This window comes from Hevea brasiliensis, chromosome 17, assembly GCF_030052815.1.
Source record: "Hevea brasiliensis isolate MT/VB/25A 57/8 chromosome 17, ASM3005281v1, whole genome shotgun sequence".
Lineage (NCBI taxonomy): Eukaryota > Viridiplantae > Streptophyta > Magnoliopsida > Malpighiales > Euphorbiaceae > Hevea > Hevea brasiliensis.
The window spans coordinates 58848886-58919286 of record NC_079509.1 but is presented as its reverse complement, the minus strand read 5'-3'; the positions used below and the strand labels follow the sequence as shown (position 1 = coordinate 58919286).

Genomic DNA, 70401 nt, shown 5'->3' with positions numbered 1-70401 from the left:
AGGATTATGAGATTTGGCGAGAAAGGGAAACTGAGTCCTCGTTTCATCGGATCATATGAGGTTTTGGAAAGAGTGGGTCCTTTGGCATATCGGTTGGCATTACCTCCAGAGTTAGCAAGGATACACAATGTCTTCCATGTGTCCATATTAAGGAGGTACAGATCAGACCCATCTCATGTACTATCAGTTGAAGAGATTGAAGTAAATCCAGACCTCTCATATGAGGAAGAACCCATAAAAATTCTGGCTTAGGAGGTGAAGCAGCTGAGCAACAAACAGATACCCCTGGTTAAAGTGCTGTGGAACCATCATTCAGGCCAGGAAGCTACTTGGGAACGTGAAGAGGATATGAGGAGACAGCACCCACAGCTGTTCAGAGACTAATGCCAGGTAAAATTTCGAGACGAAATTTATTTAAGGGGGGGAGAATTGTAACACCCCAAAGTTCGGTAGTGCGTTCATTCGGTGACAGATCTTTGTCAGGACAGCTAGGATGCCTAGAACTACACTTTGACACGAGGTAGCATACAAAAAATAATTAAATACAATAAAATAAAATAAAACAAAAACAAAGTAAAAATAATAGCAAAGACATGTTATCAAGTTAAGCGGTAGGAAACCTAGCGATGGGTGATCTTGCCAGGGAAGTCACGGCGTGGACCGTTGACTAGCCCTAGACTGCGGGAACCACGGAAAACATTTTAGGACTTAAATAGACCCTTATTGAAGAAGAAATATCATTAGAAAGATCAAAGAAAAATTAAATAATTAGTACAAAGAAAAGTGAGAAATCGAAAAACGGACAAAACCCGGTGTTACCGAAAAATCGGGAATGCAATCCGAACAGGGGCATTATAGTCATTTGACATCCCGAAGTGTCTTTTGACCTAAATGTCCATTAAAAATAAATAGTATTACACTTAGAAAATAAAATGAAAAATAAAATTGGTGGTACCCAAAGTAAATAGCTAAAATAATGGGTTAAATGTGGATTAAGTGAAAGTTAACTTATAATATGTTTTAATTTTAGTTAGTGGACCACTATAGGATTAATTAAACATAAAGTATGGCAGGTGTAAGTCCACTAAACCCATCAGATAGTTCATCTTCTCCAACTTACAAAGTTGCCGAATTTAAAGAAAGGAGAAAGCCACCATTAATGTTTTTCTTCAAAGCTCCATGCACTCCCCATTTTCAACTCCAATCACTTTGATAGCTTCATGAAAAATGGTCTACACACCACAAGGAAGATATTGATACCAATTTTGAGAAGTTTGGTGAAGGTTTAGCAAGTTACAATTGAAGGTAAGTTTGCATTTTTGAGAAATTCTTTGTTAAAGTTTATGTTCATGTTATGGGTGTTAGATTGGTGAAGGAAAATTTTGAGTTTGAAGGGTTATTGTTGTTTTCATTTTGGACAGCCATGAGTCACGTTTTTGATGAGGTATTTGTGCATATAATTGATGAGAAATAATGTTAATCATGGTGATTTAGTAACTTAGTGAATTATTTCATGTTTATATGGTGAATTATGCACTTTGATGGGAATTGGTATATGGGACGGCAATGTGATGTTGAAGAATGGTTTGTGGCAGCTTGTGGACACTTGAGTAATGGTATATATTGAAGGAAGTGTGGGCAGAATATTGACCTAGAAGGATTGATGATATGTATGTAAATTAACATTGTAAAGTGTATGTAAAGTTTGTAATGTTTAGGTGTGTTTGTAATGGTACTTAGAAATTATAATTGTGAATGATATTTGGTGTGTTGAGGGTGATTGGAATCTGCCCAAAATAATGCTAATGTAATGTAGAAAATGCTTTTGGTAATGTGCCAAAACAGTTTGGTAGGTAAGTAAACAAATGGCAAAGGTAAGTGTGTGTTTGAAGTTGGGGTGTGAAATGCATATTGAGGGCAGTGTATATTTTAGCCTATAACCTTGAATGTGTAACCTCAATTGGTATGAGACCAATTTGAGATGAAACTAGGCACAAAATGTGCCAACTTTCATTGAGAAACCATACCAAAATTCTGCTTGCAAAGTGATGTGAAAAATGACCAATTCGGATTAGGTACACTTGAGACCTAAAAACTGACCAATTGGGCAGCAGTGAGTGTTTAGGCCATAACTCACTCAAAACAGGTCCAATTGACCTGAAATTTTAACCATGAATAGTTAAGACCCATACCTACAAGTCTTATGAAGACACCAAAGCCCAGAAATGACCATAAGCAAGTCAAACAACTTGCACAAGTTCGGGTCCAAAACTGGCTGAACCAGAATTGACCAATTTGACCTAAAATTGACCTAAAATGGTACCACTTGACCAGCAATAGTGTAATGACCATAACTTGGTCTACTTAACTCGGATTGACCTCAAATTTTGCACCGCGTGCAATAAGACCTAGATCTACAAGTTTGTAGTTTCGACCGAGACCCGAAAACCGAGGGAACTAGATCGTCCGGTTAGGTCAAACCGGTGTTAGGAATCCAGCAATTTGCATTAAAATGCACTAAACAAGGAAATGACTTTGGTAAAACATACCAAACCTAAAACCCTATCAAATGTTACATATTATCGACACTAAAACATAATTTACATAAAACGAAATTATGTTCGTTATATTATGATATTAAGATAATAATTTAGTTAAGTTCATTATTTAACAAACACAATCTATAGAGACAGTTTAAATTAGTACTTAAACACTTCAAATTATGTTTCTCGATTACCAAAGACTCAGAAAAGGGAAGGAAACACGAGTCGGATCGAGACAGTCATCAGAGGTTTGTGCACAACTAGTTTTTAACTGATTTTGTTTTGAATATTTCATATAATTAAATGATATATTTTTCTTATGAATTATGTTTAACAAGCATTGGATTTAATTCCATGATTATTGAAAATTGTTATTGTATGTATGAATTTGGCTTTGTGAAATGGTATTTCCATAAGTATTAAGCATTATTATGGATTAAGTAAATTATGTTTTGGAAAATTGTGATAGAATATGTTTTGAATTGTGATGGTAATATTCATGGAAAAAAATGAAAACTTTATTATTTGAATTGTGATGAGCATAAAAATTATTGGATATTGGAATTGACTTTGAATCGAATTATATTGTGATTTATGCTCGCTAAAAGGATTGTGATATTGTTTTATATCTCACTATAGATGCTTGACTAGGTTATTACAGTCTCTCATTTGTTGAGAAGACAATGGAGTGAGTTGTGTTTTGATTACCATGGTACGTGCACAGGCTTAGATTCTCCTCTGATTTGAGGTTAGATCTAAGTTTATTTTATCGTTATGGCCCTTACGGAAGATTCATTATTGTGATGGTACTGTGCACGATGATTCGACCTCCCCGACCATAGGGAGTTAGAATCAGATTCGACCTCCCCGACCATAGGGAGTTAGAATCACATCGAATATGGCCCTTTCGGATTAGTCTTGCATAGTTAGTGAGATAAAGATTGATTTTTGAGATACAACATGGTTTTTGAGATGCATAATGACTTTTGAGATACAGTATGATTTTTGAGATACAAAATGATTTTGAGATCTGAGAATGGCTTTTGAATGGTAAGGAATGGTGATTTCAATTATGGTTTGTGTGTAATTGATTTTGTTGGAATTACTTAAATGGATAGTCAAGATTTGATAAATTGAATTTTGTGCTCCAAGTTATTTATACAAATGATTTACATTATTGGCAATGAATATTTTGAGTTGTGAAATTTGAACAGTATTAAGATTCTCAAATTATTTACTGTAAAATTTGTCAATGTATATTTTACTATGTTTTAAATTATAGTTGTGCACCCAGGTTCACCACTCATGATAGCTTTGTATCTTTATCGCAGTAAGCGAGCATAGAGCGATGATTAAGTTGCTTTGAGGATACATTCAGATCGGCTCGGGTATATCATAGATATACCCATGTACATAGGTTTTGATGTAAGCATGTAATAATATGTATGTAAATTATTTGAGCATTGTATAGAAACTCTTGTAAAATATTTTGGTATGTAATTAAATGTAAATTATCGTGAATGTAAATCGAGATTTCATTTACTTAAATAGTTTTGTATTATATTTCTTGTATCTCGATCTTTGAAAAATCACTATGGATTTGAATTGAGAAATATGTTGTGTTGAGAATTATATTGGAGTTGAGATTTTCAAATACATATTGTAGTGCTTTGTTCAGGTTTTCTGAAGAACTGTTTTATCCAAAATACAGATGGCACTCTGCCAAAATTTTTATAGAAACTCCAATTAAGTCAAATGTGTCAGTTTTATCACTTCAGTTCAAAAAGGTTTTTAACACCTGTAAATAGTGCTCACCACTTTAAAAGAAGTAAGAAAAGTTTTGAAAATCCCTTGTAGTGTATTTAATGGGTTATCAGTAGACGGAGTTGGTAATTCATTAGGTATACTACGGGATCATGTTATGCCTTACAGAGGGGTAGGGTGTGACACCAGCACGCTCCACTCATCGAGAACTTAGCGGCGACATAAATTTCAAATTTTTTCGACACCGTTTTTCGGTGGGTCCCACGGAACTTCGCAGTGTTTTTCCGAGCATTTAATGAGCTTAGAAAATTCTGAAAAATTTATGTACTAACCCCCGTGTTATGGGCTTCGTGTAGGTATCCTCGATTCGCGGAAATTCGACAGTTGACCGGGTCTGCGAAATTTCGGCCAGACAGACCCGTTACCGGAAAAGTCTCTAAATTGCACCGAGGTTTTGGCTACCCCCCCCCCCATTGTCAGATGACCCGAGCACGTCCCCGAAGTCGGAATCGGCAAAGGTAAACCCGAACCTTGTTTTTACGTAATTTTCTAGTGCTTAAATAGGATTAAAAATCCATAAAATATTCGTGGTAGCTTAGAAAATTATGATTCTTTTTGCAATCGCTTAGTAATATTGCTAAGGACCGCGGGGCAAAGTTTTAGAATTTTTAGAGCTGATTTGGGCAGTTTTTACAAAAATAGTCAATTATAAGGACTAAATTGAAATTTTACATATTGTGATGGATGATTGATTTGATGGGCCCAGGAGGGGCTGTGTGATGGGATTGAGTTGTGGACATATGGATTGTGAATATAAAAGTGTGTTTTGAGCCCTTTTGCAGGTTGGGTAAGTCCTAGGTATAGGGGAGACTCTGCCGGATATTCGGCACGACTTAGGACGTATTGGTCTTTTTCTTTGTTTGTATTGAGTCAAATTTATTAAATGATTGTAATAAAATAGTCGTGAGCTGAGACGACCTTTTCCTCCGCCACCACCTCAGTGACCATCGTCAAGTCTGTGAGTAAAATATTAATTTTAATTATAATTTCGATATTATTATATGTTCAAGTATGCCCATGCATCACTTATATGCATATATTTATGTAGTTAAACTTTAGGCATGATTTATGTTGCATTCATAACTGTTAGTGTGCCATGGATGTTGTTGTGGTAATTTGGAGCAGTGTGCGTGCGTTGGCGTGCGTGTGATGTGGTGTGGACTATGGATAGGACGGGTAGACACGGCTTGAGATCTTTCTTTGGGACCGGTCCTTGGGGTAGACACGGCTTGAGTTCTTATTTGGGACCCGATTTGGTTATTAAGTGGAAGTCCGAGTGAGTTCTTGGCACTGAGTTGGATTTAAGAGAGCTGTATAGGGGATCAGCTCCCATATATTATGATTGATGTTACAGGGTGCGTGAGTGCTCCAAATTACCTTTTTGATGTTATGATGTGAAAATATTGTTGATGTTGCATTTCACTCTACAGGGTGCATTAGTTTTAGATAGTTATAGAGATTATTGTTAAAATTGATATTTTACTCTCTGAGTCGAATGCTCACTCTGTTCAATATGTTCCGTGCCACAGGAGGATATTTTGAGGTTAACCTGCTTCCTTTCCTCGCAGGTTGTTTATCAACATTTGTGTAATTTTATTTACTCCTAGAATTTCCGCATGTGTTAGAAATGTTTATTTGAGTTGGGTCTGTAAACTAAATTATTATTTTGGACCTGTAATCTTAATATTCTATGCATGTCGATGGATTGGATGAGGGAGCTGAGCTCCCATTTATTTTTATGCTTATGAGTATGTGGAGGGTGAGCTAAGCTCCCCAATGGATTGTTTATTGTGTTTACAGGTCGGGTGAGTCAAAAACTCCCCGTTGGTAGGTCCATTTTATGGCCGGACTCTGTCCGGTTGGTTTCTTGAAATTGGGCCCAAATGGGCCTTAGAGTTGGGTAAATGAATAGTTAAGGCTTACTACGGGCCTCGGGGCTTTAGGGTGGCGGAGTCCTAGTCTTGGTCAGACCCATAGGTTGGGTCGTGACAAATGTGGTATCAGAGCTTAGGCTCCAGATTCTTAGGGAATGTTTGTCTAAAGTGTTGGGAAGAGTCTACTAGGAGTCACATGCGGAAAAATAGGGTCCACATTCGTCTTGCATTGTCGTCTTTGCTTCTAGTTTCTGCTTCATATATTGTGTGTAAATATGAGTCTATAGAGCTGTGTAATGTGCAGTTTTGAATTTTGTGGGCTAATGCTGCTGAATTTCAGGAAAATGCGTAGAAGCGGAGAGAGCGCCATGCACCAGAACCAGATGTGCCTGACGAGGTGTCGGCACAGGATGAGGCGCCTGCCCCGAGGAGGCGGGGTAGGAGGCCTAGAGCTGCTCAAGTAGAAGAAGCGGTGCCACCACGGTCGAGATCGATCTTTTGTAGCACAGGTCCCATGGACCCCATGGCGCCTACTCTAGATTACAGAGAACCATCGACATGATGGCACAAGATATAGTCCACCCTCCACGGCAGATCCACCGCACCAAGAGGGGAACCTTATAAGCAGATAATTAATTTCAAGAAGTTAGTGCACGGTACTTATGATGTGTCGACGATGCATATCGGTTTTGGATTCTCGCAGTGAGCAAGAACAGTACGATTGGTGATAGAAGATAGAGTGTATGCAAAGATGTCATGGGGCCTATGCCTAGATAATGGATGAATGACTACGTGTTACCCCGGATGGAGGGTTTGACATGGGCTCAGTTTGTGGAACTTTTTATCAATCGGTTTGTGCCAGAAAGCTTCAGGGATCAAAAGCAGTGAGCCTTTGAGGCCTTAAGGCGAATGGCAGTGCGTAGATGAATATGCTCTGAATTTCGAATTGAGCATATATGCCCCTACGGCGGTATCTACAGAGACTATGAAGGTGAAAAGATTCCTAAAGGGGCTTGACAGGAGGTATGCGAACCTGGCCATGATGTCTGATCAGTCTTTTGATATGGTGGTTGATCGAGCCAGACAGATTGAGATTAGCTATGCTGTGGATGACAATGGTAGAGCAAAGAAAAAGAGCAGAGGGTTCTTGGTGTTCCCACATGGGTACTACGGATAGTGGGGGCCAAACTACTTACATAGGAAGAAGCAAGAATAAGAGGAGTGGTTTTAGACACAAATCCCGAGGGTTCGGACCGAGTGCGGATCCAGCGGTGTGTGATTCGAGTGCAGCGATTCGCTCAGTTCAGATCCTCTTTGGCACCTTGTGCACAGTGTGGAAGAGGACATTAGGACCTTGTTTGATGGGTTCGAGTATGTTTCAGTGTGGGCAACGGTCACTTTGCTAGGAATGCCCTGTGTTGATGAGCCACAGATGGGGTCACAGGGGTTACATTGCAAATGTTCCTCGCGATTGTATCCGGTGCTTCCAACATGGCGGCGATCGATTCGATGGCCAGGCGAGGACAAGGGGCGTGGATTTGGAGGCGGTCGAGGTAGAAGTCGATGTCGAGTTACGCCACTCGGGGTAGGTCAAGCTCGGGTTTTCACCACGACCCACCGGGATGCTCGAGCTTCCAATGCGGTTGTGGCGGTATTCTTCAGTGCATTCTTATGAGGCTCATGTTTTGATAGATCCGGGTGCTACGCACTCATTTGTCTCCCCTGTGTTTGCCATGAGGTTGGGTAGAAACCCTACAACCTTAGGATGTCCTTTGTCGGTAGCTACCCCACTTAGCGACAACATAGATGTAGATATGATTTTTCCGGGTAGCCCAGTAGTAGTGGATGGAAAGATCCTCCCAGCAGACTTGGTTCCTTTACCAGTAATGGATTTCGATGTAATCTTGGGGATGGATTGGTTGGCAACTCATTATGCCACTTTAGACTGCAGGAACAAAAAGGTGCATTTCCACATACCTAGTGTGGAAGAGTTTAGCTTTGATGGTGACAGGAGCGTGGCTCCATATAACTTGGTGTCAGCAATTAGTGCTAGAAAAATGTTGAGGCGTGGATGCCAAGGGTATTTGGCATTGGTGAGAGATACATCTGTAGAGAGTGTCAGCATGGAAAATGTTCCTGTTGTCAGAGAATTTATAGATGTCTTCCCTGAGGAGCTTCCAGGGTTGCCACCAGAAAGGGAAATAGAGTTCTGCATTGATGTTGTTCCGGGTACAAATCCCATATCAATGCCACCTTACAGGATGGCCCTAACAGAATTGAAAGAGTTAAAGGAGCAACTACAGGAGCTGTTGGACAAAGGTTTCATACGTCCGAGCACTTCACCCTGGGGCGCTCCTGTGCTATTTGTAAGAAAGAAAGATGGGTCATTGAGGTTGTGTATTGACTATAGACAGCTGAACAAGGTGACTGTGAAGAACAAGTATCCACTTCCTTGGATCGATGATCTGTTTGATCAACTCCAAGGAGCTAGATTATTTTCCAAGATAGACCTGCGATCAGGCTACCATCAATTGAGGATCAGGAATGAGGACGTGTCCAAAACGGCTTTCAGGACAAGATATGGTCATTATGAGTTCTTGGTGATGTCTTTTGGACTCACTATTGCACCAGCAGCCTTCATGGATTTGATGAACAGGGTGTTCAAGCCATTTTTGGACCGTTTTGTCATCGTATTCATAAATGACATTCTGGTATACTCTCGGACCGAGGAAGAACACGTGTGGCACTTGAGGATGGTGTTGCAGACGTTGAGGGAGCACCACCTATATGCCAAATTTTCAAAATGTGAATTTTGGCTAGAAAGCATCTCATTCTTGGGACATGTGGTTTCTAGTGACGGTCTTCAAGTAGATCCCAAGAAAATTGAAGTCATGGCGATTGGCTTAGGCCTACAGATCCGAGGTGCGAAGTTTTCAGGTTTAGGCTACTATAGGCGTTTTGTACAAGATTTCTCCAGGATAGCGGCTCCCCTAACTAAGTTGACCAGGAAGAATGTTCCATTCATTTGGACAGATGACTGTGAGGTGAGTTTCCAGAAGCTTAAGGAGTGTCTAACCACTGCCCCTGTGTTGACACTACCTGTGAGTGGTGAAGGATACATCGTGTATTGTGACGCCTCCAGAGTTGGCCTAGGGTGTGTTTTGATGCAGAATGGAAAGGTAGTGGCTTATGCTTCAAGGCAGCTGAAGAGGCATGAGCAGAACTACCCCACCCATGACTTGGAAATGGCGGCTGTAATCTTTGCACTAAAAATCTGGAGACACTACCTGTATGGTGAAGTGTGCGAGATATACACCGACCATAAGAGTTTGAAGTACATCTTCCAACAGAGGGATTTAAACTTGAGACAGAGGAGATGGATGGAGCTTCTGAAAGACTATGATTGCACCATCCAGTACCACCCTGGAAAAGACAATGTTGTGGCAGATGCCTTGAGTAAAAAATCTTCTGGCAGTTTGGCGCACATTTCAATAGAGAAGAGACCATTGATTCAGGAGGTACATGAGTTGATGGATCAAGGTTTAATCCTAGATCTGTCAGGAGAGGGGGTATTGTTGGCTCATTTTTTAGTGAGGCCAGACTTGAGGGACAGAGTTAGAGTTTCCCAGCACAGAGACCAACAATTGATGAAGATCATAGAATGAGTACAGCAAGGTGAAGGTGGTGAGTTTGGATTTGCCAATGATGGCGCCCTAGTGCAAGGTTCTAGGATATGTGTGCCCGATGTGGGCAACCTCAGGAATGAAATCATGCGAGAGGCACACTACACACTGTACAGTGTCCACACAGGTTCCACCAAGATGTACCATGATGTGAAAGATAGCTATTGGTGGAATGGCATGAAGAGAGACATAGCAGACTTTGTGTCCAAGTGCTTGACTTGTCAGAAGGTGAAGTTTGAACACCAGAGACCGTCAGGGAAGCTGCAAGAGCTCCCTATCCCAAAATGGAAGTGGGAAATGATTACTATGGATTTTGTGACTGGGTTGCCTCGTACCATGCGAGGATATGATTCGATATGGGTAATTGTAGACCGCTTAACCAAATCAGCTCACTTTTTGCCTGTGAAGACTACACATTCTGCACGCGATGCGACTCTACATTCAAGAAATAGTCGATTGCATGGAGTTCGGCTTCCATAATATTTGATAGAGGCCCCATTCACTTCGGTTTTGGAGAAAGTTGCAGAGGCACTTGGCATACGATTGAACTTTAGTACGGCTTTCCACCCTCGCAGACGGGACGATGCGAAGGACAATCCAAACACTGGAAGACATGCTTTGCATGAGTGTCTTGAATTTTGGAGGTCAATGGGATGAGCAGCTAGCTTTGGTGGAGTTTGCCTACAACAACAGTTACCACTCCAGCATAGGGATGGCACCTTATGAGGCATTATATGGAAGAAAGTGTAGGTCTCCTCTGTGTTGGGCGAGAAATGGGGAAGCGAAGGTGCATGATGTAGTCCTAGTGCGATACACTTGAGGTAGTTCCTTTAATCGAGAGCAGTAGCTTGACTTTTGATGGCGAGAAGAGTTATGCAGACCCCAGACGGAGGGATGTGGAGTTTGCAGTGGGCGACTATGTATTCCTGAAGGTTTCTCCAATGAAGGGAGTCATGAGATTTGGAAAGAAGGGCAAGTTGGCACCTCGGTATATTGGACCATTTGAGGTTACTGATAGAGTTAGAGCAGTTGCCTACCGGTTAGAGCTACCACCCAACCTTTCTCATGTTCATCCCGTGTTTCACATCTCCATGCTCAGGAAATACATTCCAGATCCTTCTCATGTACTACAACCGGATGTGATAGAGCTAAAAGAGAACTTGACATTTGAGGAGCAGCCTGTAGCCATAGTGAACTACTAAGTGAGACAGCTGAGATCAAAACAGATCCCTATGGTTAAGGTTTTGTGGAGGAGTCAGTCAGTGGAAGAGTACACCTGGGAGTTAGAACGGGACATGCGTAGCAAGTACTCTTATTTGTTCAATGTATAATCATGTGCTTTATTCTGCCTTGTGAAAAATTCGAGGACGAATTTTCTGTAAGGGGGGAAGAATGTAACACCCCAAAAATTTTAAATTTATGAGCATTTTTGGTATTTTAATTTTATTTAAATTTTAGGATTTTTTTTTTTAGATTTTTCGGATTTTAAAAATCGGGTTCGATTTTCCAAAAATATAAACTTTGATGATTTTTAAAAATTAATTTAAAGACCACGTGGCAAAACTAAAAATATATTTGGAGTCTACGTATTTTTCTGAGTTTTCTATTGTAACACCCTAGGCAAATCCCACATCGACAAAACACGGGAGAGATGCTGGGTTCATAAGATGGAGGTTCCTAACCCCTATTAACGCGTTTTAAAACCGTGAGGGCTTCAGCCCAGAGCGGATAATATCACTAGTGGGCCAGGCCATCACATTTAGTGGTATCAGAGCTGCTCTGCGTGCAACCTTGAACGATGGTGGGGCAAACCTCAGCGAGGACGCTGAGTCCCATAAGGGGGGTGGATTGTAACACCCTAGGCAAATCCCACATCGACAAAACACGGGAGAGATGCTGGGTTCATAAGATGGAGGTTCCTAACCCCTATTGACGCGTTTTAAAACCGTGAGGGCTTCAGCCCAGAGCGGATAATATCACTAGTGGGCCAGGCTTTCTGGAATTTTTTTGAAATTTTTGGACCTCGTTTTCGGTCCCGAAGCAGAGTAAAAATTCAAAATTTTGTATTTCGAATCGAACCGGCCGAATCGAACCGGACCGAATCGGACCGGCTCCCTTCCCTTTTTCTTCCTCCCGCGCGTGTCCCTTCCCTCTTCTCTCTTCCTCCCATTTTCTCTCTCCCCCTACCCCTGCCGCCGGCCAGCCACCTCCCCTTGCCACCCCAGCCGACCGGCGCCGCCACCCAGCCTCCCCAGCCCCAAACGGCCGGAAACCACGCGCGAATTCCCTCACTCGCGCGCGCGGCGTTTCGGCTTCCCCGGCCACCAATTGGACCGGGTCTTATGTCTAAAATCATCTACTCGGCGAGAGCTTTCCATAGACACCAAGAACGCCGAAATCCATCGAGCGGTTTGTCCAATTTTTGCTCGGGAAGTTTTTAGTGAATCCCACGAGAAAACCGAGGGTACCAGCACGCTCCACTCGTCGAGAACTTCGCGGCTACATAAATTTCAAATTTTTCTGACACCGTTTTTCGGTGGGTCCCACGGAACTTCGCAGTGTTTTTCTGAGCATTTAATGAGCTTAGAAATTTCTGAAAAATTTATGTACTAACTCCCGTGTTATGGGCTTCGTGTAGGTATCCTCGATTCGCGAAAATTCGACAGTTGACCGAGTCTGCGAAATTAGGCGAATGGACTGTTCTGGAAAAGTCTTCGAATTGCACCGAGGTTTTGGCTACCCCCCCCATTGTCAGATGACCCGAGCGCGTCCCTGAAGTCGGAATCGGCAAAGGTAAACCCGAACCTTGTTTTTACGTAATTTTCTAGTGCTTAAATAGGATTAAAAATCCATAAAATATTCGTGGTAGCTTAGAAAATTATGATTCTTTTTGCAATCGCTTAGTAATATTGCTAAGGACCGCGGGGCAAAGTTTTAGAATTTTAGAGTGATTTGGGCGCGATTTTGCAAAAATGGTCAATTATAAGGACTAAATTGAAATTTTACATATTGTGATGGATGATTGATTTGATGGGCCCAGGAGGGGCTGTGTGATGAGATTGAGTTGTGGACATATGGATTGTGAATATAGAAGTGTGTTTTGAGCCCTTTTGCAGGTTGGGTAGGTCCTAGGTATAGGGGAGACTCTGCCGGATTTTCGGCACGACTTAGGACGTATTGGTCTTTTTCTTTGTTTGTATTGAGTCAAATTTATTAAATGATTATAATAAAATTGTCAGGTGAGCCGGGACAGCCTTCTTCTTCCGCCCAGCCGCCTCAGTGACCATCGTCAAGTCTGTGAGTAAAATATTAATTTTAATTATAATTTCGATATTATTATATGTTCAAGTATGCCCATGCATCACTTATATGCATATATTTATGTAGTTAAACTCTAGGCACGATTTATGTTGCATTCATAACTGTTAGCGTGCCATGGATGTTGTTGTGGTAATTTGGAGCAGTGTGCGTGCGTTGGCGTGCGTGTGATGTGGTGTGGACTATGGATAGGACGGGTAGACACGGCTTGAGATCTTTGGGACCGGTCCTTGGGGTAGACACGGCTTGAGTTCTTTCTTTGGGACCCCGATTTGGTTATTAAGTGGAAGTCCGAAATTGAGTTCTTGGCACTGAGTTGGATTTAAGAGAGTCAGATAGGATCGGCTCCATATATTATGATTGATGTTACAGGGTGCGTGAGTGCTCCAAATTACCTTTTTGATGTTATGATGTGAAAATATTGTTGATGTTGCATTTCACTCTACAGGGTGCATTAGTTTTAGATAGTTATAGAGATTATGGTTAAAATTGATATTTTACTCTCTGAGTCGAACGCTCACTCCTGTTCAATATTTTTCCAGGCCACAGGAGGATATTTTTGAGGTTAACCTGCTTCCTTTCCTCGCAGGTTGTTTATCAACATTTGTGTAATTTTATTTACTCCTAGAATTTCCGCATTTGTTAGAAATGTTTATTTGAGTTGGGTTTGTAAACTAAATTATTATTTTGGACCTGTAATCTTAATATTCTATGCATGTCGATGGATTGGATGAGGGAGCTGAGCTCCCATTTATTTTTATGCTTATGAGTATGTGGAGGGTGAGCTGAGCTCCCCAATGGATTGTTTATTGTGTTTACAGGTCGGGTGAGTCAAAAACTCCCCGTTGGTAGGTCCATTTTATGGCCGGACTCTGTCCGGTTGGTTTCTTGAAATTGGGCCCAAATGGGCCTTAGAGTTGGGTAAATGAATAGTTAAGGCTTACTACGGGCCTCGGGGGCTTTAGGCTGGCCCAGGTCCTAGTGCCGGTCCGGCCCATAGGTTGGGTCGTGACATGTGATCCTTTATCGAAGATTATGGTCACCAAAGCTCCATGCAACCTTATTATCTCCGCTATGTACACCTGAGCCAACTATTTTGCAAGCCAACTTATCCACAGAATAGTTAGCTCTAACAAAAATCAAGTGAGCGATCTGGGTTAACCTATCCACTATAACTCATATCGAGTCATGTCTATTGGAGGCTACTGGTAACCCCACAACAAGGTCTATGGCCACATTTTTCCATTTCCACTCTAGAATGGGTAATGGGTTAAGCATTCCTACTAGCTTCTGATGCTCCAGCTTTACTATTTGATAGACCTCACAAGCAGACACAAACTATACAATATCTTTCTTCATAAAAGGCCTCCAATACACCTTCTTCAAGTCTTGATACATTTTGGTAGCTCCAGGGTGCACGCTATACTTAGCATTATGAGCTTCCCTCATAATGTCTCCCTTGAGTTGGATGTCATTTGGTATACCCAACCTGTTGTCATACCTTAACACTCCTTTTCTATCAAAACAGAACTCATTAATCTTACCTTTCTATATCATTTTTGCTATCTTTATCTACTCAAGGTCTTCATGCTGTTTCTCTATTATTTGCCTTAGGTACACTAGTGTCACCTTCATCTGAGCTATCCAGGTACCTTTAGCTGATAACTTCTGCTGTAACCCTTTCTAATCAGCTGGTGCAACTCCTTTAAGATAGGCTGCCTCTCTACGAATATATGAGCTAAACTGCCAAATGATTTATGGCTGAAGGCATCTGCACTAACATTTATCTTTTCCATATGGTATTGGATTATACAATCATAATCACTGAGCAGTTTTACCCATTTCCTCTGTCTGATATTCATCTCTTTTTACTTGAAGATGTACTGAAGACTCTTGTGGTCTATGAAAATCTCATATTGTGTGCCATAAAGATAATGTCTTCATATTTTTAGGGCAAAAACTACGGCCACTATTTTTAAGTCATGAGTGGGATAATTAGCTTCATGCTTCTTCAATTATCTTGAAGTATAAGCTATTACTCTTCCATTCTGCATAAGAGCACACCCCAAATCCACTCTGGAGGCATCATAGTAAATCATGAAATCTTCATTGCTTGTAGGCAGAGCCAGTACTGGTGTTGAAATCAAACACTCCTTAAGCTTCTGAAAGCTCTCCTCACATTTATCACTCCATTCAAACTTCTTATTCTTTTAAGTTAACCTAGTCATTAGAGCAGCTATCTTAGAGAAATTAGGAACAAATCTCCTATAATAGCCCGCCAAAGCTAGGAAACTCTTAATCTTAGTCACTGCAGTTGCCTTAGCTAATTTGCCATTGCTTTAACCTTCTTAGGTTCCACTTTGATTCCATTCTTTGACACTATGTGCCCTAAGAATGATATACTCTTTAGCTAGAACTCACACTTAGAGAACTTAGCATACAATTGATGCTCCCTCAATGACTAAAGAACCGTTCTTAGATGTTGTGTATGCTCTTCTGAACTTCTAGAATACACCAAGATATCATCAATAGAGATAATTACAAAGTGATGAATACCCCGTTCATGAGATCCATGAATGTTGCTGGGGCATTGGTTAACCCAAATAGCATCATAAAAAACTCATAATGCCCGTATATATTCTAAAAGGCAGTCTTTGGAATATCTGTCTCCTTAATCCTCAACTGGTGATATTCGGACCTCAAATCTATCTTTGAAAAACAACTAGCTCTAGCCAACTGAAAAAAAAGTCATAAATATAGGGTAGAGGGTACTTGTTCTTCGTAGTGATCTTATTCAATTGCCTATAGTCAATGCACAACCTCAAGGATCCATCCTTCTTCTTTATAAATAGTACTGGAGACCTCAAGGGGAGGTACTATGTCAAATGAATCCCTTATCTACTAATTCCTGTAGCTATTCTTTTAACTCTGCAGGAGCCATCCTATAGGTAGGAATAGATATGGATATAGTACCTGGTACTAGATCAATTTCAAAATCTATCTCCCTCTTAGGTGACAAACCATGTAGTTCCTCTAGAAACACATCTGAAAACTCTCTTACAACAAGAACTGATCTCGGTCCACTTATGTTCTCCATAATCTCTTTAACCTAGGCTATGAACCCTTTACATCTTTTTTAGAGCATCTTTCTGGCTTGCATTGTCGAGATCATCCCCTTCACTAATGATGTCTGATCTCCCTTAAAAATTACCTCTAACCCATCCTGTCCTCTGAACCTTACTACCTTAAGGTGGCATAATTGGTTGAGAGCCAATCCATCTTTATAATGACATCAAAATCTGTCAATTTTAGGACCAACAGGCCAGTTGGAAAGCATTTATCCTCTATCATCATTGGACATGCATGACAGATCATCTTTATTACTAAAGGACCACACTTGGGCCCACTAATAAGCAACGGACATTACATACTTGAAACTACTAAACTCAATCTTAGAACTATTTTGGGGCCAACAAAAGAATGAGATGCACCAAGATCAATCAAAATATGTATATTGAAAGATTACCTAACACCACAGTGTTGGAGGTATTAGCTTCTTATTGTGTCATGGTGAAGATTCGAGTTGTTACCGCTGAACCCCTCCCTTGAAAGCCTACCATAGAGGAAGAAGAGCCTCGTCCTCTACCTTGTCCCTTTTCTGATGAAGGAGCCATAAAAGTCTATCTCATTACTGGTTGAGCCACATTGCCTAACCCGGTTTACTACTATAAAACTGCCCTTTCCATGTTAGGACACTCCCTAGACATGTGCCCCTCCTGACTACACCTGTAGCATTGGGAGGTTCCAAACCTGCAAACTCTTCGATGTGGTTTCCCACATCTTACACAACAAGAGGTATCTGATCTCGAACTAGATTCGCTTCTCATCCCGAAGCCTGACTTGATTCTGTTTCAGAACTTATTTTTCTTTTGCTTCTTGCTAAACTTCCCTCCTTTATCTTTCTTAGTTCCAGATAAGGATATAGTTTTGGTTAAGTGACTGAACCTCCCTACATCTGTAGCCTTAGGAATTATGAGTTGCTCGGATTTTGTACTTTTTAGCTCCAGACTTCCTTCAATGATAGCCATAGCCTCCATTTTTTTTGTAGCATCTACTATAAAATGGAAACTATGGGTTTTTATAGCCAAAATCAATGACGAGTATTTAGTGTGTAGCCTCTGAGTGTACCTCTTCACTTTCTTCTTATCCGTCTCATACTCCTATCCCACATACTGTAGAAGATCAACAAACTTATTTATATACTCGTCAACACTCATATCAGCAATCTGTCTCAATTGTTCAAACTCCACCACCTTTAGTTCCCTAAAGCTTTCTGGGAAAGCCTAGTTGGTAAACTCTATCACAAACTAAAACCAGTTCATATTGTTGACCTTGTCAACAGTATAAGACTTGTACCAATCCTTCGCCTTCTTACATTTTAAGGTAAAGTCGGCCATCTAAATGGCTTTACTATCACTGATGTCCAATTTGTAAGCTATCATTTTAATTGCCTTAACATAGTTAAAAGGATCATTTTCTTCCTTTTACTTAGGAGCATCCAGCTTTAAGTAGTCTGTCATCTTTGCTTTATCTCGACTACTTGTCCGGGTCTCCTGCATAAGAACTGTAGAAGCTGTAAGGGGTGATAGTGTAACTTGCTCTCTTGTAATTCTCTCCATGGGATTTTGAGTTCCCATGGAGGTTGAAGAACTTTGGGGGTGCTGTGTTGGAGGGTGCATGGGATATGGGTTGAATGGTGGGAAGTAAGGCGAGTAGGGCATAAAAGGAGGATATTGGGGATAGCCTGTAAACCTAAGGTTTCCAAAACTTCCCTGTTAAGGATATTGATACCCAAAGCCATACTTCAGTCCTGGCTGTGGAGAAGATACAAACTCTAACTCATCTCCTCCTTCCCGAAAATTGTCTTCTCCCATCCTTCCTATTCTGGAAGGCTCAGGATTCTCATACTGTTGGGAAAAGCCATGAGAACCCTTTTGTGCATCTACCGACATTCTGGGTGCATATGTAGTCTCTCTGCTGACTTCAAAGGACCTTCTAGGACCTCTTGAAGATTCTCCCCTTTCACTTCTGCTTGCTTTGTCTCTGACAACAGGGTTGGCGGGTAGTGTTCCAATACCCTCATTCTTGGGTGGAGTGCCAATCAACCTAGCAGACCGTCTTGAACCTCACATTTCTAAAAGCAAACAAGAAGTATTGAGCACATAAAAAGTTCATGTGAAGTCACATGAACACACAACATGTCATCAATCATAGCATACATATAACATACAAAATGTAATCATCAAGGATTCAACCCTAAGGGACGTGTATTTCCTTAACTGTGCTGGTTAACATACTTCTTTTACCTCTTTTCTACACTTTTACTAGCATCTAAGTCCACTCATCTAACCTAGAGCTCTGATACCAACTTTGTAACAACCCAAGCCAAGGGGCCGGCATCGACATTAGGGATTGGGTCAACTTAAAGCTGTCGGAACCCATAGCAAGCCTAAAACTTGCAATACTTATTATATAGAAAGAATTGTCATGCTTTATGATTATAATAATTATTATCTTTTATTTTAAATATTTAATTTTATTATTTTATTTAATTATTTTTATTTTCTTTTAAAATATTTTATTAATGTCATTATTAATTAGAAATATTTATGTAATATATTTTATTTATAATACAATTAAAAAATAATTAATATTATTAAAATAAAAATTTAATTAATATTATTACTTTAGTTAATATTAATATTTTTTCATTCATATTATTCATGTTTTATTGCGTTTTTATTATTTAGAAAAAATGCATGAATCATTATTTATAAAATATAATTTATTTAATTTCATTAAATTTTCTCTTTTTTTATAAATTAGTTATTAAATTGACTATTGAGTTATTAATTCCTTAAGTTAAAAATTATTTAATGATTACTCTTTTGACGTTATAATAAATAGTCATTATTATTAGGTAAGTTATAATATATTAATATTTATTTATTTCATGTATATAGATAATTTTATATAGTATGTATATATAATTTTAATTTTAATTTTTTTTTTCCTTTTATACTACCTTATGTTTTCAGATTATTATTATTATTATTATTATTATTATTATTATTATTATTATTAAAATATTTGAATATATTACATATTTCTTTAAAAGGGTAAAAAAAATTTAGATATTTTACAGTGATAAAAATATTATATAATTTAATCAAAATTCAAATTAGTTTATATCTTTAATCAATACTTATGCTATTTTACTATATTTTTTATTATTTTTATGATGAAATATTTATTAAAAAATTAAAAAATTAGTCTATGTAAAAATAAAATATGGAGCCCAACTCAAATTATTTCATGTCTTTATTCAATACTTGTACTCTATTACTATATTTTTTAATTACTTTTATTATGAAATTTTTATTAAAAAATTTAAAAATTAAAATAATTTAATCTACATAAAAATAATAAAAATAAAATATGAGATAATTAATAATAAATTTAAAACTTTATTTTATTTTATATATTAATTTAAAATATATAAATTAAAAATATTTATATTTTAAAATTATTATAACGGGTAATTCTTAATTTTTTTTAAATATATACATACATATTCATATAATTTAAAAATAAAATATACTTCTTAAATATATTAATTTATATAAATTTTTTGCACACACTGTCGAAATATTTAATTCCTTGTTGATGATATTTCTTTCTTCGTCGCTGTCCTTTTCGTGTCTTTGTCAAATCCTCCCTGGCTACTTATTGCAGCCCATCAAATTAAATGAAAAACCCTTGGTTTATTTCCAGAAGATTAAAATAGTATCGAATCTATCAACCATAGGAGCAAATTAACTGCTGCTTCTTCATCCTTGCCTCCTTTTCACAGTGGAGATGTAAGACAGCCCCCCACAATCTCCTCTATCTCTCTCCCTCTCCAAAAACACCCTTATTATTCTTATTATTCTTTAGCCATGATTACAGGTAGGGATATTTACGATGTTCTCGCTGCGATTGTTCCTCTCTATGTTGCTATGATACTAGCCTATGGCTCAGTCCGATGGTGGAAAATCTTCATCCTCGATCAATGCTCTGGTGTTAACCGTTCTGTGGCAGTTTTTGCTGTTCCTTTATTCTCTTTCCATTTCATTTCTTCCAACAACCCTTACGCCATGAACTATAGCTTCATCGCGGCCGATTCTCTCCAAAAAGTAGGCATTCTTGCTGTTCTCTTTCTCTGGCAAGGTTTCAGCAAACGTGGCAGCCTTGAGTGGATGATCACTCCTTCTCTCTCTCCACCCTTCCCAACACTCTAGTCATGGGAATCCCTCTTTTGAAAGCCATGTATGGAGATTTCTCGGAGAGTCTTATGGTTCAAATTGTGGTTTTGCGAAGTGTAATTTTGTATACTCTTATGCTCTACATGTTCGAATGTAGAGGAGCCAAGTTACTCATCTCCGAACAATTCCCTGAGACGGCCGCTTCCATTACCTCCTTCAGAGTTGATTCTGATGTCGTTTCGCTAAATGGTCGAGAGCCATTACAAACAGATGCTGAGATCGGCGAAGATGGTAAGCTCCATGTGGTTGTCAGGAGATCTAGCAACTCGTCCGTGTTGTCTTCCTTTAACAAGTCACACGGGCTAAACTCATTAACGTCCATGACCCCAAGAGCTTCGAATCTTACGGGTGTAGAGATCTATTCAGTGCAATCTTCCCGAGAGCCAACACCAAGGGCTTCAAGTTTTAATCAGACAGATTTTCATACCATGCTTGCTAGCAAGGCCGCAAGTCCCAAGCACAGGTATATAAATAGTTTCCAGGGAGTTATTAGTGATGTTTACTCTTTGCAATCTGCGAAAGGAGCCACGCCTAGAACATCAAATTTTGATGAGGATATGTTGAAGATTGGAAGAAAAGAGGTGGGAGAACTATGAGGGGTAAGTTGTTTAATGGTTACCTGCCTCCCAATTCCATGTTTTCAGGCTCTACCAGTGGTGGTCCTAGAAAGAATGAAAGTGGTGCGATACCTAACGAGGAGCTCCACCTGTTCGTCTGGAGCTCAACCTGTTCGTCTGGAGCTCAACTGTCTCACCGGTTTCTGAAGGTAATCTGAAACATAATATCAATTTAATTCTAAATTACATAATAAAAATAAATTTTGTTAAAAGTAAATTTTTTATTACAAAAGATATTTAAAAAATAAAAATCAGTATATTTTAATTAGAAGATTATATCAAATATGATTTGAATATTTTCTAAAAAATATAAATTGATAAAATTTAATTAAATTCTATATTTTAATTTACATGCAAAATTGCCTTACAAAAATTTACATGTAAAATTTATAATTGAAAAATGTTCAATTTAGTTTTTATATTTATTAAAAAAGTTTAATTTAATTAATTTTTAATTTTTTATTTAATTTAATTTAAAATTTTAATTTTAATTTAATTTTATCTAAAAATTAAAATTTATAAATTAAATTTTTTATTTAAAAAAAAAATAAAAAATTTAATTTATTAATTTTAGAATTAAATTTTTTATTTTTTAATTTAAATTTGAAAATTAAAAAATTAGTATTTTAATTTTCTTAATTTGTATTAGATTAATTTAAATTAAAATTTTTGAGATAAATTAAATAAAAACTTAAAAATAAGTTAAATTAAACCTTTCCTGCAGTTTATAATTCAGTTCAATTCCGCGTTTTCATTTGATTTGAACCAAAAACGGGGTTAGGAATTAGGATATGCAATTCAGGAGGGCAAGAGCGGCAGAAGAAGAAATGGAGAAGGCAGAAAAGAGCAAGAAGAGGTGCGGCAAAAGGAAGATAAGCAAATCTGAAACTTCTTCCATTGTCATGGACAACGCTGACACCATCTTTGCGCTCATGCTAGCAGCCCTCTGCAATCATGGAAACGGACCCAATTCTCAATCTCTTCTTAAAACATACCTAAATCAATTGTACGCCTTTCTCTTCTCAAAATCCCTGAATTCTATTCCCCTTTCCATCCTCGCTTTGTTCCCTGTCCTTCTCAGTTCTAAGTAAGTTTTCTCTCTCTCTCTCTCTCTCTCTCTCTCTCTCTCTCTCTCTCCAAACATGCATTGAATTAAACATATTTTGCCTTAATTCACCAAAATGGTATCTTGGGTATCGCAGGTGTCCAGACATTGCGTGTCGGAGCGCAAAGATTGTGGGGGCCACTTCGCTATTGTCCTTAGAAATGAATGAGCGAATTGCTTTAGATAGCGAAATTGTGAAGGTTTTAATCTTGGCTTTAGGGAGTTCCAGTAGGAAAGTTTCAGTGGCTGCATGTAATGCTCTTTTGGATTTGTCCACCACTACCGTTGGAACGCTGCGTTTATTGGAGTTCTCTGCTCTAGAGAAGCTTATGTGAGTATTTTAATTTATGCTTCTTCAATCTGTCTCTTTGTTTGAGTCAGTGTAGCATTATTTGATAATGAAGGTGTAGTTTCAGATTGATCCTCAAAGATTTGGTTAAAGAACGTGTTAATATTTTTTACATGTCTAAATCATTTTGATTTCTTGGTTATCATGCCTGATATATTGCCCCTTGGATCCAGTAATTGTTAGGAATGATATGACTGTCAAAAATCAAACATCTCCAGTTATAATTGGCAATTCTGTGATCTCATCACTGCAGTATGAGTATCTGCATTTGTTTGTACCATTAATAAAATATTTGGTTTCAGATATTTATAGTGATACGATTTAAACATAATTAGATGATCTTATGGTACTTCAAAAAAAAAAAAAAAAAAAAAAACTTATAGTCAAGTGTGAAACACTAATCACGTGATACTTTTATGAATTTCCTAATTTGATAAGAAAACCAATATCCCAAAACAATTTGTTTACATTTGCTCAATTGATTATTCCTGAAATTCTTGATTATTCCTGAAATTCTTGATTATTCATCACCCCCCTTCCCGCGCCTTCTTCCCCCTCGCTCTCTAGGGTGTTTTAAAGAAAAACTGACTCCACAGACTATGATTTTGATTGTCAATCTAAAAGCTCAAAATTTGAAGTACAAGAATCTTGACTAACATATCTAGCATAATATTTTTGAAGGCTACCTATCATCTCATTATCTAACATTGTTTGTGAAAGAAGCAGCATTTTATGCATGCGAACCTGCAGGAATACTAAAATCCAAAGTTGGAGGCTCAGTAGCATCTTAATAACGTGATAAATCCTCGATGCTTGAAACACGATTAATTTTTGTTGGTTGGGTTTGTACAGTAAATATGTATTTATAGTTGACTAGTTTTTTTATATTGGAGAATGGACCAATGGCTCAAGCATGTATTTTCTTGAATGAATGTTTATCCATTGTTTTGGATTTCTTGATTGTTGGATGCTGAAATGTTATGTTTTACTATAATAACTTAACTTCCATTAGGATTAAATTTCTTCAGGTTCGGTTTTCTTCAACATTGATTTTTTTGTGCAATGAGGACAACAGAAGTGTAGCTTGTGTCAAGATAGCATTTAAAGAAGATACACATATACTATCAATTCTCCATGCTGCAATATCTCTAATTAACACCTGCAACCTTGAGCGATTGGAAAAGGTCCCAAGGAATCTGTCTGAAACTTTCTTGGCATTTTTGAAAAGGCTGTGGACAAAAGTACATAGTCAAATGTTACTTGGTAACCCTTTGATATTTATTCCGGAGAGAAAATTATGTATAAGCAATATTACGATTAACAATCTCGCAGAAAGCATTTTTAGGCTTTCAAGTAGTGTCAATCAATTTGCTCCCTTGCCATCTCTTTTGGTCAAAAGAAGGATTTTTGGTTTGAGTGAGGATAGTTTTGAAACTTTCATGTTACGCGACTGGGAGGTATCACCCTTTATTGTGAGAAGACCCTCAACATCTTTGGTTGAGGATGACATTTTTAGTTCATTTACAAAATCTCTGAACTATAAAGAATCATCTTATTCATTTATTTCTTCGATGCTTCAGAGTTTCATTTCTTGTCTGCCTATTGGTTCAGATGAATTAGACATCTTAAATTTCCTGGAGGAGGTAAGAAATGAATTGGGCTGCCCTATAATCTACCAGCAGGACCTACGGGTACTAAGAACAGAGAAACAATCAAAAAGGGAGATGCATTTCTTTCCTGAGAATTTAGATCCATGTTGCATTATGACTCCCAATTTTTTCTCCATTGATGATATTATGAAGTGCGAAGAAGCATGCAAAGAGGGTTATACAATTGCCATAAGAGGCATGGAGTTTCGCTTTGCAAGTATTGCAGCTGTGGCAGACACCTTAGCATCTTTGTTTGGTCAACCATCAGTAGGTGCAAATATGTATGTGACACCACCTAATTCTCAGGGATTGGCTTGTCACTGTGATGACCACTGTGTGTTTGTGTGCCAACTCTTTGGAAATAAGCAATGGACAGTTTTTTCTCAACCAAATTATCAGCTGCCTCGCTTGTATGATCCTCTTGATAGTCAACAGTATTTGGATGGTGAGAATTCATTCTCTGTTTGCAGAAAGTTCTTTCTAAGGGAAGGTGATGTTTTGTATGTTCCAAGGGGCTTTGCTCATGAGGCATGTACAGATGATTCTGTTTCTGGTGAACTTGCAAGATTTTCCGTACACATCACATTTGGAATTGAGGTGGAACCTCGTTTTGAGTAAGTAAAATCTTATTATTTTCTTTCTTCCTTTCTTTTTCTTTTGTTGATTTTTTTTCCACTTTTTAGAGTTTCGTTCGCTAGATTGAGTCTATTGGCCATCTGGGCCAAAAGATCATGTCCTTTTGCTGAATCTCTAATTTCTAACATTAGGTTGATGACCACAAAAATAGTGGGGTATAGTGCATCTTTGCTCACCAAAAGAATTTCAATAATTTAACTCTATCTTCTCCTTTAGTGGACAGATGCATATGTGACCACTCTAATTGACCAGCAAATAGGCTGCTGGTTGTATTTGTTGATTGATAATTGGCAAACGCATGGGAATGCACATTGATCCTTGTAGTTATCTTTGACTAAGATTCTGCCAGGGCAATTAATCCATGTGAGATGTCTAACGGTCTTACTTGTTTAAAAGACAAATTGATACATGACTATGTTGGACCATTCAATCAATGGGATCGGGTTCTTTGTAACATGTGAGATGCTTCTTGAACTGCAACCAATATTCCCATGACCTATGGCTGCTTTATAATCTTATTCTTGCTTTTATATTTTTTATTTGTAATGATTGAAGTAAATATAAAAGAATTTAGAACACCAAACTTTTATCGATTCTGTTTTGACAAACTTCCCATTCATGTCACTTTTATTTCAAGTGTGTTCCTGCGATTCTTAGGTTTTTGTAGTGCCCACAACTATACACATTTAAATTTTAAGTCTAAGTGATATGCCTATTATATGTGGTTTATTGTCTGCTGATGTTTGTTTTCTTTCCTTTATGATCATCAGCATCTCTCCCTCTGTCTCCCTCATACGACTTTTGGATTTTTGTGTTATATTTTTAATTCTATCTCCACTGTTTCTTATTTTTCTTTTGCATTAGCTTATAAGTAATAATCAGCTCCAAAATGTTTGTAGTTAGTGCATCAAATTCATCTCATTCATTCTCTCATCATTTGGATCTCCTTAACATAGATTCAAAAATCTTCTGACAGATTATAGGTAAAGCTAACACTCAAAATCACATGCCTACTGGCCCATACTGTAGACAAAATTGTATAATGAAGAAATCTTGTCTGTGAGACATGGAGACATGATTTTGGGCCAACGTCTCTGGAAAAGCTTTATCATGGGCATGCCTTTAAAATATTCCTGATCTGTTTGGCATTGTAGTTCCACCTGTCTTATTTTAATTTTTAAACTTTTTGGGGATGGGATGTGAAATTGCCTTCCCACTTGCTTTTGAGAAAAGCAACAAATTGGGGCTCTTTTGAAAAGTAGGCCAAACCTGCTTTATGGAGTGAAAATGTCAATTGCAAAAGCAGCTTCCACTATAAGTCATGAGTCAAAAAAAGCAGTAAAGCTTGTGTCTATATTCAATAATCATCTAAATGATAATGGTTGGCGTTAATGAGTTCGTAAGTTTATTTTGAATAATTGAAATATCATAATTCTCTATGTCACACTGCATTTAGTTGAACTTTGCTCGGTTGAATTGAGCTGATATTTGTATAACTTATTCAATGAAGATCTACTTATGGTTATTTGTTTTGTTATTCTCGAAAATACTGAATTTAGTGCACTTAATATGCATGAGACTTTAACTTAGTAATGCATGCGTGCTATTATTGATCAAACCTGCAATTTTTGACATTTATTGTCTTACTATATAGTTGAATGTGCTATAAAAGTCCCACAATTGAGCAACATGTTAAAACTGATATTTCAAAATGGTTGGGACTTGGGAATGAGAATGAAATGATAACGCAATCTTACTGAAATGAAAAACACATTTGTAACATTGAAAGAGTGTATCTCACACATCTTTGCCATATTTTACTTGAATACAGGTGGGCAGGATTTGCACATGTTGCACTTCAACGTTGGAACCAGAACAAAAAAAAGCCTGATCCTGCTTTGGTTGAGCCATCGTCTGGACTTTTTAATGTGATTACTGTGAATCTGTTGCATGCTATGATTGAGTTAATTGGTGCTTCTGATCCTACCTTCAGGAAGGCTTGCCTGGTTGGTGCACTGTCTTTGCCATTGGACAGGAGGGATTGGCTTTATTGTAACCAGAAAACCATATTCAACTATCTGATCAATAAAATTAACCTGGAATCGTGGTTCTTGGAAGCCCTCAGGATGGTGGAAGTAGCAATTGAAAAGAAAGATCTTTTTCAGGGGATGAGGTGGCTTCATCTTCTTAATAATGAGACAGAAACCATCCAAGGACATGGTTGGAATACACCTTTAATGGAAATTGAAAATCTGTTTCCAGCATACATTCAGCACCAAGACCTGGCAGAAGCTGCATTCATGCAAATTAAAACCAAGTTCTGTGATGAGGTATCATTTGAGGATGTGGTCGATAGCTATAAAATGCTATTTGAGAAGTATAAGAAGGCAAGAAAGCAATATGTGAATGGAATGCTTTCACTTCATTGTAATTAATTTTGTTCCCTTAGGTCATTGTGCTATAGTTTTCCAAGTTTAGTCTTATATGGACAAACAGATGTTGTTCTGCACATTGAATATGTTTCTATTTCTCATGTGAAGCAGCTTAGATAGAAGAAGCCAGCATCCTTTTTGGTTTGTGCATTTGTTGAGCCTTACATCACAGGCACATGATGTACTAACCCTTTGATAATGAAACATAAATAAATCAGTTTTGAATTCTCTCTTTTCTTCTCTAGTTGTTGGTGCATACGGGTAAAAACCCCACTAGAGAAAACAACAGAAGCAATGCAAAGGGAAATGTCTTCATCCTTGTTATCATCATTTTGATAGTACACTGTAAACTGATTTATTAGAATTGAAAAACATGTGTGTTTCATTCCTTCCTTCTGAATCTTGGGGGAAAAAAGGCATTCTATGGTCTGGGATGTTTTGGGGTGGGAATTGGATGAGTTGTCACACCATGGTAGTCAATGTGGTAAACAAGATCTAAATCATTGTTGCTGAGATGCTGATGTTCTCTGGCATGTTCATGGATTGTCATCTGCTTTGCGTCTTCATCAAGAACCTGCAGTTCACACATCCATGCTCAGTAAACTAAATTGTCCTGAATTCATGGCCCTACTAAACTTGAGTGCATAATATTTGGTTAGAGATGGTGCTTTTATCCCTCCAGGGGAAGGCACTTTAATGACGAAAGTTGCACTTGTCAGTGGAGAATTTAGAGGACGGTAGGGTTGAGTATCAAGAGAATTCCTTTTGACAGATTCAGATAAAGAATTTCTTAGTAAGCAAAAAGAGATTCATTCAAACCTCTAGGAATATACCTTGTTTTTCTCTTGTCCATTTATGTGGAGTGGTAACATTCTCTGTTCTTTCATTGATCTCCTTCCTGTAAGAAAGATCACAGAAGGAGAAGAAACGGAGATGTTACAGGAAAAAAAATACATAGCAGCTGTAAGGAGATAGAAGAAAACAAGAAGTGAAATTTTCATTGCAACTGTGGCTGAATCAAGGATTAGAGTATCCCTGAGATGAAAGAGGCTGTACTGGAACAAATGCATATATAGATGAGCACCGCAATCACAGAGAGAGAGTCAATTATTGGTTGAGGGAGTGGGGTCTGGGGAAGCACGTTTGAGCCCATGTCTATAATTCTGTTGCTTACAAGATTGAGGGAGACACCATGCCATGCAAAAATCCAAAAGACTTTCTTTCAATTGCTATTTGCTATGTAGATGTCTGTCTCCTCCCTTTTCCCTTGAGGGAGAGTATTTTCAAACCAGTGAACTTAGTTTCAAAGAGAACTCAATTAGTGTATATGTTTTATGTATTTGACTATTAATAGTAATTTATTCCTTTATGTTACATGCTTTTGAGGATAAGATGTTCTCTTGGTCTTTATTCTTTTAATTACACTTTCGGGTGCTCATATATTAGATTATGGTGCTAATTGTGCATCTTTTTGCGATTGAATCATGTGTTTTTATTTTGTTAATTTGAATCATGAGCTCAAAGATGTTCAAAAATTGAGGAATAGAATCTGAGTCTCTCTTTTCTCCATTCTAGATCTTTGAGACTTTTCTTTTGCGGCTGCTCATTTCCTATGTTATTTCTTCGTTTTGTGTAGATTTAGATTTTGTCCAATTTATTTTTATGTTTTTCCCTTCTTGTTGATCCATAATTACTTTGAAAATTAGTGTGAGGTTAACCTGAATTCACATCTTACTTTATCTCAGTTTTGCTCATGAGACTACATGGTCATGAATTAGGGTTATAGGTTCTCGCAGGGCTCCGTTCCCCTCCAAGGATCTTAAAGCCACTTATGATTAATTTTATGGGTCTCTTCAAAACTTGTATTAATGATAATTAGTTTTAATTTTAGAAAATTGATGTCCTTTTTAATAATTTTAGTCATATCTACTATTCAAATAGCAATTTTTCCTAAAAACTCCATATATTACTCTTTGGGAAGAGTACAAAAGAAGTGGCATGTAGTTTTGCGTTTTAAGGGTCTGCATTTCATTTCTTATTAATATAATGCCTTGTGTTTAAAATTGTTAACTCGTTTAGGCTATAAATTTATTAATATAAATTTAAATTTTTAAATATTAAAATAATTTAAATTCAAAAATTTTAAATTAATTGAATCACTGGATCACCAATTTAATTATCAAACCATTCAATTTTTTGGAGTTTAATTTTTTATCCGATTTAATTAAAAAATCAAACTAGATTTAATAACAATGCTTAAAGGCTGGGATTAATAACAATGCTTAAAGGTCAGTATCTCAATTTTTATCAAAAAAGTACTGTGAGATTGTTTTCATTAATATTTTATTATTCAAAAGCTTTTAAATTACTAGCTTGACAATTTAAAATAATATTTTTAATGCTATTAGTTTCACAAATATGTAAAAATAAAAATAAAAATAAAATTTTTAACCTTTGAGCTCACAAATGAAAATTTTAAATTTAACTTCAATTCTACTCAAAATTTCTATTTCTTTCTTGAGAAACAAATAACATAGTGGAATAAAAAAGCTCTGCCTAATTACAGTATTTAACCCCAAAACGCTTCATTAACCACAAAATATTCCGCGTGTAAAGTAACTCAAAATTTTAATTCTAAAATATTACATTTTGTAAGAATGTCTGGCAGGTGACTGCTGTGGAAGAATCTCTCCATTGTTAGAGACTGCTGTGGAAGAATAGCACCATTGATTCAAGATTGGTGCTATTAATATTGGCACTCCATTTTTTTTTTACTTCACTTGCTAATTTGAAAAAGCTTTTCCTAACCAACATATTCGACGAGCATAGATAAAATGTAAAGCTATATCCATAATTTTATTCTGTGCAACCTGGAGGGGTAAAAAAAATTGAGAAAACTGTCCACGATACTTGGATAGAACCAATGAAGAAACAAGCATAGTTTTAATAATTTGCCCATATATTGATGGCCATATTGAATCAGAATGCAAAACCATTTTAACAGTCTTGTCCAACAGTAGAAAAAGTCACATCATGTGCATTGCTTTGGCACATTATTCTGGTAACTGACACCGAGTATAGTACTGGATCAGAGATCATCCTTACCAGCAATACCTAGAAGCTTAGCCAGTTCTCCACTTTTATAAGCTTCAACTGTATCTGTTATCAAGACATCAGATGCGTTCTGTGAGGAATATTTGACATAATTCTTTCTTTCAACAGATAACAAAACACAAATTCTTGCATTTCTTTGCAAAAGAAGTAAAACTTACCATCAGAGCCACCAATGTGCTTTCCATTTATGAAAACTTGAGGAACTGTACGCCTACCAACAATTTTACTCAGGGCATCTTGAATGTCCTGCCCATCATCTGTAGGATAATTGGTTACTTTCCAGCCAAATCACACAAGCACTGGATAAAATTTAAAGTTCAAATGCCAAAAATGTAACTTGCTCTACCAAGCAATCCATTGTTACTAAAATATAGCCTTATGCATGCCAATATTTAAAGCAGAGCTCAAAACAGAGGCAGGAGATTTACACAACAATATCAAGCAAAGCATATTGCTATAACAAGGAAGCAAGTTTAGTTATTCCTTGATTTCCTGTTATTTTTATAATTAGATTTTTATGCGTGCGCGTTGGAGGGGGCAGGGACATTAAGTAGATTAGGTCTTGTCGTTCAAAATTTCTCTATGATTAGATCTACATTCTGCTTCAGCATTGAAATTGATGATGAAGTTTGTGAACAAACCTCTCTGATCTAGCTCAACAACGTGTGGTACCTCCTTCAATTCTTCAAAAACAGCTTTAGCCCTCCTACAGTATCTGTAGAGAAAACACACACACACCCCAAACAAATAAATAATAAAAAAAAAACTGTAAATGGCCAAAAGTCTGTCTTGTTAACCTACTCCCGGAAACATTTTGACAGAAACCCCATATAATATTTCCTTTTTGAAATAGAAGAAGAAAAATAAATTTAGGAATTGTTTTTCTTTAACTTTTTTAAGTTTGAAAATTGCCAAACAGACAAATTAACAATAAAAAAAACTAAACTTTAGATAATAAAGAACTAAAATTAAACTAATTAGTGAATTTTGTAGCAGCAATTTTCATTAATCTTTAAAGGATCCGGTAAATCTAAGGCGAATTAGATAGGGAGAGAGAGTCATACGGGCAATAGGACTTGGAGAAGATGACGATCTTGTGGGAAGATACGGTTTTCTTCACAAAATCAACCTGAGGAGTGGTGGTAGATGCCAAACTGAGAGAGGCTGCAATTACTGTTATTGCCAAGATTGATGATACTCTTATCCTCGCCGCCGCCATTGAAGAATAAGTTTACCTACCAGCAGCAGTCTACAGCAAAGCAAAAGCGCAGAGAGACTTTTTCTTTCACTTCCGGAGGCTTAACCTCACTCCCGCAGCTATTTTGGTCGAGAGAAAGGAGAAATCGGAAGATTATGCTCAATAGCTGGACTTACTTGCAATTATTAACTAAATAACCCCGTGATGGATGATAAGAAGGGTAACTATATTCTTTTGAGCCCCACAAATTAATCATTTTTACATTTAATTCCTGAACTTTCATTCTTTACAATCAAGTCCTAATTTTTTTAACTAAATAAAATACTTTCATTTTAGCTTAATCGTTAAATACATCGGATAACAATCGCTGTTATGATTGTAGTTAATTTATGTTAAATATTTAATTATTAATTATTAATTTATTATATTATATTATATTATTTATTTTATAATTGAAATATTTAAATAAATAATAAATAATTTAAAAAATTGTAATCAATATACTAAGAAGAAATAAAAAGAAACTTAAAAAAGTATGATTCTATATAATATTGAGACTCAAAATTAATATATATATATATATATATATATATAATTTTAAAAATTTTTTATTTTAATATTTTATAATTAAAATATATTAAATTTAATTTTAAATTAATTTATAATATTTTTTAAGTAATATAATAAAAAATATTTTTAACAATATTTTAATAATAATATCAAATAAATCATTTTATAATTGGTGCTTCAATTCTTTTAACAAGGATAATCCTACAATTCTATTTGGTCTCATCAAAGGCTCTAATTGCTGCATCCTGTTCCATTGATATACCAAACCGTAGGGTGGCCACGGTCCGGTTTTGAATCGGAACCGATTAAGTCAAAACTGGATCAAAACTTATCAAAATTAGAATTGACTTCGAACCAGACCGAAACCTTTCTTTTGTGGTTTAGTTCAGGTTCATATTTTTCAGGAACCGTGAACTGGTGGTTCCGAACCGGATTGAACTGACTATTCTGAATCGGATTAAATAGGCGATTTAAATGCAAAAAAATTTAATAAATATGTTATCTTACTCCTAATTTATTTATATATATTATTAATTCTCTACACTCTCTTCAATTCTTAATACTTTTTCAATTTCTCTCAAATTTTCTAAATAATTATTTTCTACACTCTTTTTAATTTCTAGTACTTTCTCAATTTTCCTACTTTATTATTTTATGTACTTACTAAAATTTTCAATACTATCTTAATTACTTTGTTATTATTTTAAATCCTCAATAAAATTTTCAATACCCTCTATTTTAATTTTATTTTCTCTTTTATACTTTTTAAATTATCAATTATCATATAATTTAAAAAGAAAGGCAAGTAATAGAATTAGAAGTTTTGATTCCTCTAAATCCTAAAGGGATACATAGTCAAAATTAAATTCATATACTTTTTATTAATTTCTTTAAAAAAAATTAATTTCATCTCTAGTTTTTTAATCAGGTTCAAATATTTACTTATTAAATTTTTCTTAAAGATAAGTTTTTTTTTCTTTTTTTTTCTTATTTTATTTTGATTGAAAGATTTATAAGAAAAATTAAATATTTTTATAAATATAACTTAAATTTTGAATCAATAAAATTTTTCTCTAATTTTTTTTGTCTAAACTACCCTTAAACTGTCCCTAAATCGCTCCCAAACCGTCATCCAAACTGTTTTGAACCGTCCTTTTTCGAACCTCCCTTCAAACCGTTTTAAATCAGGGCTAGAACCAGAACCGACGGTTCAGAAACCATCTTTCAAATCATACCTTAGCGGTTTTGTTCAAGTTCATGATTTCATTGAACCTAAACCAGCGGTTCAGGAATCATAATCGACGGTTCCTCAACTGTGGCTACCCCTACCAAACCGGCCTTATATGAATATCAGCATTCCATCAAGAGATCTAAACTTCAAGTCCAAATAATGAGAACATCCACATTGAATATGCGCATATTTTTAAGTTAAGATTATTTTTTTCCAACTGATCAAAAAACACATTAGAATAACTCTACAATTAGAGCTAACCTAAAAGGCAATTGATAAATATTCTATAAAAGAGGTTATCAAACACTTTGATTTAGTTGCTTGAATATCTATAAGCTATCTGCTGCGGTGAATATCCTTGTGAATCCAACGTATCACTATTCAACAATGGAAATAAACAGTAAAGGTGAAGACCACAAAGCAAAACAAGAATGAGGAAGTGAGGTTCGAGCAAGACAGTAGCCACTCTATTTGCCTGTCGAGGGATCTAACAGAGGGAAAAAAAACTATTCCCCAGATTAAGAAGAAGCAGCAAGTCCTACAAGACGGTTCCCCATTCAGAATGATCCACCACAGAAGATGTCATCTCATAAAATAAGTACAGTGAATCAACCTCAAAAAGCAAAGATGAGAAATGTAGCGAATGCAGCCATAATAATGTCTGCTTCAATGCCTCTGCTTCAGCAAATTTGGCCTCAAGGATGCCAACACTCCATCCCGATCCAGCAATCACAAACTCGCCCCTATCATTGCGCAAAACAAAATCAAAACCATTGCATCCATGATCAGCAAATGTCGCCGCATCCACATTGCATTTAAAAGTACCAAGAGGAGGAACAAACTAAGATTGCACGCAAGCATGAGCTGGAGGATGAGAAGAACTGGTTCGAGAAATGCGATAGGACTGTGCATCAAGTCAAGATCGAAGAAAAGTGAGACCATGGTCAACCAGAGCCTGAGACTCAAAATGCTTTTGATTCCGCAAAAGTTGGTTACGGCTCGCTAGATGTTCCAAGCAATAGCCCCAGTGGAAGCAATAAAATCCGCCATCAAGTTCTAAAATTTTTTGATGTTAAATTTCGCAAATCAATATTAAAATTATTTTCTTTTTTAAAAAAAATTTACGTCTTTTAAAATTATAATTAAACCTAAACTTTTTTTTAATTTTTTCTTTTTTGATTTGCATAAAATAATAATAATCAAACAAAATTACATAAAATTCAAAAATTAGAATACAAAAACCTTTACCCAACAAGAAGCCAAAATATTTCTATCAATTTTTTCTTTATTTTTTAGTCATATAATTTTAATATTAATATAAAATTAATTTTAAACAGAATTGAACGATGAAAAATTTTTACATAATTGATTTTAGTTAATGTGAGATTAAGATTTAATTAATGTCGTTAATCTTTGAGTCTTATTTTTGTTTAAATATAAAATTGTTTAAAATGTAAAAAATTGTAAATTTTTATTTTTTATTTTAATTAAAATTTATTGTTTAATAAAAATCTTTTTATTTTTCTGTTATGTGAATATTTAAAATTATTTTTTAATTATGTGTTATTGAACTTTTGAATATTTTAATCCAAGGATATAAAAATATAAAATCATTTAATAACAAATAAAATTTTAAAAAAGTTTTTAAAATTTTATTTTAATAAATATTTCTAATTTATAATAAATATTTATAGCATATATGAATCTGTTCGTTATATCGAGTTCCTTCTATTGCAAAGATGAAGAGATGTCAAGGCTTGATCTTTTAAAATAGCATATCTGGAGATAAAACTCATTAATAATTTTTTGAAAAACGTTTTGATTTTTAATATTTTCTTATCAGCAGAATATTTTTAGTCCTTGAGATTTATGCTATTAATTTCATTTTAGTCCAAAACAATTGACTCTGACTATAATTTAGTACTAATTTTAAAATTTAATCCGCAACAATTTTTGGATTTTTATATCATTGAACGTTTTAACTCAAAAAAATTTATATTTTTCGTCAATAAAAGCAGGAGGATTAAAGTGTTTAATTTTGAAATAGTAGACAAAAGTGAATGTATATTAAGCTAAACCTCTAGGAGTTGTATGTAATTTTATTAAAAAAAAAAAAGGCTACTTCCACATAATTCTACACTTTCATTTCTTCTTGAGAGGATGTCTAAACATGAAAACACCTCACTTCTTTTGTCGAGTTAATGAAGGGGACTGGCTTGGCAGAGGAGAAGGGAAGACTTCAGATATGGTATCCCAAGAAAAGTCGTCTTTTTTTCTACTCCTCCTGTCCAAGAACGACGGCTTAACAGGTGTTCCCACCATTTCAACCTTGCATGTTAACATGGCAACAATCTCTGACATAGGGGGCCTCAAGTTTGCATGAGGTTGAAGACACAAGAAAGCTAAATCGATTGCTTGCAACACATCTTTCTCGACAAACCCATGTTCTCGCATTCTAGGATCAACTAGATCAATTACACTGGACCTCTCATATAATTTCCACGCCTGCAAAGCAAATGAAAGAGTTAATGGCAAGGTATTTAATTTAATATCAAAGCACTTCAATGAAGGTGACTAAGTGGCATACATATTCAGGGAGGTATTGCATATCTGATGGTAAAGTTAGATCTGTGTTCTTCCTGCAGCTAATAATTTCAAGGACAAGCACTCCAAAGCTATAGATGTCTGCCTTTTCAGACAATTCTCCTCTAATGGCATACTCAGGGGCTGTGTAACCTCTGAATAAGAGAACAAGACAATTTATAAAGAGATGATAGATAAATATGACCAGAATAGCAGAAATTGATATGTGAAGCTCAATGGTATATCCGTACAATAAAAATTACAGAAGCACACTTCATAAAAGCAGTTGCATGAATAGCATAAAACTCATAGCTTTATTTAATTCTTTCAAGTAGTTTATCAAATAAAAGAATTTTTATTTTTCATCCAACTCTTATTTGCTTTCCACAGCACAATGTAGAAGAAAACAAAGAAGATTGTCATCGATGGTGCAAAGGTCTAAAAACTTGGCACAACTGGTGTGGTATCTTTGTATTGCAAGAATACATTGGTTACCCTTTGTGGAAGACTTTGTTGGTGATATTGATCATTGCAATAGCCAATAATGGCGTCAGATTTGGTGGCTACTGTGCTAGGAGGGGAAACCAAAAAAGTAGAAGAGAGACAATATATCAGAGAGCAGAAACAAAGGTTGCACTTATTTGTTCAAGTTATACCAAATCTACTACTTAAAGAGTTGCAACAAATGGTTTGTAAGGCAATTCCATAGACTCCTAGTTCTGCAATAAAAACTTACAAAGTTCCAGCAAATGTAGTGCTTAGGTAAGCTTGGTCTTCTGGGAAGAACCTAGCCAGCCCAAAATCTCCAATCCTAGGTTGGAATTTATCATCAAGAAGAATGTTGCTCGCTTTGATATCTCTGTGAACAATTCTTAGGTGTGAATCCTCGTGTAGATACTGTAATCCTCGAGCAATCCCTAAAATTATTTGGAACCTTGTTTTCCAATCTAGGAAATGATCGCTTTTTCCTGCATCACAGAAATGAAGGCATATATTCAGCTAAAGCATTTAATATGGTATCATCTTTAATAAAATAATGGTTTCTTTCTGACAAATATGCTGTGATTTATGCTACTCCAAAGATCTCTGTTTAAATTTAATTTATTACTTACCAAAAACTCTATGGAACCAAAAGATTGTGAACAGAATAAATGAATTTATGGTTGAAGATTACTCAGAAAAATAGTACTGCTTGTTCCTTAGTTATATAAGAATAATTGGTCTTTGTTCCTCAGGAACCAAATGATGACTAGTAAATCAGTTTGCAGTTCCACCAGTACAACCTATAAAAAAAAGGAAAAAAAAAAGCAGTACTTGGAGGAATTGTCCTTGGATCTGGAAAATAGTCTGTAAATGACCTGGGCTTGGTATTTGTATTCATTTTAGGTTTGATACAACCTACCTTGAGGCATCTGATTAATAAGTTAAACTGGATCCTATGCAAATCTGTAATTGAGCAGTGTACTAAACTGGATGGAGAGTTTACAGAGTTGAACAGGGAACCTCATCAGCATTATTGGGCTAGCCTCAAATAGGTATTAGCAGTAGACCCTAACTCCTGCCTATGAGGTTCACCCAGACATTGCTCTGCTGCATCCCTTGGGAGAGATCAGAGAACCATTTCAAACAATCACAGGATTTCTTATGTTGAGAAGAAGATACAGCTTGTACCTACATATTGTAACAAATAATACCAAGAAGAAGAGAAATAGCAGATTGAGATGATAGTGATACCATATAGTATGAGGTCTAAACTCCTATTCTTCATGTACTCATACACAAGTAGTCGTTGGGGCCCATCCGAGCAACACCCAAGAAGTCGAACCAAGTTCTTGTGTTGGATGCTTGTGATCATCCTCACCTCTGAAAGAAATTCTGATTCCCCTTGCTGGGATTTTTCAAGAGACAACTTTTTAACTGCCACCATTCTGCCATCAGCTAACTTTCCCTATGGAATGGTAGCAACCATCACAAAATCTTAAGTGAAAAAATATAAAGCATGAAGCTTGTTGATGAAATTCAATGAATGTGATTTTAGCAGCTCCAAGTGAATGGTGGTAAAAACTCTCAAAGGTACAGAACCACATACTGTTTGCCTAAGTATAGTTCCAGTTCAACATGTCACGGTTGTTAAATGATTTGTTAACTTCTGATCTGAAGACATAAATCAAATAAAGTCATACACTCATTCAATATCAGCATCCTATGAAAAGACTTATTATTATTATTATTATTATTATTATTATTATTATTATTATTACAACCCATTTAAGCCCATGTAAGGAAGTTTTGATGCATGCAGAGGAATCACAAATAAAAACTTTAGAATGGAACTAGTTAATCAACCAAAATAGACATTTTAGATACAGCATGAATTACCCGATAGACAGGTCCAAATCCACCTCTTCCAAGAAGATTACTAGGATGAAAATTTTTAGTTGCCTTCTTCAATGTATTGAAGTCAAAATAGCTTATGGTTCGAAGGTTCCCACTCCAGAAATCAGCAGAAGCTGCATTCAGGTATAAGAGCATATAACTTTAGATGGCTGATTATGTTAAACGCTCATAATTGTATTACTATTACCTTTCTGCTTTTTATTTCTCCTCAGTAAAAACTTCATTGTCTCTGAAGGTTTGACAAACTTCCAAAACGCTACTATGAGAATCAGCAATATAATGAGAAAAATTATCCCTCCAAGGAAAAAGAATAAAGCTGAAGAATGTGATGAAGAGGATGAGCCCTGAATCTGAAGCTTAGTGGGAGGTGGAGAGATCACTGCATGCATTTGATTGCTCATATTTCAGTGGATATTTAAAGGAAACTAATCAAAGAAATAAAATCCATTAAAACAAGCCAAACTCATCCCACAGCCATATTCCATCCCCAGTAACATTCATCTCCCATCAGCCTTCCCCATTTGAATATTGTGTACAGGAAGTCTGAGAATGGCTTAAGTACCATGAGCTTTTTATGATTTGCCTTTCAATACATTCGAATTAGTTGAGATGATCAGTATTTTGCCTTTCATTTTCTGTCTTCCATCAATAAATACCCAAACTTTGCTTAGCTTTTCACCTCAACCTATCCATGTCAAGCTCAGCTAGAAAGAAGAAACAATGTCGTTTTTCCACCACAGAATGAGTAATTACGAAAGGAAAACTCATTGAATGAACCTTGAAATTTTTAATTTTCAAGAAAAATTTTATGGCATTAGAGCAAAGGGTACATTCCAAATTCAAGAAATGAGAATCAAATAGCTGAAAAGGAAGATGATGAAAGTGGAGAACACTGCAACACTCTTAGTACATTCACAACCAATTCCACTACTCTACTGATAATCAGAAATCAGAATTGCACATAATTGAAAGCAACTGATGGATCCTCTGCATATAGAAAAAAAATTAATAATAACAATTTCCAGTAATCGTACCTTCTACTGCTCGGCGAGCCATCATCACAAGCTTCGAAGCAAGTATTTTTCTAGGAATGAAAGCTAATTCTCTCTTCTAATTCCTTGTTTTTTCAGGAAAACAAAAATAAAAATAAATGTTTTGTTTCGTTTCTTTAAAAAAGGGTAGAACGGTCCAGACAGGAAAAGAGAGTGCAGCTGTAACATAGGATCAATCGAAGGGAATTGGAGGATCAAAGACGAGGAGAAAGATCCAAAATGTCTTCATTAGTAGACGGCGAAACACACACGCAGCAGTACAAGTGCAAGTATTCTTGTGCATGAAAAAACGCGTCTTTGATTCCTTACAATGTCTTCCTGCTTGTGAAGCGCCAGCCATAGCCGACCATTCTTTTTATTTTTCTTATTGCCCCAAATGCCATAGAAAAAGTCCCCTCTACTCCCCAAGAAAACTACCCAATCTCTGCAACCCTGACGACAGAGTCCAAAACCATTTCCAAAGAAATTTTCGAGGCCATTTACTGATGTCGAGTTTGTTGGCGCATCCATCCGCTGATCTATACACATTTGCCGCACACAGCTTGAAAAGACTGCAAAACTCGTGCTGAAACTTGAAAGGGATGGCAAAGGATCGATAGTTTTAGTCACCCGATCCGACCAATGAAATCGGCTACGCATGGATAAGTTTTACCCGCCGTTACTCAAGTATTATTGTTTTTATTTTAAATAAATAAAAAATAAATAACGGTTTTAAATTTTAAACCGGCTACAAAACTTTGAAAGGAAAATTATATAATTACAACTTAAATTATTATAAATATTTTTATAAAAATTTCAAAAAAAAATATGCTAAATTAAAATTTAGATTTTTTTATATAAATTAAAGGTAGGTGATATACACTTATTTGATGGATGATAAATAAAATTTAATTATAAGTTAATTTTTTTTAATGAAAAAAATGATAAAAAGTTAAAAAAAATAAAGAGTGAAATTAAAAAAATGAAAATCAGAAAAAAAATAAAAATAAAAAAGGGAAATGAGAGAAAAAGAAGATGGAAAAATGTAAAAAAAAAATATATATATATATATATATATATATATATATATATATATATATATATATATATATATATACACAAGAGAAAAAATACGAAAAACTGAAAGACTAAGAGTAAAATTCAAAAAAAAAAAAGAAAAATAAAATAAAGATAAGAAAAAAGATAATAAAAAAATGAATTTAATAAAAGCAAATGAGTGAAAAAGAAAATGAAGAATATATTAATAAAAAAGGAAAAAATGAGATAAAAATAAAAAGAAAATGGAATGATAAGTGGGAAGAAAGAGTGAAATAAGAGAAAGTAGAAGAAATAATGAAATGAAATAAAGAGTAAAATTGATTCTACAAATTTTTAAGCGTGATTTATTAATGAATTTTAAAATTCATTGTAAATTGAAAAAAAATGGAACATTTTCCTTTCAAAGATTATCAATAGATTTTACATGTGTCTGGGAGTTGCTATTAGTCCAGAAGGTGACTTCGGAAACACAAATTAAACTTAATGACAGTAAGGGATGGTCGGAATATGAAAGTTTGAATACGTTTTCGCCAGTTCAATCCAATTCTTTTTTGCCCTAAATGATATCGATCATGTCTTCGTTGCATTCAACTCCTCGAAAGAAGAAGAGGCATTGATGCGATGCTAGGGGATCTTCATGGTAGAAGACAGAGAATGGAAAAGAAAAACACTTGAGTAGCTCGAAAGGGAGAGACTTGAGGAAGAAAGATTCAATTTCTGAGTTATTTTTTAGATAATAAATTATTTTTAAATTTAGAAATATAAATTTATTATTTATTATTAAAAAATAATATTTTAATTTCAGTTGAAATTACAATGAGTTAAACAAACGGTGCATGTTCGCATTTGTATTTCAAAGTATAGAATAGGTTCTATTTTCCATGTTCCAACCAACAGTCATGTTGCCTGGATACCGCCACGTGTCTCTGTACTAAATCATTATCGATATCTTTCCTATTGGAAAGCAACTCGGCATCGGCCCACTAGCTCTAGCACAGCACCATCGTGCCAGTTCCAATTGCTTTTTCTTTATATAACTTATTCTATTCTCAGTTGCATGTATTGCTGCCACATTTCTCATTCTCATACGAAGAACTGAAGAAGGATGGTCATAACTACCACCATTGCTGCCGACTCCAACGAGCTTTTGCACTCCACTTTTGCTTCCAGATATGTTCGCACTCCTGTTCCAAGGTCAATTTCCTTAATTTTCTCTTGCTTGCTTACATTCCTCAATTACTTTACCATCTTATGTGATCTTATCAGTATATAGTAACAGTGAAGGTACGTATGGGTGTGGGTGCAGGTTTAAGATGCCAGAGAGGTCGATGCCCAAGGAAGCAGCATATCAGATGATTAATGATGAGCTGATGTTGGATGGGAATCCAAGGCTTAACTTGGCTTCCTTTGTCACCACTTGGATGGAGCCCGAGTGTACTGATCTCATCATGACTTCCATTAACAAGAATTATGTTGACATGGATGAGTACCCAGTTACCACGGAGCTCCAGGTTTTATCATATATACCTCTTTTATTCACTACTTAATTATAATTTTCAAGTAAACAGTATATTCATATTCAAATATTTAAATTAGACTTGAATTTTCTTATCCAATTAAACACCATTGAAGAGAATTCAAGTGACAAATAGTTGTGTATTTCTTTGTTTAGTTGTCAATACACAACAAAAAGAAAGTGCTGTTTCTTTATTTGTAATGGTACTGAACAAGTGACTTATATGATAAACTAGTTGTAAATTCATTTATTCCACTTGCTTACTTTTGTCTTAGTTGAGGAATCTTCTCCTCAAAATGCAAAATATCTTCTTTCTGAATTTTCATTATGTGATGAATTTTACTTTGTCATTTTTTTTTCTAATTATTAATGTTATGGACGAGGCACAATTTCTTTGAAGATATTACATCTTTTTCTCACATTGTAATTCTGGTCCTGCAGAATCGGTGTGTGAATATGATAGCTCACCTGTTCCATGCTCCTGTTGGAGATGATGAAACTGCAATTGGAGTAGGGACTGTGGGATCATCAGAGGCGATCATGCTGGCTGGATTAGCTTTTAAAAGGAAGTGGCAGAACAAGAGAAAAGCAGAGGGCAAAACTTACGATAAGCCCAACATAGTGACCGGAGCTAATGTGCAGGTGAGTTTTAAATCTCTTTCTTTTTGTTAAACTTATCGTGCCGCTTATTTTTAGAAGTGCAATCTGGTTATCCTCTCATTCATTTTTTTCGTGTGTGTGTGTGTGTGTGTGTGTGTGTTTTGAAGTTTAATGGTTGTCTTCTTTTGCAATCTATTTCATATATTGGAGTAGTGATGCTACTAGTAACATGTTTTCCAGCAAACATCATGCCATATTTTCTTGGCATGCTCGTTTGAGTGTTTACATTTTGTGATGTTTACCTTCATCTGTGATTCATACTTTTATTCTCTTGACCAATGGTAAAGAATAAGAACAGTTGATATTAATAACAAGAGCATAAATATGGTCTGAGTTGTACATGTTATGATACTAAGCTGAAAGGAGACCTGTTGGTCCAATTCTTGTACTACTAGTGTCACAATTTCTCCACTAAACTTCATCACATATGGTTCAACAAACTGGGGTCCTACTCCGGTATCAGTGCCTTCATTTAATCTGGGGTCCTACTCCAATGTTTTCTTTTGAATCTCAGTATATTTCATTGAACATTTTATTAAGTATATCTCCTCTATCCTATGAGAATAAATTAATTAGTACGTTATTCCTACTTCCTACATTCAAAGCAATAACATACTTCAATACACCTATTATCTCTATTTCTTCTGGCAGGGGATATATTCAAAGTTGAAACTCTCTCCCCCAACATGGAATTTCTAATTTCACCACACATCTGGACATTGTGTCTTGGTGCTTGGTAGAGAAAAGGCAGGCACATAGTGGAAACTGGATTGAAGTTACTTTATCATGCTTCTCTCCCTTTTTCTTTCTCGTGCATTTCAAACAATTATCGATCTGATGCTACCAGGGGAATTTCGGTTCTAGTCCTGGTGCCATGTAAACCTGCAATAGGAGAAAAGATGAGGTGGATGGCCTACTAGCAGGCCATTCCGATGCTCAAGTCAGAGATCTAATTGAGAGAGTTGAGAAAATATTAGAGAACTATTTGATAAGAATTACAGAATGAATATGCCTACCTAGTTCTGGCCACTTGGTTGGTATTTATAGGCTTTCTAAGTAAATAACCGTTATTGTGTTTATGGATGTTATCTTGGCTAAAATTTCGAGATTGTCTTTATGAAATCCTCTTTTGCTTGATTGCTAGGGTGATTATTGCTCGGTCCTTGAGATCCGAACTCTGCTTGTCATAGTTGCTTGCTCAGTATGATCTTCGTTTGCCTTGTTGGGCGGACGAAGGTTTGTTCGGTCTTCTATTTGCTCAGCTCGTTTGTTCTAGTTGACCATCTCAATATCATCCGACTTCTTGACTGTCGAGTTGGAAGTGATTCTGACTATTCGGCTACTACGCTGGACATAAATTTGACTGTTTGACTAGGATTTTGGGCGAATAGTATCACTATCTAATCAATTGTGTTCTTGCTTCTTTATGACATCTCAAATCTCCACCTAAAGCTTTATTTCATAAGCCTCACCCTTAGATGTGAACAATGTGTTCCCCCCATGTAACTATATTTGAGGAATTGTATGTGGTTTAATCACTTGGAGTTGTTGACTCTACTTTGGGATATCATGTTTTTTGTTGACCTCACAAAGCTATTTATAGTTTGGAAAACAAGACTTCTTGTATGTGATACAAGGAACTAAGTTATTTTCTTCTTGGAAATATCTTGGTGAATTCTAAAGCAAATTTATATGTATTTATTCTCACAACAATATTTAGGCTTACACTTAGTTTGTCTTCATGATTTTGTAGAAGTTATAAGTCCTTTATTTCTAAATTTATTTTTATCCTCCTTAACTGCTTCTCAAAGATTTAGGGACCTGCATTATTTTCTTGGCGTGTGGACTTCTAGTGGTTTTTCCCTATCCCAATATGAATGTATACATGATATCTCAAAGAAATCTAACAACATGGCTAGTGGTGAAGGAAATTTCTATTCCGATTGCCAATTCATGTGCTCTAGTTTTAATTTTGACTCCCTACCATCAAAGTTTCCACTGTGTATCATAGAGGAGTTGGCGTGTTTTGGTATTTATCTCACTCAATCGGACATTGCATTTTCAGTGAGCTAATTATCTCAATTTATGATTGGACCATAGTCAAGAGAGCTCTTTTCTACCTTAAAGGGTACAATTCGTCATAGCTTATTCCTTGGAAACCACTCTCCTCTTGATTGCCATGTATTTTATAATGCAGATTAGGCAAACAACAATAATTATTATACTTCAGCATCAGCATACATAGTGCCTCTTGGTATAAGTGTTATATCTTGGTACTCATGCAAGCAAAATTTTGTTGCTCATTCATCCACTAGAGTGAAGTACAGCACCGTTGCTGCTACAGCCTTTTAACTAGTTTCGTTCCAAATTTGCAACTGGAGCTTGGCATTCCATTAGTTTCCCCACTTGTTTCTTTGTGATAATATTGGAGCTACATATCTATGTTTGGATCGAAGTTTCATATTATACACAGATTGAATGTTTACCATTCTATTTGGGATTTGATACATCTGCTTTAAATAGTTAAAAACCTCTTCAATTAATTTATAAAGGGTAAAAAAAATCCATTTTGATTTCTCACTTTTCAAACTTTACTAACGTGGGGAAGGTGGGTTGGGAATCACCACAGCTTAAATGTTATGAGTAAGGAGCAGAGCAGTTAGGGAGTTAGTCTAGCAGTTAAATAGGGAGATTCTATTGTACTAGTCTATTGTAATTACTCTCCAGTCAATTGTAATTGTAGAGAGCAGTTATAGAATCCAAAGAAGTATAACTAGGAACTTAATTGTAAAGAGGAGACTAATTAAGATCATTAATAACCAAAGATATCTCTCATCTCTGAAATATTCTCTTTCTGTTCTCATCTACTCTCTGCTCTTTTCTCATCTACTTCTATTCTCTTTTCTCATCTGTTTCTATCTCTTTCTCTCCCTATTCCTCTGTTTCAGTAAGTGTGCAGGTTGTTATGTAACATTAAACTTTATTACCATTGTATTTGTTATGGCAATTGATTTTTATTAGGATTTCAGTCATTTGTTTCATTGTTAAATGCTCTGCAAATTATGTTACACAGGTCTGCTGGGAGAAATTTGCAAGGTACTTTGAAGTTGAACTGAAGGAGGTGAAGCTGACAGAGGGCTATTATGTGATGGACCCTGTGAAAGCAGTTGAGATGGTAGATGAGAATACAATCTGTGTTGCAGCCATTTTAGGATCAACCCTGACGGGAGAATTTGAAGATGTGAAGCTTCTTAATGAACTACTCACTAAAAAGAATGAGGAGACTGGATGGGATACCCCAATTCATGTTGATGCTGCCAGTGGAGGCTTCATTGCTCCTTTCGTTTACCCAGATCTTGTGTGGGATTTCCGTTTGCCATTGGTGAAGAGTATTAATGTAAGTGGTCATAAGTATGGTCTTGTATATGCTGGTGTTGGTTGGGTAATTTGGAGGACTGAGGAAGACCTGCCAGAGGAGCTTATTTTTCACATTAACTACCTTGGGTCTGATCAACCCACTTTCACTCTCAACTTCTCAAAAGGTAATTGGTAAAGGATGAGAAGAAAAAAAGATTCAAAAAAATAAAGGGAAAGAGAAAAATAATAAGCTTACCGCATGTGTGCTTCTTTCTTTTGGTTTAAGTTGGTTCCATATTCTTGATTTCCTGCATTCTGGTGTTAAAGGTGAGATGTTGACTATAAGAAGTGAAATTAGAGCTTGATTACACCTGCAAGCTTATCAGCTTGATGGTAGGTGAATCTCTCAACTAGGATGACAACCTAGGATAAGATTCCTCTCTCCCTAATGTGTAAACCACTAAAACATAGAGCTTGATCAGCCATACATGATATCTTTTCTTTTTCTTTATGATTTCTTCATAAATTGAGAGATTCACCTAGGATAAGATTCCTCTCTCCCTAATGTGTAAACCACTAAAAATACCTTGGATAGTCAGATGGGATTATATTATCTCAAGAAAGAAATATAAAAAATTTTTCGAGTTTTCAACAGAACATGTCCCATGGTTAACTTGAAGAGTCCTTATTAAATGGTGGAATAAATGTGAATTTTTGAACCACCTTCAGTTTATTCCTCTAAAGGACTAATTCATCTGGCTAAAAGGCCAACAGTTCCAAATTCATCAGTCTTCACAAACCTAACTGACTTATTCAAAGATCTACTAAAGTCAGTACCAAAAGAAGACCTTCGCCGATAACTTTTCAGTGCACTATCAGAAGATGACAAGGAGTCCAGCTCAAAAGTTGCCAGCTCAAAAGCCAAAGATTCTGCTGAATGCTCCAAAGCAAAAGAAAAGGAAGACATCCAAGACCCTTATGAGTTGTAAATGGTACAATGATTCCTGAAGCACTTAAAGAGTGTCTGCCATACTTTAAAGCATCGGTTATGTCCTCTTAAAAGAGGATTCCCACTTGTGTCTGCCACTTTTGAGTGACGAATGACGATCAAAGATTCCTTTTAGAACTCTATAAGTAGAGCTCTCGACTTGCTTAACAAGCAGAATGTAACAAAAAGATAATAATAGATTTCTTAGATGTACTATTAAGAGATAATAATTTTTAAATAGTTATTAAAAGTTTCTCATCCTTGTCTTTTATCCATTTCTCTTCTCTCTTTGGCGCTCGCTTCCCCTACTGTAGTATCAGAGCAGGCCCCAGACGATCCGAATCACGCCAAGCGCCCCAACGGGACCAGGGTAGGCAGGGTGCAGATAGCGACAAGGGTGTTGCTGAAATCGGATGGGGGAGAGTGTCAGGCCTCAATGGGACAGAGGTAAACAAGGGCTTCTCAATCCCACATCGGACAAGAAAGGGGACGATCCGAGGGACAAGTGTGGTCTGTCATGCAGCTTGTATGCGTCTGGCAAGTAATATGATGAATCTTGGCAAGGCATTTTGGAGGATGTCCGCATGCGGAAATGGGCGAGTGCATTGGCAAACTGGTGGCCAACATGCTGCTTAAGTGTTTGCGTTGGGCGAGCGTAATAAATGGTGTGTGGGCTCCTACATGCGAGGGAGTGTGACAAGTTGCGCAGGAAAGCGACGTGAACGCACGCAAACGAGGGCATTTGCAGGATTGGGTGGGGGAGAATGTAACGGTTTGGTAGTTCTCCACTCCTATTCTTGGCAGTTGGCAAGGTTGTCACAAGCTATCTCTTGCCCTATGGAGCTGACCAGTGTGAATCTGTATAGGTACGTGCGAGAAACCTCAAAGAAGCTTAATATTTGGGCTTATGCAAGCTTGCCAGATAGGGGGAAAGGCTGGCCTAGGGGCCCTGGTCTAGGGGGACCTAGGCGCCGCACGGGGCTAGAACTCCCATCCCGTGACAATGTAGTATCAGAGCCAGATTTCAATCCTGAGACCTGTGGGTTGTGGGCCCACGTCGCCGCGATCCGAACACTTCACTGGACCATTCAATCGATAGGAGCGACAGGTGGTGTGTACAAAGGGCAGGAACGTAATCAACGCGAGCTGATGACTCGCGCTTACTAGGAATTCCTCATTGAGGACCAATAATTGCAATAATCTATCCCCATCACGATGAAATTTCAAAGATTACCCGGGCCTGAGAAATGGATAAAAGACAAGGATGGAAAACTTTTAATAACTATTTAAAAATTATTATCTCTTAATAGTGCATCTAAGAAACTTTTTATTATATTAAACAAAGCTAAAGTACACAGATGCTCATGACAATCACAGAGTTCACTATGGGTTTCTAAATGTTGATTAAACAGATTTGTACCTTCACTAATTAACTCAGTCCTTAATAGTTCTACCTCTCTTCTATTAGTTAAATCTATACATAGTAAATTAAATACAGCACGCCAAACATAAGCAGACATTAAAGCATTATCATAACTACAACAATTATTAAACAGTAATACTTACAGTGCTATAGTCGTCGTCCCAACCAGTAGGAATAATGGATGAACTGGGAATGCTTGCTGATGGAGGAGCAAAATAAGTTACCCAATAATCATATTTTCCAGATGGTTGTCCCAAAAGATCCACAGTTAGGGAAAGAGATTCAAGTTCTTGATTTAATTCTTTAGCTTGATTGATTAAATTATCTATTTCATTACTCACTCGAGAGAAAGCAGATTGGGATTGAGAAAATACTATAAGAAATTTTATTATATTAAAATTTTACAGAAAATGATGAACACTCACAAGACTTAGAATATTTTACAAGATTTAGATGAACACTCACAAGACTTAGAACACTCAATACTCATAAGACTCACTGCACTCTTTATGTTATATTCTACTTGTTAAGCAAGTCGGGAGCTCTACTTATAGAGTTCTGAAAAGAATCTTTGATTGTCATTGCGTTCGTTACTCAGAAGTGGCAGACACGAGTGGGAATCCTCTTTTAAGAGGACATGACCGATGCTTTAAAGTATGGCAGACACTCTTTAAGTGCTTCAGGAATCATTGTACCCTTTACAGCTCATAAGGGTCTTAGCTGTCTTCAAAGTACTGTCCTTCCATATCTGTATCGCTGTCATTATCTTCCTTTTCTCTTGCTTTGGAGCATTCAGCAGAATCTTTGGCTTTTGAGCTGGCAACTTTTGAGCTGGACCCCTTATTGTCTTCTGATAATGCACTGAAAAGTTATTGACGAAGCTCTTCTTTTAGTACTGATTTTAGTAGATCTTTAAATAAGTCAGTCAGGTTTGTGAAGACTGATGGATTTGGAACTGTTGGCCCTTTAGCCAGATGAATTAAGGGGTGTTTGGTTTACCTGTTGGGTGCAGTTGATAGCTGATAGACACCTAAACAGGTAAATTGTGGTGTTTGGCAAGTTTAAAAAAAATAGAACTGATAGCTGATGGGCAACTGATATAATACCCATCAGCTGCAGTTTGTATCAGCTCTACTTTTAGAGCTGTTCCTCATCAGCTGATAGTTGATCTGGTTTTATTTTTTATTTTGACCATATTATCCTTCTTTATTTAACTTAAAAATTAATATTATTAATATTTTTATTTTTTTATTTATAATTTTAATATTTTAATTAACGTATTTCAACTTTGTTAAAATATTTTTTATTAATAACATAAAATATAAAATATTTATTTATATCCAAAAACTTAAAATTAATTATAAATTTTTCTATTAACAATAATAATTATTTTATTATTTTATCTATATTTTTAAAATTATTTAATTATCTTAAAAAATAATTATTTTCTTATTTCAATAATAAAATAAATGATATAATATAAAAGATTAATAATTATATATTTATTTAAATAATATAATATATTAATTTAATAATTATATATTTAATTTAATAATAAAATAAATAATATAATGTAATAAATTTATAATTTTATATTTATTTAAATAATAAAATAAATTATATGATATATACCTTTATTAGTCATTTCACATATTAACAGCAACAGCTAAATATAATTTTACCAAACACTTAATATAAAACAGCTATCATCAGCCATCAGTTATCAGCTATCAGCTAAGAGTAACAGTTATCAGTTGTATTCAACAGTTAATCCAAACAGGTCCTTAGTCCTTCAGAGGAATAAACTAAAGGTGGTTCAAAAAATTCACATTTATTCCACCATTTAATAAGGACTCTTCGAGTTAATCATGGGACATGTTCTATTGAAAACTCAAAAAAAATTTTATATTTCTTTCTTGAGATAATATAATCTCATCTGATTATCCAAGGTATTTTGTACAGGATAGTGAATAATAATCTTGGATCCTTTAAGGATTTGTTAGAGTCTGTAAACTGTTCATAAATTTCTCTAACCTTATTAGGTAGAGCTATTGAGAAAAAAACTCCAATTAAAGAACCATGATGGGATTTCCCAAGATTCTTTGTCTAGTTGGAATTGAATGAACCAACTAAACTTTCGCTGCCTATTCTCATATATTAAGGCTCCTGTCCAGGCTTGCATGTAATCAAAATAATTAAAATACTTGGGCTTTCCAAAATTTAATTCTTTCTGTTTAAACAGTGAGTATCCCCAATCATCATAGGATATTATCCTTTTTATTATGAATTTACTAAATGCCTACTCATTAGCGGATCTTTCAGTTGGAGAAAAGACAACTGAATCTGTTTCGGCCAAAATTGCTTGGTAATAAGTATAATCCTTGGGTAAATAAGGATTTACTGTATGATATTCGGTGTAAAAGTTTGCAATCTCATAAGATTTTAGATCCTTATGCTTTTTGTCAATTGGCATAAGAAAGCAATAACTAATAGGGATATAGGGGTAATTAACCTCTTTTGTATTGTTGGCTTCGATGCTAACAGCATAAGCATCTTCTCTGAGTTTATCCACCAATTTAGGCGGAGGAGGCGACACCTCATGGGTTTGCTTGGAAGAGTCATTGGTGCCTTTGAACTCATGTCCTATAAGAAATTCACGAGTTAGAAAATCAGGCAAAGAATTATTTTCTCCTTTATGAATTAAATGTTAAAATCAAATGCTGATAAGATGGTTTGCCATCTAGCAAAAATTTGTTTTGAAACGATGTTTTTAACATCTTTCAAGAGTATCTCTTTAGCACTCTTGCAATCAATTCTTATGAGAAACTTCTGATTTAATAAATCAGATTCGAATTTTTGTATACAGAGAACTATAGATAAGATCTCCTTTTTCATAGTAGAGTAATTAACTCTTGGGCCTATCCATATGCCACTTGTAAATCTTACTAAAGTTTCTTTATCGGCAATCATTTGCTTTAGGATTCCTACTCTTTATCTAAGGCATCTGTTTCCACTATCTTAAAGGCTTCAGGATGAGGTAGGGCCAAATAAGGTAAAGTTTTACCCTTTTGTTTTATTCTTTTGACAGCTAAAGTGTGCTCCTGGGTCCAGGGTAGTGGATTCTTTTTTAATCTTTGAAAAAGTGATTTGGCATCTTGTGCTAGACTTTTATAAAATTCAGCTACATAATTGAAACTGCCTAAAAATCTTTGCAACTAGGTTATATCTTTTATTTCATCAGGAAATTTATCAGCAAATTCAATAGCTCGATCTATAGGAATAATAGATCCCTTTTCTATGTTGTGACCCAAAAATTTAATCTTTGTCTGGAAGAGTTTAATCTTCCTGGCTGAGACAACCAAGCCATTTGACTGTACAATTCTTTTGAACACATTTAAGTGTTTAAAATGTTGATCAATTGTCTAGAAAAAAATAAGGACGTCATCAATATATACTATTGCAAATGTTGTATAAACATTGAATATTTCATTCATAATTTTTTGAAATTCTGATGGGGCATTTTTAAGCTCAAATGGCATCACATTCCATTCGTAATGCCCAAATGGTACAATAAAGACAGTTTTATACCTATCTTCTTCAGCTATTTGGATTTGCCAATAGCCAGACTTCCTATCAAACTTTGAAAATATTTGGGCCTTATAAAGTCAGTTTAACAGTGTGACACCCCTTACCCGTCTACAGTATATCCGAGTAAAATATGTTACACAGTGTACCGGAACACTCTATTTTATCTTAATCATTTTTTTTATTCTTCCTTAATTAATTTTTATCATAGTTTTGAATATAACTTGTGAAATATAATTCATTTAAGTCATTTATTGAAATCATAATTTATTTGAGGTTCCGAAAATTTTATAGAAAATCCGGCAGAGTACCAGCTAAAAATGGAGAAAACAGTTCTTCGAAACCTGTTAAAAACACTTCCAATAATCATTTACAACAATCCCAACTTCATTTCATCAACAAAATCTCAATATGTTTTTCAACAACATTTCTCAATCATTCATTTCTCATGGTACTCATATGTATAAGAAATAAATAAATACTCAAATTTTTCATTCATAACCACAATTTTCACTATTTACATTAACATCAAAATACATTATATAAGTCTCATTTACACAATAGAAAATAAAAGATAATTACAAAATATCAAAATGAAACCTAGTGTCCTACCAATGCACTGAGGATGGTGAGGTGACACGGACACTATGCAGAGCTGCAGGAGGTCTCACCCAGTCTGTGGTCTACTGGGCTCTCGGTCAGTATCTCCAGAACCTACGCGTGGCAAAAGCAACGCGCTAAGCAATAATGCTTAGTGGTGCCAATAATAAAATAAAAATAAATAACATAAAGTAAATGTGCAGTGAATGTATTGATGTTTCATTTCAAATAAATTTTCGATGAGTATTTGTAATCTTACTTATTTTGTACTTGTTATATTCATTATTTCATTAAATTTGTCCACTTTTATGTTTGGTTGCCCAAGTAACCTATACTGGACGACTGGACTGGATAAACGGGTAAACTGGCACTGGGTATCAAGTACCTCGGGCCGTTACACCATCGGTCACATATGTATCTCGGTGTGCTGAGGCTAATAAGTCAGAATAAATAATATTAGGCACAAGGCCAAGTCTCAATATAAGGTCAGAATGGCTAAAAGCCATGAAATCACAGAATGGCATAATGCCATGTGCAGTACTGCTAACTGAACCCTATTGGCATGCCAAACTATCCAAACCAATCTTGTTAGGTATACTAGGGCATTTGATACTTTTGAATTTTATAATTTTTGAATTTCAAGCTTTGGTGTTACTATTTACTTCATTAGTCAACAAAAATGTTGACTTTTGCATAGAAAATAGGTACATTGGTTTTAACACTCCCAACATACCACATTGTGCATTCAAAACTTGTTGGCATTAATCACCAATACCATTTCTAAGCTTAAAACTAATGGAGCAGAATTTTCAGTTTTTATACCCTAACTTTACTGTTCCATTAGTTACTGTTGCAGTGGGAATTTGAGAAAATGATAAACATGAAAGTTGTTCCTTATTTTGTCTAGTTGAATTTCTTTTTTTGAATCACTCCATTTGGAGTTTTGTAGCTCAAGTTATGGTCCAAAAACCACAACTGGCCGGATTGAAAAATTTCAGAACTGACCATATCTACAGTGCAGTGAACAGTGACTGTAACTGCCTTGTTGGATAGGTTCTGGTCATAATTTGGGGTGGGTTTCTTCATGAAAGTTGTTGGTCTATATCTTCACTTGTTGCTGTAAAAATTTCAGGTCAATTGGACCATTCTACACTGAGTTATGGCCAATCACTGTTCATTTGGTCATTCTACAGAAACTGGTTGCAGGACACCCGGGTTGAGGCAAGTTTTTGGTCCACTTGATTTGGTCTTTTGGGCATGGTTTCTTCACCAAAGTTGTGCCATTATGGGTCTAGTTTCATGTCCAATTGGCCAAATACCAATTGAACCTACACAGCCCAAGTTGTGGCTGTCCAAACAGGCTAGACTTACATCCCAACCTGCTGCTCTCACTAGGCAGCATACCAAATCAGTTTTCTAATGCTATAATTCACTCCAAGTTATGGTCAATTTCTCTCAAATGGTCACTAATTGACCATTAAAACTTTGGTTTATGTCCATTTTCATCCACCACCAAAATTAAATTTCCAAACCCTAACCCTAATTGACCAAGCCTCCAATTCATGCATCTTACTCCTAATTTGCTATACTAATCATATAATTTATAAGAGGGGCAGCTAATATGTCACTTTAACCAAAGAATTCTCCTAGCTCTAACTCATGTCAAGGCTACCCAAAATTTCATGGAATATAACCATGCTTCATTAATTCAATTTTTATCAAATTTTCAACTTAACTTAGCTCAAATTCATGATTAGAAAAGTATAAAAGCAAAGTATGTGGCACTAACCTCTTTGGTGATTTTCTAAGCTTGTTCACACCTCATTTTCTTCCACTTTCTCTTCTTCTAATTGCTGCCCAAGTCTTGCTCTAGTGGTAAGGGAAATTTTTAGTGAAGGGAGGATAAGTTTTTAAGGTGAATTGAAGTGGGAAATGAAGCTTAAGGGAGCTTTAATGGTGGAACCTCTTCTCTCTCTCTCTCTCAACGTTTTTTGGCTGCCCAAAGGTTGAAGATGCAGATTGATTTTTCAATTTTTTGGTCTCTTTTATCTCTTTTAATGAGTTTAACAAATTGTGATTGGTGGATAGGTTTTTAATGACATCATATGATGTCATTATTAGGTATTTTCTTTTATTTTCTTTTCTTTTCATCTCTACTCATTTTCAATTTAATTTTTAGTAATGTTTATTCATATTTTAGATCATAATAATTATTTACTTAACTAGACAAGTCGGCCAAAAATCGTCTCTGAAGGCGAAATGACCAAAATGCCCTCCGTTTGGCTTAACGGGTCAAAATTGTCTGTACCGATTGAAAAAATTTTCTAAATATTTTCTTGGCATTCTAATGCCATAGAAACCTCAATGACCCTTCTCTGGAGTCCCAAAAATTATTTTATGAATTTTTCCCCCGGTTTAGGGCTCCTAGTTGCGAGAACCGCAACTTCTCACTAGGTTACCCATCACTTGGGCACCAGCTCATTTAACTTGGTTGTATTTTATTTCTAAAAATTTTTCTAAATTTTTATTATTAATATTTGAGTTAATTATGGTTCCTCACTTTAGTCTAAATATTTTTCCGGACGTTCTAGCTGTCCGGACCGACACTGGTCACCGGGACAGTAGAATGTACGGAGTTGCTACAGGGAGGGTGTTACAAACAGATCTCTTTTATTAGGCAGTGGATATCTAATCCATCTAAGGGCTTTGTTTAAAGGCTTATAATTAGTAACCAATCTGGGAACACCTCGATCCAATTCTGCAGCATTTTCTACATGAAAGGCTGGACAACTCCATGGGCTTTGACTTTTGCTTACAAATTTCTAAATGTCTTGGACCCATGGCTATGGGCCAGGCTTTTGTTGGGATCATTTTTTCATTAAAATTGGACTCATATGGTAGATTAACTACATGTTTTTTCTTTGGCCCAAAAAGTATTAGGAACTTCTGCACAAATGCTATTAAGCATTTTTTCGTATAAATTTTTTATTTTTACTTGTAAAATAGGTTCATTAACCTTTTCTTCTGTAGTTTTGTAAGATATTTCTCTTTTTAGAGAATTAATAAAATTTTCTTTATTTCTAATGTTGCTTTTAAGTACATTAATTTCTTTTACCTTTGGTAAAGAGATAAATTCAAAAATAATCTATTTTTCTTCTATTTCAGACACAATTTCATTTTCTGATACCGATTTAATCAGATACAGCATGTGTAAAAATGGATTTCCTAATATCACAGGATGAGATAATCCTTTTATTAGGATGAAAGGAATTTCAAAACATACTCCTTGATTGCAAACAACAGTATTGTTTAACTTATATTTTACATTCATTTTACTGCTGTCCACCGTATATAATTCTTCTACTGTTTTAGAGAAGTATTTTGAAGGTACTAATCCTTCGTTGATACGACACAAATCAGCACCTGAATCTATTAAGGCAACAGTACTGAATAAGTACTCTTTATGAACAACCACTGTAATTTTAGTGTGTCATTTATGAGTAATAACTCTATCAATTCGATTGATGTACTGAAGATTATTAATACTATTAGTATTATCTTCAGCTTCGATTTCTTCTTCTTCTTTTACTTCAGCTTTTAGCTGAGAATCATTTTTTATTTCGAGTAAAATTATTCTTTCTTTTAAATTTTGTAATTTAGTTTTAACTGAATTAATTTCTTGCCTTAATTCTTTTACCGTAGGTTCTCTTGGCATTTTAACTCTTTTAATCTTTTCCATGATCTCTTTAAGATCATACGGGCTTTGTTTTTCTTCTATTTTCTTTTCTAAAGGACTTTTATCCTTATATAAATTTAAATATTCCTCAAACTTAGTTCTTCTTTCTTCTTTATCTTCAATCTTATCTATGAGATCCAGTATTAAACTTTCTTCCTTTGTTAGGACACATAAACCATTTAAGGTACACAAAGATTTATAATAATCACAATTTCTATCACATTCTGATTGATTATCAGATTCGCTAGAAGATTCTTTTTCTTCAGAGGTATAATCTACTGCATTGACTTCTAAGTCTTCTGGCTCACTATCATTTAGAAATATTTTTATTAATAATTCTTTAAGATTGTCATCAATTGATAGTGCCTGTATTTGCTATTTTACTTTACACCTATTAGCGTAATGTCCTACCTTTCCACTCTTATAACAGACTACTTCTATATCTTTTTTCTTCTTTTTAGAAGATTTTGTTTTCTTTCTTTGAATTTTCTTTGTAGAAGATTCTCTTTTATCTTGCTTATAATACCTTTTAGTATTATAATTGTTCTTTTTCTTCCCTACTCTGCCCCCTTTAACTTTCCTTTTATGAGGGAAAGTTATAGGCGAAAATCCTATTTGTTCACAGAAATCACCGAGTATTCGTTTACCCGTGATTTTTTCCTTTTGCATTTGTTTATGAATTTTTAATTCATTACATAATGCAACTCCGGCAGATACCACTTCGGAAGCTAACTCACCATAAGTGTACTGATGATAAGGAATTGTTCCTTCATTATTATCTCTAATTTGTTTTTGACTCGTTCAGCAAATAACGAGGGTGATCTAGAAAGAAATTTTTCTTTTCAGAAATCATATTGGTTGTCTTACCTAGTAAAAATAAAGGCAAAGAAAGTATCTTTGTACCATTTGAAATGAGACAAATCAGGACACCTTAAATTCATTAACTGTTCCTGAGATCTATCCATATACAGACTGGCAGATCCTATGAAGTGTATATCTATAATGTATAATAAGGTATTAACACAGTCTAGGACAGTTATTTGACCATCGGTTCTTCTTTCTATTTTAACAGCATTAAGAACTTGTGCTTTTCCCTCTCCTGATAAAGAGAAGTCCCACCAACCTTTTAGTTATCCTGTAAAACCAGCTATTATGGCCTTTGCTATTGCTTGGTCACTATTTCCTTTAGCCCTAGAGGTTGTTACGTACATAGTCATGTATTGAATGACATTTTTAATTTGATAATCAGATAATCCATTAATATTCCATTCAACAATTGAAGTACCATCATATTGCATGTAATTATAACGTGTATCTTCATACTGCAAATTGACTGGGGACGGCCTAGGATAATAAGGCTTTATATCTATGGTTGCTCTGGGTTTCGGATAAGTAATCCTATTGATTTGAGTTGATTGGTCTGATTCTTTAAGAATTGACTCAATTTTATTAATTTCTAATTTAGAAATTTCATCTTCTTCAGAAGTTATTTCGGTTGACTCTGTCATGTCTGATTCTTCGTTTTTAATTAGCAGAGCTAAATTGAGACTTTTTAATCTCTTAGTTAATTCTTCAATCATGTCAGAATCCTTAGTTAAAGGAGCTACAGATTTCTTTTTCGACTCAATTCCTAACTCATATAACCTTTTAGTTAATTCTTCTATCATTTCTAAATGATCTTCTTTGGCTAATTTTAAGCCTAGTTTTTCAGATTCCATAGGTTTGAATAAAACCCTTTTTTCCATACTTGTTTTGGACGATTCTCCCTTTTTAGGGTAATAATTTCTGGATTTGAAATTTTGAATCTGACTTTCTACCCTTGTTAACTATTAGTGTACTATTATATATATATATATATATATATATATATATATATATGTATGCTTAATTCATAATTATATTTATATCTTACAGTTAAATATTACATAAGTAATAAATAGCTAAAATGTATATTATATGCTATACTTGTACTACTATATTATAGAATATGTTTAATCCTAAGTTATATATGTACCTTATAGTTAAAAATTATATAATTTAGAAATAGCTAAAAAAATATATAATATGATATATTATGTATTAATAACCCAATGTAAAACTTAAATGTTAATTCAAGTATGATTTTTTATAGAAATAATTATATAAAACTGTTCTAAGAATTGAGAATCGTACCGAATTGAACAAAAAAATGGATAACTGTACTGAAACCAAAACAATAAAAAATCGAACCTCAGTTTTGTTTTTTAGGCAGATCCGAATTGGAACCGGAACCACACATTCCTTACATTCACAACACTTGTAGAAATGTGATCAATGCAAGGGATGGATTAGCTCTAACAACCTAATTCTCAGGCCAATATAATTGATGCAATTGTAAGTTGAGGCTAAATTTTGGAATTGTTGGAAGAGCAGGCCATTTGAGCTTTAAAGGAGAGGTACTTTAATACAGGGCCAATCCTTTTAGTCTGAACAAGTGGTGGATCTATATTTAGCCTCACTCTCAAGCCTAGTGGGAGGGTTGTTAGAGTCTGAGACCTATGCTTGTGTGTGAGAGGAGTATCGAGATTAAAACTTGGTCTTCTACATTCATCTGAATCTGATAGTAGAAACAGTGGTTCTTTGATATTGCTTTAGACAATCAGGCTTGTATTTATGTAATATCTCTTGTTCAAATATTTCTTGGAAGTATGTCCATTAAATCGAGTAACTCCGCCTAAGTAGTTTGTGCTTAGCCGGTCCCAAGCACGGATAAAGGAGGAGGGTTGCGGTAGGTGACAACCAACATAAAAATTTCGTCACACCTTATGATATGGATTCAAATTATATAAACGTTGGGGCGTCCTCTACTAACAACGCGCTACATCGGAGCCCAGGTGTAGTGAGAAATATGCAAAGGTGTAGGGCGTTCACCGAAAGCGACGCGCCATACCGGCGCCCGGGTGTGGTGTTAAGTGAGCAAGGGTTCCCACATCATGGACGGATGTGGGTAAAGAAGTTAGTCCATAGGACAGATGGTAGAACAGATAGTGGAACAGAACACAAGATAGATATAGAAAATAATAGAAGATATCATAGAAGGAGACCAATTAGGAAGGAGCAGGATAGGAGGAGGATCAGGGTTGGTACTTGGAATGTTGGATCACTTACAGAAAATTAATGGAGCTTGTGGATACCTTGGAAAGGAGAAGGGTGAATATTGCTTGCATTCAGAGACTAAATGGGTAGGAGAGAAAAGTAAGGAAGTGGGTAATTCAGGTATAAATTGTGGTTTACCTGAAAGGAGAGAAACAAGAACTGAGTGGGTATAATCATAGACAGGACATTGAAAGACGCAGAGTAGGCGTGAAAAGAGTAGGAGATAGAATTTTACTAGTAAAGCTAGTACTAGACGGAGAAACAATAAATATAGTAAGTGCTAAAGCCCCACAAATAGGACTACAAAGTGAGAGTAAAAACAGGTTTTGGGAAGATATGGATGATTTAATGCAAAGCATACCGGATGAAGAGAATGTTTTCATTGGTGGAGATTTGAATGGACATGTAGGAAGTGATAGGCAAGGTTATGAGAATGTTCATGGAGGTTTTGGTTTTGGCAAATAAATGAGGAGGAAAAAGCATCCTGGATTTTGCTATGGCATACGACCTAATACTAGCAAATACCTACTTTATAAAAAGAGAGTCACATTTAGTGACTTTCAAAAGTGGGCAACATAGAAGCCAAATCGACTTCCTCTTAACCAGAAGACAAATAGAGCTCTATGCAAGGATTGCAAGGTCATTCCAGAGAGGCTTTAACAAGTCAACATAGGTTGGTGGTCTTGGATGTCAAGTTTAGGAACAATTCAAGTAAGGTCGGAAGAAATAGTGTAGCTCGAACAAAGTGGTGGGAGTTCAAAGGAGTAAAGCAAGTGAAGTTCAAAAATGAGCTTCTTGAGTCCAAGTATGGAAGCTAGATATGGAGGCCAATGATATGTGGATGATGGCATCAAAGATTAGAGAAGTAGCTAGAAAAGTACTTGGGGAGTCTAAAGGACATGGACCACCCTCAAAAGAGAGATGGTGGTGGAATGAGGAAGTACAAAAGGCGTTGAAGAGAAAAAGGGAATGGTATAAGAAATTACCTAAATGTGATAATAATGAGGCATATGAACAGACAAGATAGCAAAGAAAGAGGCAAAAAGGCTTAGCCAAGCAAGAGCACGTGCCTTTGAAAAGTTATATGAGAAACTTGGAACTAAAGAAGCGGAGAAAGATATTTATAGATTAGCAAGGAGTAGAGAAAGGAAATGTCAAGATCTCAATCAAGTTAGGTGCATTAAGGATAAAGAAGGAAAAGTGTTGGTGAAAGATGAGGACATTAAAGAAAGATGGAGAAATTATTTTAATGATCTCTTTAATAATAGTCAAAATGGAAATAGCGTGAATATAAATTATAGAACAATAGAAAAGAATGTAAATTATACTAGAAGGATTAGATCTTTAGAAGTAAATGAAGCACTTAAGAGAATGAAAGTAGGTAAAGCCTGTGGACCCGATGAAATACCAATTGAAGTGTGGAAGTATTTGGGAGATATGGGAGTGGCATGGTTAACTAAATTATTTAATAAGATTCTAAACTCAAAGAAAATGCCTGATGAATGGAGGAAGAGTATTTTAGTACCTATTTTTAAAAATAAAGGAGACATACAGAGTTGCTCAAACTATAGGGGAATTAAACTCATGAGCCATACTATGAAGTTGTGGGAGAGAGTTGTGGAGCATCGACTACGTCATGATACTTCTATCTCTCTCAATCAATTTGGTTTCATGCCTGGTCGTTCAACTATGGAAGCGATCTTTCTCATTAGAAGCTTGATGGAGAAATATAGAGATGGGAAGAAAGATCTACACATGGTTTTTATTGATTTGGAGAAGGCTTATGATAGTGTTCCAAGAGAGGTCTTATGGAATGCGTTAGAACAAAAGAGGGTAGCTATTAGGTACATACAAGTATTGAAAGATATGTATGAAGGAGCAACTACTATTGTGCGCACAGTGGGAGGGGACACAAGAGATTTTCCGATCTCAATTGGATTACACCAAGGATCAGCCATAAGCCCTTACCTTTTTACATTAGTTTTAGATGAACTGACGAAACATATACAAGAGAGTATTCCTTGGTGCATGATATTTGCGGATGATATTGTTCTGATAGATGAGACACGAGAAGGAGTCAATAGGAAGCTAGAACTTTGGAGAAGTACTCTAGAGTCAAAGGGTTTTAAGTTAAGTAGAACGAAGACAGAATACATGCATTGCAAGTTCAGTGAAGGCCAAACTGGTGATAGGGAAGGAGTTAGTTTCAATGGAGTGGCACTGTCCCAAAGTAATCACTTTAAATATCTAGGCTCAGTCCTTCAAGTAGATGGGGGATGTGAGGAGGATGTTAGTCATAGGATTAAAGCCGGATGGTTGAAGTGGAGACGTGCCACGGGAGTTTTATGTGATCGTAAGATTCCCAATAAATTAAAAGAAAAATTTTACCGTACAGCCATACGACCGGCTATGCTATATGGTAGTGAGTGTTGGGCACTGAAAGAGTCGTATGCATCTAAGATAAGAGTTGCAGAGATGAGAATGTTACGGTGGATGAGTGGTCATACTAGACTAGATAAAGTCCGTAATGAAAGTATTAGAGAAAAGGTAGGAGTGGTGCCAATTGAAGATAAGTTGAGAGAAGGGAGATTGAGGTGGTTTGGTCATGTGAAGCGTAGACATACGGAGGCTCCAGTTAGACAAGTATAACACATTAGGCTAGAGGATAGAAAGAAAAAAAGGGGTAGACCTAAATTGACTTGGAGGAGAGTAGTACAGCATGACTTAGAAGCATTACACATTTCTGAGGATTTAACCCAAAATCGTTCAGAGTGGAAAAAGCGAATCCATATAGCCGACCCCAAATTTTTGGGATAAAAGCTTAGTTGAGTTGAGTTGAGTTGAGTTGTATGTCCATTAAATCGAGTAAATCAATCAACTCATCACAGTGAGTCTCACTCCATAATATATTAATAGCTGCAAATGGCATGTAAATTAAAATCTAGAAAATCATCCATTTGAAAAAGGATGCTTTGGGCAAAAAATGCAAATTCATATATGGAGACAGAGGCAGTGCTGCGTTTTATGAAATATATTTGCAATTTAGGCTTGGGGTGCTTCATCTTTCTTTTTCTTTTTATTTTTCTTTTTCTTATTTCACTTTGATCTTGTGCAAGGGTTATAAGAGAATCATTGAAAACTGCATGGACAATACTAGGGTACTGAAAGAAGGACTAGAAAAAACAGGGAGGTTTGGCATTGTCTCCAAAGATGTTGGGGTGCCTCTTGTGGCCTTCTCGCTCAAAGACAGTAGTAAATACACTGTGTTTGATATGTCTGAGAGTTTGAGAAGGTTTGGCTGGATTATTCCAGCATACACGATGCCAGCAGATGCCAAGCACATTGCTGTTCTTCGGGTGGTGGTCAGGGAGGATTTCAGCCGGAGTCTAGCCGAAAGACTTAGCTCGAACATTGAGCAAGTTTTGGAGGAAATGGACTCACTTCCTATCCGTACTTCCACCAAATCTGCTACCGCTAGTGGAGAACTTGAGAATGCTGAAGGGAAGAAAATAGATAAAAAGACTGAGAGGGAGATACAGGAAGAGATCATTCAGTATTGGAGGCGGCTTGTTGATGGCAAGAGGATTGGAGTGTGCTAGGCGTATAATGACTTCTGTCTATCGTTGTTTGCAATAGTAAGGTCAGTGAGTCTTCAGCTTGTTTGTAATATCAACAATGTAAGGAAATGAATCATGCTGTATGTTCTTGCAGGGATTAGAAATAAACAATGATATAAATGCCAAATATATCTAAGCATTACGAGATGTTATGAAATTACGTGTATAATTAATGTCAAGGTTGTAGCTGCTGAAAGTGAATATGTTCACACTTTATTTTCTTGTGATTGTCTTTTTTGATTTATACAGATTATTGTTGCAGAAGAAGTAGAAAAACCATTGAAAATGTTTATTTCTACTCTCTTGCTTTTTATCCGGAGGTAGAAAATAGCTTCATGATTAAATTGAACACCAAAGAGCAAAGTGGGGAAATTATCTTCATTCTGTGAATTCTTGGGCAGGACAAACCAATGAGTGTCTAAGCTGAACCCCTTATGAATTTATCAACAAATTGAATGAAACATCAAGTAATTTTTGTGTAATATAAGTAAAGATAAATATATTTATTTGTATAGTTTGTGAAAATATCAGTTGAAGAAACCCTTTCTTCCGGATCGGTTGATGGATGATAGGACTGAAATTATAGCCGTGCAAAGGAATCCCAGAGATAAAACAGCAGTAGCAATAATTCCTCTGTTAAGGAATCTATTATAACTAGCTTTGGATTCTTGTATTTCTGGAATAGTAGGGTCTTCAATAGCTGTAAATAAATCTTTGAGAATGGATTTCAACTCGAAACTGACAGCAAAACCAGCACCAGCACCAGTGGCAAGAAGGAAGCTTATCACCTGTCAAGAAACTTTTAACTTAAGATAGTTTTGAACCATTTGCAGGAATATAAACTTCTATGTTTGAGTGAATAGGTTGGACCTTGTCTCCATAGAAGTCGAACTCTGGCAAGCATTCATTGCGCATCATTCTCTTTCCAGTGCAGGCATAGTTCAGAGCAAAAGGTAGCTGCAATATTGTATATGCTGTTCCAATAATTGCTGTAGAGATTACAAACCTGCAATTTTAAAATTACTTCAATATGAACATAAGAGCCAAAGCGGAAACTATAAATATAGCTCCTTAGGTTACCAACCTAAAAGCTCAAGCTTGTAAAAATTCAAGAATAGCCTAGCCTCTTAAACCACTCAACTTAAAAGTTGAAGTATTAAAAAGCAAATCCTTACCTGTATGCAATGAAGTCCCTGACAGTGATTTTGGTGGGTTCATTGTTTATGGTTAAATCCTCTATAACAACTTTGACAGAGACGGAGTTGATGATAAATACAACCACACAAGCAACCAAAGCCGAGAGGGTCAAGATCCTCAATGCAAGGGTTGAGGCTGCTATGGTTATGCCTTTGGATGCCATAATCTTTTCATTTGAAATTTCTGCCTCTCCAAAGTAACCTTTTTATCGGGTGAATACAAGCCTAATCCTTCGGTTATTTCAAGTAAATTTGTCTTGTTTCTACTTTGTAGTTTTCTCTCAAACATCCAATCGCCGGCGGGAACCTTGAATTATATTGAATTGATATATTTTTATTCTGAACCTAAACAAAGTTTGAGAAAGTCAACCAATATATTGTACCCAACAATTTATAATCACAAAGAGAAAAATGTGGATTTATCTTTTAAATTTTACTTATCAAATTCCTTCATCATGTATCTTTTAATTTCACATTTAAAATCAAATTTTCAACTAACTTATGTTATTAAATAACAGAAAAAAATATCTCATATCTGTAAGATACATTATGAAATTAAATTAGATTCGGTCTATTTTATCACCATGGTATCAAAATCAAATCCCAATTGATATTAGAACCAATCCCAGTTAATGTTGAGCTACAAGTAAATGTCTAGTCCAAAAAATTTCACTCTAAATGTTAAGCATTGATCGTGACAAGAGTGTATTAAGTCACATCGACCGAGTATTGAAGAATTAAATGCTCTCAATCTATTTTATCAACAAAGCTTTTGTCAGAGTATTCTCAAACTTACCTTGGCATATTAACACTACAACAAATATCCTACTTACCTTAGGATATTCACTATAAGAACCAGCTTATTTAGAATATTATTTTCCCTTTTTTTTTTATTCTAACTCTTATTGAAAAATTGACTCAGCTGATAGCACTTATTTGTTTCATATTTTTTCAACTGAGCCCCAAAACAATAACAGGTAAGTTTTCCAAACAAATTATAAGACTACTTGAGCTGAGGAAATCATGTTCATTTCAAATGCACACCTACCTAAAATGATATTCAATTGAATCTAACAATCTATACACTATGGTAAAAGCCAATTACAATTCTTATCCCAAAACAAGTCCCCCAAAATTGGGGAAGAAAAGAATTAAGAAAATCAAACATACAAACAACAGTTCAATTCAGTTTCACTCTAGCTTTAACAGTGTCAAACTTGTATCGACTTAATATGAGTTCTGGAAAGAAAAAATCCAGCTCTTATTTCCTCGAATGAGTATTCGATTACTTCAGGAACCTCTTCTGCTGGACTAGCACCATATGGAACTGGTGGAGGTGCTGGGGTCATAGTCGTCTGCATTGGAACAGACAATGTTGAAGGTGTTTTTGGCACAGGGATTGGCATTGCCTTAGGAGTCCTATTCTCTTCATCTGCGAGAGAAGTTCTCGAAGGGGTAGCAGTAAAGGACAGTTCATTAGTTGCTAGTGTCTTCTTACATGGCTCAGAATGTTCTGTGATCACATCTTCTAAGATATTGGCTTTTGACGATCCTGTGGAAGAAATAGGTGAGAAAGGTTTCCGCAGCATTGGTGACTCTGGTTCATGAGCATTTACAGTTCTCAAGGAAAATTTTTTTGCAGGAAGACCAGCAATATCCAACCCTCTCCTACCTATGAAACAGAAAAAAGGAAACGGCAAAAAATTAAACAAAGAACTTCGAGCATGCCAAACAAATAGCGGACATCCTAGTCACTAGTACACCATCCTAACAAATATCCAATCCTTGCAGTATTCATAATTTTCTTTTCATTTTCTTTTCTTTCTGAAACTGTCAATAGTTCACATTATTGTTGTAATACAGTTTGTCTAAGTTTTACAGTTGCCTTTGAATAGAATGTATGTTGAGGAAATAAAGGCTCCTTGTTTCATTTTTGAGCAAAAATTATTATCATTAATAAAAAAATTTAAAGAGAGAACCTACTTCAACAACAATCAACAATTAGAGAATTGTGAAGAACCAGTTGGTGTTTTCCCCAGGCCTCGAGGGAGAATGGCAAGCCGTTATTGCTCAATTTCAATTATATCATCTTCAACAAAAAAAAAAAAATGAAAAAAAAATTTTTAATATTTAGCAATGATTTTGTTGGTTACCAACTCCTTTTGTGAAATATGTAACTTCACATTTTCGAAGACCTTACCAGCTGACAATGCTGCAAAGCCATCATCCTGCCGGTGATTTAAAGGATCGTGTTGGTGGATTTGGTCAACTTTCTTGCCAGGACGTGAATGGGATGCAGCCTTGCTGGATTGAATTATATCAGATTTAGGATTGTGCAGCATTGCTCCTCCAAGGGAGAGTCTTTTGTTGCTTGCACCTCCAGTTGAAACTCTAGGAGCTTTTTTCACACTTTGAGTCTTTGAAGGGCTTGGTTTTGACCCATAAAGTGCCTCTTGCTCTGCTATCAGCTGACCCTGCAATTTCTTCTGATCCTAGAAGAGAGAAACAGCCAAGACAAGTCAAAATTAGCAATATTGTGTACGAAAAAATCCATGATACGCACCAAAGAAATAGAATCAACATATGCAATGCTCTGTTAAAAGACATTTGGTAATATGTAGTTTGATAGAGTAAATGAAAGGTCCATACCCTCTGCCTCCGTCTTTCTTCCTCTTTCTCCTGGCGTAATATGGTATACTCTTCAAGCATGGCAAGAAGGCGAATCTGGAAATTTTTTTAGTAAGTAGTTCAGCGAAAATTCATGCACAAAAACAAGTGATTATGCACAAGAGAAATTGGTGAAACCAAGCAGTCATGACATAAAACTTGAGCAACTTACACCATCATACAAGAACTCAGCGCCTCTTTCCTTTTCCCATGCCATGGTTTTTGAAGCCAATGCCTCCACCATACCTGGACCACATGGAAAGAGCAACTTACTATGAGATGAGAACCAAAGTATCTAAAATACTAATCATGTCAATGGTGTGCTGCAAGGTAAAGAAAGCTCTTTAACAAGTGGACCATAAGGCCCCTCACAATCAAAATAAAAGCTCATTTTTGCCTCCGTAAGTCCTGGGAAAACAAATTAAATATAAAAGCAGCCCATATAAAAGTTTACAAAAGGCTGACAATTTGACAAGTGAAGCAAGGTCTAATGTTCCTAAAACAAAACCAGGCTGATTCTATCACATCTGTCAGATGTAGGTTGTCAACTACAGGAAGGGAATATACCTGGAAGTTTATTAACCAAAGAACGAGCTTTTTCAGCACGCTTCAGGGTAAGATGAGTTCCTCTCCCTGCACTGTATCGATTTTCATCCTGTGTAATGCCACCAAGTGAGAATCAAGCAATAAAATTAAGAAATTATGAAGCAAACACATAAAGCAATGATTTGGAAACTCAACCTTGTTGTACTCCTCAAGCCAGCACTCCTCCTCACATGCAGTCAACCATTTCTCAACCTTTTCAAGGATTTCCTTCCTGCTAAAAGCTTCTTCCTTAACGTTTCCTATTTGAAATTCAATCTGCTCAAGGACACTAGCAGGGTCCACATTTCCTGCAATAGCATGGAGCTATGCGCAATAAATGCTAAAATGCTACTAGCATTAAAAGTTAAAATGATGTAATATCATAAAGACAAGTACCAGATTCTATGACTTCTATAGCATATTCTGTTGCAGTATCTGCTTCTGGAATAATATGTGTCTTTCTACAGATCTCTTCCAGCTCTGATCTCTTCTTCAGAACAAGATCTTTCATCTTGCTTGATTTCAACTCTTCCAACCGAGAGACTTCTGCCTCAACCTGCAATTTGAAGACTTTTAACATTAAATATCTAAACTTCTATGAGAATTCAAACCAAGAGATCAAAATAACAATAATACTAAAAAAACAAACAATTCAGAAATGTTTGCTACCCACATAATTGATGAAGTCCACAGATAGAGTGTTTGGCTCAGTGATTTCATGTTCTGAAGCAGCTATGTTACAGGTAACATTCTGGAACATTTGCTGCTCTTCAATTGGAGTATCCATCAAATTCCAAAGCTCCAACATTGTAGTTGCAAGATCTTGGAGCTGTCATCACTCATGGCACAATGTTGATCAATAACAAAACTTTCTGGATGAAAAGTAGACTTAAAATTACACAAAAATTACCTTCTGCATTCTTTGTATTTTAATCTCTCTCAATTTGAGTATTGCAGTAGCCAAATGCTGAATTGTATCATTATTGATGTTCCTTGATCCTTCAGTAACACCAAAACTTGGATGAACCTCTGTAACTGTGTGCTTGAAATCCATACCAAGCACCAAGCAAAGTGAGTTTAAAGTATCAAGATGCTCCTGAACCTGCTTCAAGCGGTCACTCTGCAGAAAGAAAAAAGATCAATTAGTAATATTAAGATTCTAAGAAGTAATACATAAAATTAGAATGTGGAGGAGAAAGGAAACAAACTCAAACCTTCTCTTTTTGAAGTGCATGCAGCTGTCTATGCAACTCTTCAAGTTTTCTCAAAGACAGATCAGTTTCATCAACAAATATACGAGCAGCAGACCCATATATCTCATTTGTGATCTTCTGTATTTCCTCTACAACTTCAAGGAACTGATTTCTTCTGTCTAATTTCCTCTTCTGCATCTCCTCAAGTTGTGGAAGGATTCTTTGAATTTCTTCCTTCAAGCTTCCAGCAGTTTGTTCAGCCTGAAATAAATAATACAAACTGAGAGAGAGAGCCAGCCCAATTCCTAGGTAGTTGTAGTCTGTCTTGAAAACTGTTGTAATCCTCAAATTTTTATAAAATGTTGCTTTAGAAGAAACAGATCAGCCAGCTGCTCTGACCAAATTTCTACTTTTGCTACAGGTGTATTTTATTTATGGAAAAAGACCGTTTATCTTTTTGTTTTGCTTTTTTTTTTTTTTTGGAAAGAAGGGGGATTTAGAGATATGCAAACAAATTCATATGACAATTGAAAAACAACATTTATTTGAAAATGAATTTTCATGTTTTATATCTTATATAATAATTTACATATTAATTCATTTTAGACAAAGTGAAACCATTGTGAAAATTTTCAAAACTCTATTGTTTTAGAATTCATTTGCAAATTCCCAATTTTGATTGAATTTGATGCATATATTTGAATTATAGGTATAGAATTCCAAATGAAAAATTTGAGGTCTGAAATATTCAATGGAACTTGTTTGTTCCAATGCCTTTAGAAGTAACATTGTCTGCATGCTAAGATTAGTTTCATCACACAAATTGCCACCGACGGAATATTGTTAATACTTTTACATAATTATGGTAATTCATAATTTCTATCTGTGTTAAAAAGAAAATAAAAATTAAATTCTACTTCACAATGCTTTAAAACGCCTTGACAGAAAATTTTAGTTGGAAATAAACCACATTAATAACTACAAAAAGAGGAAAAAGTCAATATTACTTCATTCTCACCTGCCTAATATGTACAGGTCGCTCTCCCATAGCAGAACAGATAGCCGCAAGTTCAGCTTCAGAATCAGCAATTGCTTGCCTTAGCTGAGCTCTATTCCTGTTTGCCTGATCGACCTTTCTTCTGTATACTTCAAGACACTCTTGTTCAAGCTCAAGCAGTATTCTATCTCTATCAGTATTTAACTCCCCAACCTCATCCCAAATGATCTTATTATCATGATGGAATACGGAAAAAAAAAAAAAAAAGTTCAGTATCTGAAGTAAGCAAAAGAGTATATGGTATCTTTTTATCTTAAAATTTTATAAACCTGCAACTCATAAAGGAGGGATCCACAGGTTGTTTCCACTTGCAGAAGTGGATCATTCTGAAGATTAGACATGTCAATAGAACTTGTGCCTGCCCAGAAGAAGAAGTTATGAAAACATTGAATAGAAATAAATCAACAGTTGGTAAACAGCAAATCAAACACGTAAACACATGAATGTTGGTGCCTTTTCCCCTAATGCATTTTCAATTGCCGTTCAATTCCAGCTCAACCACATTATTA

The 70401-nt window shown here is 35.7% G+C and overlaps 7 protein-coding genes and 1 pseudogene across 8 annotated transcripts in view; 3 read left to right on the top strand and 5 right to left on the bottom strand.

Moving 5' to 3' along the window:
• The first annotated feature begins 20029 nt into the window (after nucleotides 1–20029).
• Nucleotides 20030–22084, top strand: LOC110643071 (auxin efflux carrier component 2-like; annotated as a pseudogene).
• On the top strand, nucleotides 21936–28768 carry LOC131168763 (uncharacterized). Its single transcript, XM_058139518.1, has 4 exons — nucleotides 21936–22310; nucleotides 22426–22659; nucleotides 23690–24940; nucleotides 26794–28768. The coding sequence occupies exons 1-4, from the start codon at nucleotides 22015–22017 to the stop codon at nucleotides 27395–27397; spliced, it is 2385 nt and encodes a 794-aa protein (XP_057995501.1). The 5' UTR covers nucleotides 21936–22014; the 3' UTR covers nucleotides 27398–28768.
• On the bottom strand, nucleotides 27690–28464 carry LOC110643072 (uncharacterized). The gene is made up of 2 exons (XM_021795300.2): nucleotides 28228–28464; nucleotides 27690–27968 (listed from the first exon to the last, which is right to left on the bottom strand). The coding sequence occupies exons 1-2, from the start codon at nucleotides 28462–28464 to the stop codon at nucleotides 27816–27818; spliced, it is 390 nt and encodes a 129-aa protein (XP_021650992.2). The 3' UTR covers nucleotides 27690–27815.
• Nucleotides 28769–30282: 1514 nt separating the features above from the next.
• Nucleotides 30283–31895, bottom strand: LOC110643081 (glutaredoxin-C4). The gene is made up of 4 exons (XM_021795321.2): nucleotides 31573–31895; nucleotides 31150–31223; nucleotides 30667–30765; nucleotides 30283–30553 (listed from the first exon to the last, which is right to left on the bottom strand). The coding sequence occupies exons 1-4, from the start codon at nucleotides 31725–31727 to the stop codon at nucleotides 30483–30485; spliced, it is 399 nt and encodes a 132-aa protein (XP_021651013.1). The 5' UTR covers nucleotides 31728–31895; the 3' UTR covers nucleotides 30283–30482.
• A 3621-nt stretch (nucleotides 31896–35516) lies between these two features.
• On the bottom strand, nucleotides 35517–40182 carry LOC110643064 (cysteine-rich receptor-like protein kinase 44). Of its 2 annotated transcripts, XM_021795289.2 has the most exons (7): nucleotides 39522–40182; nucleotides 38675–38866; nucleotides 38470–38600; nucleotides 37825–38038; nucleotides 36827–37058; nucleotides 36095–36245; nucleotides 35517–36012 (listed from the first exon to the last, which is right to left on the bottom strand). In XM_021795289.2, the coding sequence occupies exons 1-7, from the start codon at nucleotides 39544–39546 to the stop codon at nucleotides 35689–35691; spliced, it is 1269 nt and encodes a 422-aa protein (XP_021650981.2). In that variant the 5' UTR covers nucleotides 39547–40182; the 3' UTR covers nucleotides 35517–35688. The 2 variants fall into 2 exon arrangements, with proteins under 2 accessions (XP_021650981.2, XP_021650982.2); XM_021795290.2 differs by lacking the exon at nucleotides 39522–40182 and having other exon boundaries at nucleotides 38675–38903.
• Nucleotides 40183–41580: 1398 nt separating this feature from the next.
• On the top strand, nucleotides 41581–46324 carry LOC131175423 (glutamate decarboxylase). The gene is made up of 4 exons (XM_058139707.1): nucleotides 41581–41771; nucleotides 41884–42088; nucleotides 42535–42735; nucleotides 45827–46324. Exons 1-4 carry the CDS (start codon nucleotides 41683–41685, stop codon nucleotides 46304–46306), a joined length of 975 nt encoding a protein of 324 aa, XP_057995690.1. The 5' UTR covers nucleotides 41581–41682; the 3' UTR covers nucleotides 46307–46324.
• A 17397-nt stretch (nucleotides 46325–63721) lies between these two features.
• LOC110643068 (CASP-like protein 4D1) lies at nucleotides 63722–64554 on the bottom strand. The gene is made up of 3 exons (XM_021795295.2): nucleotides 64370–64554; nucleotides 64065–64200; nucleotides 63722–63982 (listed from the first exon to the last, which is right to left on the bottom strand). The coding sequence occupies exons 1-3, from the start codon at nucleotides 64552–64554 to the stop codon at nucleotides 63722–63724; spliced, it is 582 nt and encodes a 193-aa protein (XP_021650987.2).
• Nucleotides 64555–65414: 860 nt separating this feature from the next.
• Nucleotides 65415–70401, bottom strand: part of LOC131175523 (65-kDa microtubule-associated protein 3-like) — a 5518-nt gene continuing 531 nt past the window's right edge. The window contains exons 2-13 of the mRNA XM_058140040.1: nucleotides 70162–70250; nucleotides 69854–70060; nucleotides 68857–69096; nucleotides 68553–68762; nucleotides 68316–68471; nucleotides 68039–68198; nucleotides 67799–67950; nucleotides 67625–67712; nucleotides 67230–67303; nucleotides 67040–67114; nucleotides 66591–66882; nucleotides 65415–66062 (exon numbers count right to left, since the gene is read on the bottom strand). Of these exons, the coding sequence (XP_057996023.1) occupies nucleotides 65602–66062; nucleotides 66591–66882; nucleotides 67040–67114; nucleotides 67230–67303; nucleotides 67625–67712; nucleotides 67799–67950; nucleotides 68039–68198; nucleotides 68316–68471; nucleotides 68553–68762; nucleotides 68857–69096; nucleotides 69854–70060; nucleotides 70162–70233 (2187 nt within the window). The 5' untranslated portion in view covers nucleotides 70234–70250 and the 3' untranslated portion in view covers nucleotides 65415–65601. The remainder of the gene's footprint in view (nucleotides 66063–66590; nucleotides 66883–67039; nucleotides 67115–67229; nucleotides 67304–67624; nucleotides 67713–67798; nucleotides 67951–68038; nucleotides 68199–68315; nucleotides 68472–68552; nucleotides 68763–68856; nucleotides 69097–69853; nucleotides 70061–70161; nucleotides 70251–70401) is intronic.

Excerpts from the sequence above, each read along its gene's own strand:
- LOC110643072 (XM_021795300.2), bottom strand. The coding sequence starts at position 28,464 with ATGCATTTGTTCCAGTACAGCCTCTTTCATCTCAGGGATACTCTAATC. Across the intron at positions 27,969-28,227 it reads ATGGACAAGAGAAAAACAAG|GTTCTTGATGAAGACGCAAA; the intron begins GTATATTCCTAG and ends TGTGAACTGCAG.
- LOC131175423 (XM_058139707.1), top strand. The coding sequence starts at position 41,683 with ATGGTCATAACTACCACCATTGCTGCCGACTCCAACGAGCTTTTGCAC. Across the intron at positions 41,772-41,883 it reads GTTCGCACTCCTGTTCCAAG|GTTTAAGATGCCAGAGAGGT; the intron begins GTCAATTTCCTT and ends GTGTGGGTGCAG. Across the intron at positions 42,736-45,826 it reads TGACCGGAGCTAATGTGCAG|GTCTGCTGGGAGAAATTTGC; the intron begins GTGAGTTTTAAA and ends TATGTTACACAG.
- LOC131168763 (XM_058139518.1), top strand. The coding sequence starts at position 22,015 with ATGCAATTCAGGAGGGCAAGAGCGGCAGAAGAAGAAATGGAGAAGGCA. Across the intron at positions 22,311-22,425 it reads CCTGTCCTTCTCAGTTCTAA|GTGTCCAGACATTGCGTGTC; the intron begins GTAAGTTTTCTC and ends TGGGTATCGCAG. Across the intron at positions 24,941-26,793 it reads GAGGTGGAACCTCGTTTTGA|GTGGGCAGGATTTGCACATG; the intron begins GTAAGTAAAATC and ends ACTTGAATACAG.
- LOC110643081 (XM_021795321.2), bottom strand. The coding sequence starts at position 31,727 with ATGGCGGCGGCGAGGATAAGAGTATCATCAATCTTGGCAATAACAGTA. Across the intron at positions 31,224-31,572 it reads TTCTCCAAGTCCTATTGCCC|ATACTGTAGGAGGGCTAAAG; the intron begins GTATGACTCTCT and ends TTTTCTCTACAG. Across the intron at positions 30,554-30,666 it reads GCACATTGGTGGCTCTGATG|ATACAGTTGAAGCTTATAAA; the intron begins GTAAGTTTTACT and ends TCTTGATAACAG.
- LOC110643068 (XM_021795295.2), bottom strand. The coding sequence starts at position 64,554 with ATGGCATCCAAAGGCATAACCATAGCAGCCTCAACCCTTGCATTGAGG. Across the intron at positions 64,201-64,369 it reads AGGGACTTCATTGCATACAG|GTTTGTAATCTCTACAGCAA; the intron begins GTAAGGATTTGC and ends TTAAAATTGCAG. Across the intron at positions 63,983-64,064 it reads TCGACTTCTATGGAGACAAG|GTGATAAGCTTCCTTCTTGC; the intron begins GTCCAACCTATT and ends GTTTCTTGACAG.
- LOC110643064 (XM_021795289.2), bottom strand. The coding sequence starts at position 39,546 with ATGATGGCTCGCCGAGCAGTAGAAG. Across the intron at positions 38,867-39,521 it reads GGCTCGCCGAGCAGTAGAAG|TGATCTCTCCACCTCCCACT; the intron begins GTACGATTACTG and ends AAATGCATGCAG. Across the intron at positions 36,013-36,094 it reads TGCAATACCTCCCTGAATAT|GCGTGGAAATTATATGAGAG; the intron begins GTATGCCACTTA and ends TTTGCTTTGCAG.